General features: G+C 47.8%; 1 protein-coding gene across 1 annotated transcript; it reads left to right on the forward strand.

Moving 5' to 3' along the window:
• Window positions 1-16,729: 16,729 nt before the first annotated feature.
• LOC146073921 (START domain-containing protein 10-like) lies at window positions 16,730-53,006 on the forward strand. The gene is made up of 6 exons (XM_083181501.1): window positions 16,730-17,502; window positions 45,338-45,485; window positions 48,145-48,248; window positions 51,074-51,191; window positions 51,628-51,680; window positions 52,362-53,006. Exons 1-6 carry the CDS (start codon window positions 17,353-17,355, stop codon window positions 52,590-52,592), a joined length of 804 nt encoding a protein of 267 aa, XP_083037627.1. The 5' UTR covers window positions 16,730-17,352; the 3' UTR covers window positions 52,593-53,006.
• The last annotated feature ends 19,083 nt before the right edge of the window (window positions 53,007-72,089 follow it).

The following is a 72,089-nucleotide window of genomic DNA, read 5'->3' on the forward strand; positions in this document are numbered from 1 at the left end:
CCCCTGTTTATAATTCTGCTATAAGTCTGATTACGAGTGTATTCTTCCATACCAGCCTTATGGGGCCAACACTCGTAGCGATAAAGGGCTATTTCATACTGTACCTTCCAACTCCCATTTTTTGCGGGACTGTCCCAGTATTTTGGGGTGGTCCCACCCCACACCTGGGGCTGCCAGTGTTGGGGGGGGGGGGGCAGTTGGAAGTCCCCCCAGCCTGAAGGGAGCAGACGCTGCACGCATGCGCACAGCGTCTATTCAGCATTGCAGAAGGGTGAAAAGGGGGCGTGGCCTGAGGACGCATCATCCTGTGAAGCCATGCCCCCTTTTCATAGGCCACACCTCTTTTCGGGGGCCGTTTTCAAGATGCTATATGTTGGGAGGTAGGCTATTTATCTGACTTAAATTGACTAGATTGCTTGGAAATTAAAAGACACATCGCTATGTGTTTAGGGCCCATAGCGATGCAAGGCCCCACGCATCGCTATCGCCGGGTGATGTATGACCAGCCTGCTGTATAAATCTAGTCAGATCGCTTAGCAAGAGACCACACATCGCCCGTGTTTTGTGTAGTGGGCGATAGCAATCAGCGATCTGTGTTAACTTTCATAACTTAAATCTCCCATGCTTAATCGCTATGCTTAATTGCTGGTGCATATCGCTGGCACTTCCTGAGCGATCCAGGTTGAGGTAAGCTGAAGTGGAATCTCTCATGCTCGCTCTCCCATTCTAAATCTCTGGCACAAATCTCTACGTGTGTAGGTCCCATTAGACTGATCACGAGCGCGGACATTTTTTAGGAAGTATAAAACAACAATATACAAGTTACTGATATGAAGTGCTGAACACCTGCATCAGCCCTCAGGTACACACTTGATTTAGACTTGCCCCAAGCAGAATATGTCTCCCAAAGCGAGTTCTACTCTACATTAAAATAACTGCCAACATCTCTGACTTTACTAACACATACTAGAACAATAACTACAAATGATCACAAGAGAAAACTGCAGTCAGGAATTACTTATAAGATCCCTTCTTTTTTATTAAATGAAATAGATAACTTCCACTTTTATGTATAATTATTGCACAGGTGTAGATCGTTTTCTTGTTTCTACAGTACAGAAATAAAATTGCTGATATATTCTGATGTATTGTAAATTCCCCAGTAGAGGGCGCTCATTTCCCAACTCCTGCTGTAAAGAAACCAGGCCGGAAGGTTTAAGTGCAAAGTTTTATCAGATGATTACAATAATTCCCAGGCATTCCAGTTGTGTGTGTGTATTTGAACCATGAGCAGCTATGCCAAGGGCATAACTACCATAGGTGCAAGGGGTGCAGCTGCTATAGGGCCCAGAGCTGAAGGGGGGCCATCTTTACTGTCTAAGGGTGGGATGTATTAAAATACATCGCCACCCTTCGCGCTCCCCCCGACGCGATGCCAGCGCATATGTACTAACATATGCGGCTGGCATCGCGGTGCGGTAACGGAGCCCCCCCGCGATACCTGTACTCTGGTCTGCGGGGGGTCTCCGTCACCTCCCAGCCGGCTTCTGCTGCCTACACGCCGCGGACAGCTAAGCAGGCTGTCCCCGGCGCCTCCTCCTCCCCCTGCAGCCAGAAGGACGTCCGGCTGCGTTGATAGGGGGAGGAAGGGCTTACCTTCCGGGGTCCAGGAGGACCTGCAAGAAGGTAAGCCCAAGGTAGGGGGGAAAGGGGGGGTCGGCGAGGTGGCGGGGTTGCGGCGATGCGGCGAAAAGAAGCCCATAGGCTCCTATAGGGTATCGCCACCCAAAGGTGGCGATACCCTGCCCTGCGATAACGGTGCGGCCGGGTAATAGTACATAGGAAAATGCGGTAAAACAGGGGTTTTACCGCATTTTCCCTTTAGTGCATCTCGCCCTAAGTCTGGGGTAGCCAACCCTAGTCCTCGAGAGCTACCAACAGTGCATGTTTTGCAGGTCTCCTCACAGACTCACAAGTGAGCTAATTAGCTCCATCTGTGTATCTTTTAAAATGTGTCAGCGATTAATGAGTGCAGCTGTGCAGCAGCTAGGTTGTCTGGAAAATGTGAACTGTTGGTAGCTCTCGAGGGCTAGGGTTGGCTACCACTGCTCTAAGTAATATGTTTTACATACATTTATCACCATCAATTGCTATAAAAAAAATGTGCTTTGGGGGCCTACAAATATTTAGTTATGCCCCTGATCTATGCTAATATAAAAATGAACAAAAGGGGTTTCTGTACACTTATATCCAGTATTAGTGTTTCCTGAAAACATGGTTTGTTTCTGTCTATATCAGACATTAAATATGTCAGTATTTATCTGCCTACAGATTAGCGTAGTCTTGTAATTGATATGACCTGCGGATGCTGCTTCCTTATAGTGTACAGTACACAGGGCCGGTGCCACCACTAGGAAGCTCTAGGGCGGTAGTTTGGAGCAGATGTCCCCCTTCTTGGATGGAGGTGAGTAGCAGCGGCGGCGTCCCCGGATCCCCCTCCCCCCCCCCCCTTTGGAACGCAATGCCCGGCACCCCCCCCCCCCTCCCCTGTGGAGAGAACGCGACGTGGAGCGGACAGCTTTCTGCCGCCGCAATGCCCGGCACCCCCTCCCCTGTAGAGAGAGCGCGGCTTGGCACTGGCCCGGGCTCGCCTAATGTGGTATGGGGGGGGGGGGAGTAGGGGAAATTAGTACCACCATCTCCCCAGGACCACTTTCAGTCCTGGCAGTGAGTGACAGGGGAAATCCCCAAAAAACTAAAATCAGGTCAGATGGGGGGGGGGGGGGGCAGCTGGGTCCCCCCCCCCCCAGCATGCACACAGCGGCTATTCAGCGGCGCAGATCGGCCAAAAACGGGGGCGTGGCCTCAGGATGCATCATCCCGTGAGGCCATGCCCCCTTTTCAGTGCGCCTGTCCCGATCCATCAGGACAAAAAGTTGGGAGAAATGCTATTAGCAGCCTGCATATGTATTTCTCACATTCTTATACAGCGCACACATATTCCGCAGCGCTGTACAGATTATACAGTAGTTCACATCAACCCTGGGCCTAATCAGCAGCCTCAAAACTGACTGATCTGCGAGCAATGCTGAGTCTTTGTACCCAGTGCATGGAATTGTATTGACCCCTATGTCTCTATATACTGAGTTTGTCAGTGTAGGGCTAAGGGGGTTATTCAGACTCGGTCCCTCGGTCGATAGGTGGGGGTCTGCGTATGCGCAAATATGCACATGTGCAAACACACTGCGCAAACGCCTTTCACACCCTTCGGGGTAGTCGCTCCATAGCAGGAGGAACGCCCCCAGTGTCCTATGGGCATGTTCCTCTGCACACAACGGCTGGTTGATGCCTGCTTGGGGCGGGCAGCTGTCATCACATGACATCAGCCCCAGCCCAAATTCGTCCCTCTCCGGGCAAGTTAAGACTCAGTCTAGATCATCAAATGATTTTTCGCCCATGCACCCACATTCGAGGGGACGTGTACATATAGTGGTGTATAGTGGCGTAACAATAGCCCCGCAGACCCCACGGTGGCTGGGCTATAGTAATGCTGATGCCAGGAGCTCACCTGTGGTCGGAGCCCGGGACATGCAGCAGATTTTTCCCGGCTTCCCTGTTTGCTCCGTCCTGGCTCCATCGTCTAATCTAATCGGACTATCACAAAATGTCCGCCCCCCATACTACAGCAGAAAACTGTCTGCTCTATGGGGGCAGACATTTTGCGATGGTCCGTTTTCATTAGAAGCTGGAGCCAGGACGGAGCGGACAGGGAAGCCGAGACCACAGACAAATCGTCCAGGGCTCTGATCACAGGTGAGCTCTCGGCGCCTGTGTGGGGGTTAACTGTGGGGGGGGGGGCGCTGCAGAAATTTTCAGCGGGGGGGGAGCAAAATATTTTGTTACGCTACTGTGTACATATCCCATCGCATACTAGCGATGTGATTCGCGTGGTGGGGATTCGGCCGGTGGAGTTTTCCTGTTTGCTAGGCTGTGAACAAGCCTGAATAAGGCTCTAAGAAGGTGATTATAGTTGGTTTGCAAAAGCCCCATGCGAACAAATGCGGCCCTGTGAATGGACTGTGTGATTATTTCTGGGATAGCAGCAGTGTAATGGCTGAGTGCTCCGTGTGTTCCTGAAGTGGTGAATAGAGAGCTACTGTACGTATCTCCTGCAGACAGGAGTGTTAGTGCTCCCCCTTACAGTAATGCAGAAGAGAATGTACTGGTTTATTAATGATCTATAGACACATTCTGCAGCACTGTCTGTGCAATGTTTAGTCCGCTCTGAGAGATTAGGGCTCGGCAATCTGTTATTACAGAATGCAGATATACATTGCTTTCATTGTCAGATATTTTATTTAGAGATGAGCGCGTCTGGATTTCGGGAATCCGGACACCCCCGACCACCCCCCTGTCCGAACGAGTTCATGAGCCTGTTCGGGTTTTACCGCACAGACTCGGAGTGCGCCTTTCCGGTGCCCGCGAGATCGCGCTGTCACTACGGGTTCGGTATGATTTACCTACAATCAAAATCCTGAGGGTCAAAATTCCGACACATGTTTTTCATATATTTTTGGGTCTGTATGTTGACATAGGTCGACATGAACCCCGTGCTTCGGGCAATATTATATTTCCCCTCCATGTCCACTGGGATGGTAAAGTCTGTATTTTGACCTTGTCGGTAATTTGACCTTGTCGGTATTTTGACCATCGGTCATTGGTTGTCGGTATTTTGACCATCGGTCACTGGTTGTCGGTATTTTGACCGTCGGGATTTTGATTGTAGGTAAACTGACCGCATCCTGTCACTATATGTATATAAGGACGGCCGGGCGGGTGCCATTTCACTCCAGTCTAGGAGATTGAACAGTGTGCACATCTGGCTGTCTTCCCTGGCGCCCGCTCGCGTGCTCACTCTCCCACCCCGCTGTGCAACCTGAGTGGTTGTAGTAGTTTTAACTACTACACTGCTGATAGTGACAACCAGCGTGGTGTAGTAGTTTTAACTGCTACACTGCTGCCTGCTGATAGGGCCTTATTCGAGTTCACTCTGACAAAATCCTTATTAGATGGACAAAACCATGTGCACTGCAGGTGGGGCAGATGTTACTTGTGCAGAGAGAGTTAGATTTGGGTGGGGTTTTACTTCAAAGTGAGATCTATATTGCAGTGTAAAAATAAAGCAGTCAGTATTTTCCCTGCACAGAAACAAAATAACTCACTCAAATCTAATTCTCTCTGTACATTTTACATCTGCCCCCCTGCAGTGCACATGGTTTTGTCCATCTAAGAAGGATTTTGACAGAAAGAGTGAACTAGAATAACCCACATAGTGACAAGTTCAGCCTGCGTGGTGTAGTAGTTCTACACTGCTGATAGTGACTACCAGCGTGGTGTAGTAGTTTTAATTACTACACTGCTGCCTGATAGAGACAACCTGCTGAGTCTGACTGTGTTAGTGTAGTGTAATGTGGTGGTACACTGACAGAGTCTGTGCTGTATATTATATATTTATCCCTGTAGTATGTTCCTGTGCCTCATATAGATTGATTTTCCTGTCCTCCATTGTCCAGTCCCAGTCCCTACCACCAAATTCCTTAATAATATAATCATTTTCATTTTTTCTGTGTCTGCTGCTGTGACTAAGCTGGAACAGGGTACTACAAGTCTCCCCTCACCTGTGCAGGCCACACGTCAGTGCAAATTGCAAAATATCATTTTTATTTTAGAATAAAGGGGTTAATACATATACTGACTTGTTAATAATCCTTTAAAAAATGTCTGTGTCTGCTGCTGTGTGTGTAAGCCGGGAGAGGGTACTACAAGTCTCACCTCACCTGTGCAGGCCACACGTCAGTGCAAATTGCAAAATATCATTTTTATTTTACAATAATAAAGGGGTTCCTGACTTCTTAATAATCTAAATTTTTTGGACAGTAAGGGTTACTGATGTAAATAAAGTCCTTAAAATCCTTTTCAATTTTTCTGTGTCTGCTTCTATGTGACTGTTAGCTGGGAGAGGGTACTACAAGTCTCACCTCACCTGTGTGCACACCGGTGCTGCAAAATAATCGGTGCTGCAAAATATTCAATTTTTTTGAGACAATAAGGGTTACTGACATAATAAATTCCTTAAAATCCTTTTCAATGTTTCTGTGTCTGCTGCTGTGTGACTGTTATCTGGGAGAGGGTACTACAAGTCTCACCTCACCTGTGTGCACACCGGTGCTATAAAATAATCGGTGCAGCAAAATAATCGAAATTTTTGGGACAATAAGGGTTACTGACTTAAATAATAATCCTTTTAAATGTTTCTGTGTTTCTGTTTTCTGCTGTGTGGCTGCACTCCAGAAAGATAATGGAGAACCAAAATCTGGAGGCTCCAACAGTACAAGAACCACTTCCTCCAAGTGCTGAAGCTGCTGCCACTAGTCAAGACATAGAAAATGATGACGAAATGCCATCAACGTCTTCTGCCAATGCCGATGCCCAATGTCATCATCAAGGGAAATCCAAAAAGTCAAAGTTGAGTACGTTTAAGAAAAAAAAAATGGAAGAGGAGAAACGTAAGCTTGCCAATACGCCATTTACCAACCGAGTGGCAAGGAATGGCTAAGGGCCTGGCCCAAGTTCTTGACTAGTGGTCCCGTTTCACACGACAATCACAGCCCTCATCCTTCTCTTCCCCCCCTAAAAATGTAAAGAGTTAAGCTGTCAACAAAAAGACAGCAGATAACTCAGCCTTCTAAAGACACAGTATCACAAATCCCAGGGTGTTGGTGGTTGCGAAGCCTGACCTTCCCATCACTGTACGGGAAGAGGTGGCTCCTTCCACCATTTGCAGCATGCCCTCTGCATATGCTGGAAGGATCACCCACAGTCCAGTTCCTGATTTTGAAGTTGTCAATGTTGTATACCAGGAGGAGGAAATTGATGTAGCTGGCACTGAGGAGGAAGTTGATGAGTTGATGGAATAATCAAGGGTAGGGACCTTGGTCACCTAGGGACATCCTCGCTTATGTGTCACCTGAAGTTAGTTCATAAGTTACTGTTTAGTTCAAAAACTGGCTAGGACCGTAAGCAGTCCAGGGACACCTAAATCCCTTGATCCAGTTGTATCCAAGCACCTCTTAACCACAACAGCAAGTCACTACTAATCAATTTCCTCCTCTATCCGGATCGGAGGTAGTCCTGCAGGCCATGTCACTGTCATGACTGACTCCTCTTCCATCTGGGATGCCTCCGGAGGATCCTGTAGTGGTACGCCTTCTACTGCTGTTGTTAACACCGCTATGTCTTTCTTTAAGCATTTGACCATCCAACAGTCATTTGCCATGAGGACGAAGTACGACAGCAGTCATCCAATGGCAAAGCGGATAACTGCGGCCTTGACAGCTATGTCCGGTGTCCGCCATCAGTGAAGTGCCATTTAGACGGTTGATGGAGGTATTGTGTCCCTGGTACCAAATCCCATCTAGATTCCACTTCATTAGGCAGGCAATACCGAGGATGTACAGAAACGTCCGAAAAAGTGTCCTCGGTGCCCTGAAAAATGCGGTTGTACCCACTGTCCACTTAACCACGGACATGTAGACAAGTGGTTCAAGGCAAACTAAGAACTATATGACTGTGACAGCCCACTACGCTGTATATCACCGGATTCAGGAAGAGGCACAACGTCGACAAACTATTAGAGAAACTGAGGGAAATCATCTCCCAGTGGCTCCCCCCCCCTAGACTCTCCTGGGGATTTGTGGTGTCGGTCGGAAGTGACAGGAGTGTGCAGGAGATGCTTGCGGTGGCCCGCAAAATAGCTGGATACTTTCAGCATTCTGTCACTGCCTGCCGAAGCCTGGAGAGGCAGTAAAAACTCCTCAACCTGCCCTGCCATCACCTCAAACAAGAGGTGGTAACGCGCTGGAACTCCACCCTCTATATGCTGCAGAGGATGGAGAAGCAGCAAAAGGCCATCCAAGCCTACTAGGTCACCTACTACATAGGCAGAGGAGCGGGGCTGCACCTGACTCAAGCGCAGTGGAGGCTGATTTCCGTGTTGTGCAAGATTCTCCAGCCATTTGAACTTGCTGCACATGAAGTCAGCTCCAATACTACCAGCTTGAGTCAGGTGATTCCCCTGATCAGGCTGTTGCAGAAGCAGCTGGAGAAAGTGAAGGAGGAGCTAAAGTGTTGCGATTCCACAAAGCATGGAGTTATTGTGGATGAAGCCCTCCATACTCTTTGCCAGGATACGAGGGTGGTCAGTCTGATAAAGTCAGAGGACGAGATCGTCCAATTTTCGTCCAATCGTTCTAGTGTGTGGGCACCTTTAGACAGTAGGGAGGGAGTGTTAGCCACTTAGAAGTCAGGGTTTAGGTTAGGCAGCAGGGCGGGAGGATTAGGTTCAGGGGGTCGGCTATGGGGGTTAGGGTTAGGCACTAGTGGGAATGGTTAGTGTTAGCCTGCCCAGAGGGGAGGGTAAGGGGGCAGGGTAAGTATACTTACCTGACCCCTATCCAGAGCCGGTGCAAGCGAAGGCAGCCCAGCGCCCAGTGCTCACCCACTCCACAGGGGGGGATTTGGCGGCCACCGCCGAGTCTCATTGGGGATGGGGGCTGTCGCCGACCTGCTCCAGTGGGGGGAGATTGCATCCGCCCCACCACTCACCCAACCCATGCGGGGGGGGCGGGGGGGCTGCAGCCACCTCTGACATGGTCCACGCATGGGGGGAGGGAGATGCAGGGGTGCATCTGCCTAAAGCTGCCTAGTGGTGGTGGCGCCGGCCCTGCCCCTATCAGGATTCCGGGGAAAAGAAATATCAATCGCACAGAAAAGTAGGAACAATTTAAATGTAATAGGACCCTCCTCATTGCCCATGCGTTTTTATTTCATATAAAACTGGTGAGGGTGTGCTACCATAGGCATTGGAAATTGCAGGTATAGAACAGACAGGAAGAATGCCTATTGCTGGTGCACCAAGAATAAAGTGAGACTCTTAATACATAACATTTATTTCATTTGTTTAAAATATTAAGCGAAATAAAACCACACATACAAAAAAATGACAACATTTAATAAAAGGGGAAGATGTTACCCTTGACTCAGTGTAACCCCTCTTTCCCTCTACCCTGTGTATAATTGTGTTTAGCGCAGTTGGCATCCACAAGAGAATGATTGCTCTTGATGAGCAGTAGAACCTGTGTGCACAGTTTGGATGTCTTCACTGGTTTGATACATATAAGTGCTTAATAGTATACACTGTATCTTTACTAGAGACTAGATCTCCAATTTTGCTAAGTGTCGCAAAAATATGTCTGTCACAGGAATAGGTTCTTAAAGCTGGGGTAGTGTACACAGCCCGCCCGGACCAATTCACCCGGCGCAGCTACCAGCCTTTGAGACCGCTCTGTCTCTTGAGCCCCGGTGAACTTGTATCCGAGGTGTGCAGGAGTACACCCGCCTCGTTCACCCGCCTGGCTCTGATGACGCTTAGTCTGGCGCCAGACTCGCGTCTTGGTCACGGAGGTAACCAGTGACCTGGATTTGCGCAGCGATACAGAGAAATTTCAATACATTGGTAAGTGGGGAGGGGGAGAGGGGATTTAAAACACACTGAGTGTGTTTGCTCGGTCAGCGTACGCTTCGCTTAGAACGCTTCCTCAGGACCACCCGGTGTGCGTCCGGAAGCTCCTTTTATTCCTCCCTTCTCATGCATATTCATGAGGTGTTCGGGGGTGTGTGTGACACAGTCCCGCTGATTGGTCTAGTGGTACAGGCTTTCTCTTTCATTGATCTGTAAGTGGTATACATTAGATGAATAACATTGGTATTAATTAATGAGGCTGTTAATCTGTGTCGGAAGTCTACTGATATCCTGAACATAGGATGCTCCGGTCTAACGTGATGTTCAAATGTCGTCTGTTGCTATTGTCGACATGTGATTCGCCGACTCCGTTCAAGTCAGACTACAATTGACTGCCTGATCGTGTCTTAAATGAATGTAGATTACGGCGGTGTATCTCTAATGGTTTGCCTGGTCGCAGGATCTAGGTGTCTCCAAAGAGACTGCTTATGATATTGATATGTTTTCTTGGTGTGCAGTTACGCACATTCACTTCCATCAATTGCTGTGATAATTGGGAGTGTATGCTCCAATGCCCCCATTTATAGGTCTGGTTTGTCTGGTACATCGCATTAACTGGTTTTATACCATCGGTATTGGTAATTCATATCGATGTTGTGCGTGGCATGATGCATAAATTTTGTCTGTGCTGTGCAAGTATTAAGAGAAGAGAAGATAGTGAGGTTTGCTGAGGTCCGTGTTTTAATAACTCTGGTATGGTGTGTAAGTCGACACGTCAACATGTAATAAGTTGACAGGAGAGATTCCTGGCGAACACCCTATCGCAAAATCAGAGTGTCCCCATAGATCTTATTTTGACAATATGTGTCTCATTCTCCCTGAAATGAATGATAAAAGGAGAGTAGGTGTGTGTTCATGTTGTCTCTATGCATGTCGACTGAATCGGAGAGACCTCGGATATACATATATGTGGTGGGATATTATATATATATGGTGGGAATTAATGACATGATGCCAACAAAGAGAACGTGTCAAACAGTCCTCCTATAAAGAACAACCAACGTGGTCCAAGCACAGATCTCTATTATGAAGAATTAGTCACTGATTAAATAAAGGGTCTCAGCCCCTCAATAAACATAAGGAATTTTCCTGCTCCAACAAGGGTCTCAGACTTAAGATGTGGGATAAATCCCAGATTTGGAGCTAGACAGGCGACTACTAGATTATGAACCACTCCTAACACAATTCAGTGTGGCTAATTACACAAAATAGCAAGAGATGGAACAAAACATAGGTCTAAACAAGGAATAACGGATTTAAGCAAATTTACAACTAACATAGATCTAACAAGGAATAACGGATTTAAGCAAATTTACAACTAAGATACGGCAATCTCTCATGTAATTCGATAAAATGCATACCATTCCCCCAGAAACAGGCGAAAAAAGACACAACATATAAAGTCATCAAAATCAAAGGCACAACCTTATATATGCAGATGCACTGATACATCCACTCTCTGGAGACCACACGTCGTGTGGATCCAAACTAACATCAATATTGACAAATACAGCATGATGTTTCCCACGCTAACTCACCCCCATAACCTATCCCCATCACGACAATCACTTAAGTCATCAATCATTACTTGTCTCTGACAAGTCACGACTGTCCATACGGAATTCACAGAGCCACTCTGGACCCCATAATGTTACCAATCGACCTTGCACGACACGTTTTTTTGTTTTTTTGTTACACCTTTTCTACACAGTTAGTTATTTTTCTTTGCCCTCACCTTTCACCTTTTTTCACGGATGGATACACGACAAGTGTATTGCGATGCACTTACCTCACCTAAATTAGAAGAGAGGATCAAGAAGTATCCCCTAAGCGAAATACCAGCACCTATGTAAATATGAGGTGTCCGAACACATTTAACTGCTGACCTAGGTTAACAGTTCATCACTCAGCCTCTTCAGGGTATCGTTATAATGACGTCACAACTCCCCTAACTCCCCACAAGATCCCACCACATATATGTATATCCGAGGTCTCTCCGATTCAGTCGACATGCATAGAGACAACATGAACACACACCTACTCTCCTTTTATCATTCATTTCAGGGAGAATGAGACACATATTGTCAAAATAAGATCTATGGGGACACTCTGATTTTGCGATAGGGTGTTCGCCAGGAATCTCTCCTGTCAACTTATTACATGTTGACGTGTCGACTTACACACCATACCAGAGTTATTAAAACACGGACCTCAGCAAACCTCACTATCTTCTCTTCTCTTAATACTTGCACAGCACAGACAAAATTTATGCATCATGCCACGCACAACATCGATATGAATTACCAATACCGATGGTATAAAACCAGTTAATGCGATGTACCAGACAAACCAGACCTATAAATGGGGGCATTGGAGCATACACTCCCAATTATCACAGCAATTGATGGAAGTGAATGTGCGTAACTGCACACCAAGAAAACATATCAATATCATAAGCAGTCTCTTTGGAGACACCTAGATCCTGCGACCAGGCAAACCATTAGAGATACACCGCCGTAATCTACATTCATTTAAGACACGATCAGGCAGTCAATTGTAGTCTGACTTGAACGGAGTCAGCGAATCACATGTCGACAATAGCAACAGACGACATTTGAACATCACGTTAGACCGGAGCATCCTATGTTCAGGATATCAGTAGACTTCCGACACAGATTAACAGCCTCATTAATTAATACCAATGTTATTCATCTAATGTATACCACTTACAGATCAATGAAAGAGAAAGCCTGTACCACTAGACCAATCAGCGGGACTGTGTCACACACACCCCCGAACACCTCATGAATAGGCATGAGAAGGGAGGAATAAAAGGAGCTTCCGGACGCACACCGGGTGGTCCTGAGGAAGCGTTCTAAGCGAAGCGTACGCTGACCGAGCAAACACACTCAGTGTGTTTTAAATTCCCTCTCCCCCTCCCCACTTACCAATGTATTGAAATTTCTCTGTATCGCTGCGCAAATCCAGGTCACTGGTTACCTCCGTGACCAAGACGCGAGTCTGGCGCCAGACTAAGCGTCATCAGAGCCAGGCGGGTGAACGAGGCGGGTGTACTCCTGCACACCTCGGATACAAGTTCACCGGGGCTCAAGAGACAGAGCGGTCTCAAAGGCTGGTAGCTGCGCCGGGTGAATTGGTCCGGGCGGGCTGTGTACACTACCCCAGCTTTAAGAACCTATTCCTGTGACAGACATATTTTTGCGACACTTAGCAAAATTGGAGATCTAGTCTCTAGTAAAGATACAGTGTATACTATTAAGCACTTATATGTATCAAACCAGTGAAGACATCCAAACTGTGCACACAGGTTCTACTGCTCATCAAGAGCAATCATTCTCTTGTGGATGCCAACTGCGCTAAACACAATTATACACAGGGTAGAGGGAAAGAGGGGTTACACTGAGTCAAGGGTAACATCTTCCCCTTTTATTAAATGTTGTCATTTTTTTGTATGTGTGGTTTTATTTCGCTTAATATTTTAAACAAATGAAATAAATGTTATGTATTAAGAGTCTCACTTTATTCTTGGTGCACCAGCAATAGGCATTCTTCCTGTCTGTTCTATACCTATCAGGATTCCCTTCATCGGGATGCCAGCATCAGTATTCTGAACGCAGTAATCCCCACCGCCGGCCAATCTCCTTTAGTGTGCACTTGCAGTAGTCCTAGACTCTAATAGCATTTATTTATAGAGAGCAAAGGTGCTGGAACGGGTGAGAAAGCGGCACCAAAGCACTTGGTCGAGAGGCGCAGTGCAGCTGCCATATACCGTTAATATGAGCAATGTGAGGAGGGAGATAATCCCCTTTCTTGCTGTTTCATCTCTTTCTCCTTAGCCCTTCTCTGCCTGCCTCCAGGGCCCTCTGCCACCCCCCCCCCCTGCACCCAACTCCAGTAGAAGTAGAAACCACCTGGAAAATGGCTGTCGCACCATTTTTCTGGAGGCCTGCACGTTCGCAGTAGACTCTAGAACAGTGCTAGGGTCTCCTAATGACCATAGAGTCTATTACTCTGCCAGCTAGAGAAGAGAGAGCCCGGATGAAGATTGCTCATGGACACTTCTCCTCTCATGATGTGCCACCACCATGCCCTCTTCTCTGCAGCAGCTTAATATTTTTTATGTTGATAACGAGGACTTGCAGGTTCTGTTGATAAGAAGAACCTAGCTGTAATATAGGATGTGTGGCATGGTTGTAAGGTTGCTATAGTCAAATTCTTCACCTGTCCACCTTTGACAGATTTGACACATTTCCCCTTATGCATCTCTGCATTGCATAACATTAAAGTCTTAATTGCTGCCTTGTGAAAATATAAAATACGTTCCCGCCAGCCTGTGCGTCCTACAGCAGCCAGTACATTGTGATATGTGCCTGGAGGATGTTGTATCTCATGTTACTTACGTCGTTGAGGTTTTCAGTTGATTTCCCAAGTGCGTTGCCCAAGTGAGGACAGGCTGTAATTCTATTATTTACTGCTTAGATCGTTTACTCTTTGTTGGTTAGTTTCCAGGATCGGTGTCTACCTGGTTGCTGTTAAAACAGATAAACAATTGTCTTAAAATGTTATATGTTTCCAAAATCCCATCGGAAACACCGTCCTTGTTCTGGTTAAAGTTGCAAAAAATGGTTATTTTGAAGGCATTTTCGCCTTTGATTAACAATTAGGTTTGTGCCATTTTGATTTTTCCAATGAGTAGACCGATTAGTTGTTCTAGAGGATTCTGTTTCTTTTATGATGATCTTAAATGAAGGTACCAGGGTAAATTTCCTAAAATAGTAGTTCTATTATAGATGGGATTAACTCCCAATCTTAGCAACAATCAAAGAAGCATAATCGCTCAAAATCAAAGGCCAAAAACCACTCCAGGACTGATGGACTGCCAGGTCTTGCTTCCTCCCCAAAAAAGGACCCTCCCCCTTAACCACCACAAATAGGTCCTTTTATACCTTAAATGTGCTTCTGCTTTTAATCCACTCAATAGTCCTCTCCACTGCTTCTTGTATATGCATAATATACAGTAAATGCCCGGACCTCCTGCAAATGCCCCCATCTGGTTTATATAACACAGCTGTATGATCTGCCTATGATCAGTGCCTAACGGCGAACGACACCAACATTGCCAAATAATTGTCTCCCCTCTTATTCATTTTTTGAGGCTTCTATTAACTGCCTCACCATCATTGGCCTGGGCCATACCAAGTGCTATATTATTTTAGACCAAACCATCTACACCCATCAAATGTGTCAGGGATTATGAGTATTCCCTGCAAATGCTGACTGCCAACTTATAAATTGTAATGGTACCATGCCATCGCTCTCCACATGCAATATGATCACATACTGTATGGGCTTAGCCATCCTTGCATCATAAAGCCACCTCTAGGATCACCTGTTCCCACCACTAGTGTCTCCTTCCAAACCAATGCAGATTCCCAAGCTTCCGGTTCTGTATAACAACTGTCCTACATGTAGTTCAATGTATGTAGGAGTTCTGGCATAACCACAAGATTCTCATATAAGGCAGACTGACATCCGGCCTGGTTGTTCCACGGAAGCTCTTACCATGGCTCCCAGGCCCAGCTCTTGCCAGGGCTATACTCTGTCGATTTCTCACTTCTAGTCAGTGGAGTCCCAGAGCTGGGGCCGCAGCACAGTTAAAAATTCAAATAGGGGAACCACACCCACTGCCACCAACTGCCATTCCAAATTGACTCACTGGCAGTTGGTGTTTCTCCCCTATTTGAATTTTGAACTGTGCTGCAGCCCCTCCTCTGGAGCCGCCACTACTTCTAGTACTAGAAAGAGAGGGCCTGATTAAAAGGTGGACGCAGCAGGTGCGTTGCAGTTGCCGCGTGCAAATATGACAATGCAGCAGGAGGCACCTTGTGTAATTCGACACCTCCTGAATACTTTTGTGATTTGATATTGCATCCAAGTATGCAGTATCCGATCACTTGACGCTCGGAATGACCCGCCCACATCCATATTCGAGTCTTCGTCGGGACTCTGCCCGTCATCACAGGGCTGTGAACATGCTCATGGGGTTTGCTTGTTATAACTATGAATTAGGCCCAACATGTGGTGCAGCGCATGTAGCTGAGCAGCCTGGAATGCTTGTTGGAGCCAGGAGGCATACTGAAGCTTTCTTTCACCATTGTGCAGTGCACAGCAATAAAACACTGCCACCTGGTGGTTAAATTATCATACAAAAACAACACGTTACTTTGGCATTACAAGGTCAGTGTTTTTAGTTAGCATTTAGAAATGCGAATAACCTTTACTACCGAGTGAGATTACCACTGAGAACAGAACAGTCGCCCTCCAGCTGTTGTTAAACTACACATCCCAGCATGCCTTGCTACAGTTTTGCTATCTGGCAATCCTAAAACTGTTGCAGGGCATGTTGGGATGTGTAGTTCAACAACAGCTGGAGGTTCGAAGGTTCCTCATCCCTGATTTATGTGTTTGACCATCACCACGCCATCTGAGAGAACTGCGCGGCTGCCCGCCAGCCGCGTCCCCGCCGGATGACACCACCGAAGTGCACCCATCACCAAATAAAACTTTATAAAACTGTCAAAGCATGCAAAGCAAAATATGAAACAATATATTGAATACAGCATAAATAACCATTGTTTTGTTTTATACATATAGTTTTTGTTACGTATTTAGTTATATCCAAAACGTATGTTTCAAATTTTTGCTCCCTGTATAAATAATTCTCCATTACTCTGAAATATAGATTACACAACCCAATTACATTCAGTGCTCTGCAGTAAGGCAGCATGATATACCTTACGGTGTACAATGTCAGTTTGTTTACTGTATTACTCCATCCTGGAAAGAAAGTGCATTGACCTTTCTTACAGATCATGGAGTACTTGCGGCAACATTAACTGAGTTACTGTACATTAAATATAATCTCTGGCTGCATTTTTACTTTCTCCAGGTTCTAGATCCATCCTCTGCAGAGATCTTAGTGCAGCAATAAAGTGGTCAGACTGCTGCAGTGCACACATCTCCTCATCTCCCCCACTGCAATAGCCTTGCAGCACACACACCAGACCCACCAGACCCAGTACAGCATGTTTGCAGGCCTGTTTAATGAACTTGATGAGGCTGGCTAGTGATCAGCTGAATCAGTAGCTGGCTGCTCCAACAGACAGATGGAGATCAGGGAGAGAGACAGAAAAGGGGAGGATGCATATAAGAAATAGGAGGGAGTGGAAGTAATGGGCTGGGTGAGGAATCCAAGACACCTGTATGATGTTACAGCACCTTCTAAATAATACAGGGCAGCAGGGCTTATGTATAGGAAACTGGAGACAAGTCAGCGCAGCCTATTTGAATACGAGGGTGGATAAGTGCTGTTCTTTCCCTGGGATTGCTGAACCTTGGAGATATTCAGATTAACCTTGGAAATTTATCACAAGACGGATAAAGGAAACAAGCAAAAGACTGTTGGCGCTTAAGCGAAAGATAAAAAAAAAATTCATTAAGGAAAACGGCGGACATGGGAAAATATAGGATATTCTCCTGCAAAGCTTCACTGTGCTAAACTGCAGCATCCAGGGAGAGTACAAGTCTGCATGCAAGAGACAGGCAGTACTTTAATGTGCAGTGAGCTGAGAGATCAGCTTTAATCTAATATTTGGAGAACAGCTGTGCAGGGGGCTCTGGAATAGTGTGGGATGATGGTGCATATACCAGACGATGCAGATTTTAACTCGTTCCGAGAGCAATGTGAGAGTCCGGAAGGCTGGCAGTGCCAATATAATAAGGGGGGGACGACGGTGTGGAGCCATGAGCAAGATAATAGCAGAGCTTTAAAGAAACTTAAGGTACAGTAATTAGACTCTTTATTTGTGAACTTTATCGTCTTGTTTCTCCTAACCACAATTTTTTTTTATGTTGGTGTTTTTTTTTTTTTTATGGTATTATTTTACTGTATATATGGTTGTTGTGGTGTGTGTGTTGTGTTTTTTTATGGTGCATTATTCCTCATTTTAAACACCTAGGCGCACTTCATAGTGCTGAGGTTTGGAGGCCTAAATTAAACTCCGTAATCAATATTCCCTTCCTGCTGTGATGTGGGAATAATGGACTCTAAACTTCACCATTACAGGCACTTTTCATGGGTTACCTAACATCACAAAGCACATTACAGCAGAGCAAGCCATATAAACTCCCTGTGCTGCCGGGGATGGGTTTTTCCATAAATCTAAAAGTTGCTGGGGAGAGAAAAAGAAATCCTGCTTATTCAGCACTTTCTTCACTGCCTAATATTATACCGTAAGAATAAATGCATTAAACTGTGCAGCATCGGTTCTAGACCCATCTCTTTACAAGGCGCGAGTCTTTGTGAGCCAAGTTATTAGATAAGGCTGTAAAGTTATTTTTACTGCAGATCTTTATACATTTGCGCTATGTTAGAAGTAAATAGTTGGTGACATCACTGATGAGAACACAGAGATGCTGATGTCACAAAACTGTTGTTGGAACAGTTCTGCCCTTAAACATTGGTGTTCTGAAGCTTTGAACCCTTACAATAATGACACCCTGGGAATATATTGTTGATATTCATAATGTTAACGTGAAAATGTTGACGTGGTCATGACAGCATGTCGACGTTGATTAAGGGGTCTGTATACTAAGCCTTGGAGAGATAAAGTGGATTGAAATAAAGGGGAAGATGTATTAAGCTTTAACAAGAGATAAATGCAAGGGTGATAAAGAGAGATAAATGTCCAGCCAATCATCTGCTAACTGCCATGTTACAGCCTGTGTTTGAAAAACGTCAGTAAGGAGCTGATTGGCTGGACGTTGATCTCTCCTTATCACCCTTGCATTTATCTCTTGTTAAGGCTTAATACATCTGCCCCAAAGTACCAATCGGCTGCTAACAGCCTATAACATGGCAGACAGGATCTGATTGGTCCAAAAGTGGATTTTTTTGGGTTCAGGTGCTTCAGCGGTCATCTGACTGGGAGTTCCGGCTGATCCTGGACCAGTTCCACCAGTAATCCCAAGAACTAACTTTAATCCTAACCTTAATCTCTCCACCGGTAGCCTAGCCCTCGCTGTCAGCATTCTGAGACTGTTAGCATTTCACATGTCGACACTGTGAATTTGTCAACATTCTGGATCTGCAGCTGTTAAAATAACTGTCAACATTGTGTTTTAGACATTATGGTTATCAATACGATGCAATGGCCATATCCCTGATCCGCAATAGCTATTGCGCATACGGCTACACATGTCAGCATGCAATGCCGCAATTTTATCAAGAACTAATCACAAAGCTATGGAAGGTAATGCTGGGTCGTCTAGTTCCACACGAGCTGGAGGGTCATTGATTGAATGATTACATTTATAATCCTTTATATGAATGCATTTATTTGCTGCACATACGTTTGTGCTAGATTGCATCCCTTACAAAATGCATACAATGCGATCTAGTACAAAACGCATGGTGCCTAGCGCACAGTCTATGGACACTTTTAGTATCAGCGGTACACAACTGTGCAGCTTCTGTGCATTTGTGGCCTGAGGAGAAAGAGAGATCCCTCCTCACTATGGGCCAGATTCTCTAAGCTTCAAAACTGGAGAGTGATAAACAGCCAGCCAATCAGCTCCTGTCTGACATTTTTTCAAACACAGTCTGTGACATGGCAGGTAGGAGCTGATTGTTTATCACTCTCCAGTTTATCACTTTTGAAGCTTTCAGAATCTGGCCCAAACCCTGGACCGCTTTCCCATAGGAAGCAGCGGGGCTCCTGGAACAAGCGTCATCTGAAGATTGCCATTTATTCTTGCAGGGGAACCACAAAAAATTAATAATGAATAGGCCCATTACTTAAAGCATGCAGAAACGAGTGTGTCTGCATTTGTAACGGGCCCTTAAGTGATTATGAGCAGGCCCCATATTCGCATATATATCAACTCTTTCAGCCCCGTTGCTGCTGTAGTCCATGGTGTAAATATAGGTTTTATAGTAAAGCTGGGTACATGCTAGAAGATATATCTGTAGATCTATCTTCTCCATACACGCTGCCCGATCCGTCAGGACTGACAGCTTAAATGGGTGCGCACATTTGCATATGCCCACCCACTGTCAATCACCTGCGGCTCCCAGCGTGGCTGTACGGGTGGACGCCAGATCGCATGCGCGCATAATGAGCCGGTGTATCTTTAGCTACAGCGGCATTGGCTGTGTTGCACAGCTGACGTATGGGTAATTGCCATTGATTTCAAGTCCGTCGAGTGCCGGTCCTATGTGGATATATTGTATGCTACAGCCTTGACAAGGCACCCCGGCACAAGAACCTGATTGGAGAGAGTGCCTGCTACTCGGAAACTATATATATATATATATATATACCTCTGACAAACCATGGTGCCCCTCGATACCCTGCCGTCGTCCCTATCCCTGCCCGTCTCCCTGAGGACAAGACGGGCAGGATGCTGCCGCAGCGCCATCCTGAAACTGGGATGCGTGTGAGGCGCACGCACGTCCCAGTCAGATGGAGCCCCGGCCAAGGATCAGAGGCGCTCCATCTGTACCTCACCCAAATATACTGGGGCACACACACAGGGCAGTGTAAGCCTAGCAAAACACCGTATACAGCACACATTGCGGGTGCATCGCTTGTGTTCCCCGATATGCTGAGCGATCTGTACTTCATCACCTCGCTCAGCACCATAGTGCAGTATTTAAAATTGTATGCTCAAAAGAATAAAAACAAAAACTCATCGGTGTATGTGATTATTGTATAAAATATCTAAAAAAAACAACACACAAAATGTGGTTTGCAGCTCCCGGAACCCGGGCAATCTTTCGTGTTCCAAGCCTCATTCTGGATTATTGCGTCATCATATAAGCATTTCCTTTGGCTCCACCCAATCACGTTTTGTGGTCAGACCGTACAACTGGCAGTGATCACATTTTAAACACTATAAAAGGAATATTATCCTTAAGCCCCATAAATACTTCATGAAAATGGAGTCATTTTCTAAATTCGTTGCGATCTTTTATATTGTGTTTCTGTTTTGGCTCATTTCCTAGCATTAAGTTTAAGACCTAAAGAAGAATGAGTACGGTGCATATCTTCTCAAACTTCTTTTATTCTATATCGTTTTTGCTGTGTGAAAAGGCTTTCATCCGAAACTGTGACACATGAAACGTTTGGCTTTCAGGGAGTTTTGGGGAGATCAAACGCTGTTCTGAAGTGCCTGTGTCAGTGCGTTGCCTGTAAGTCGTGTATATAGGCTGTTCGCAAACTTTATCAATCAGTAAGTTGTGACACTGCTTTTAAAGTTCTCCGTTGACAAATTTGGGGCAAGATTTGCCTGGGATCTGCAATTAATGAAATAACTTCCAGATTACAGAAAAAGATTCTTAATATATTAATATTCCTGTATATCAGTGGCGTAACTATAAAATTTGCTCCCCAAGCCAAAAAAGTTTGGGTTTGTTTGTATGCCTTGCGTCTAACTCACTGGAACGTCCCATTATGACATTTCAGAGATGTTGGTATTGTCAGTGCAGAAATATGGGTAAAAAAATAATTATTTTATATAGGGCACACATATATATGCAGCGCCTTTACAGAGAATATTTGGCCACTTGCACCAGTGGAGCTTACAATCTATGTTGCCTACCACATGTTTACATACACATACTCGCTGGGGTTCATTTTGTTGGGTGCAATTAACCTACCAGTATATTTTTGGAATTTGGGAGGAAGCTGGGCACTCTAGCAGGGATGGGGAGAATATAAAGACTCCACACAGCATACCACCCAACTACACCAATTATGGGACGAGCCAGTGTCCCGTTGTGGGGCAGGGGGGACATAGTTGGGGAAGCCAATGATCAATGCTCTGTTTGGCTTTGTGCATGCCATCTATTCAGTGTGGGGAAGGGAGCCAGGGGCTGCTCTGGGAGTGCTGGGCACGTCCCCAAAATTATGCAAATGTAGGGTCATGGGGCTCAGCCCTGTTTCTTCTGTCCAACCCCTTTTTCACCTTTTGCACGGCATGGGAGGTAAGCAAAGTTGGGAGGTATTAAGGCAGCGGTGGAAATTGAACCCATGACCTCAGTGCTGTTAGGCAGTATTGCTAATATTCACAGCGTAATAGTAGACATGACAGAAATTGGGGGTATATGGGGCCACTGCTGTGGGCATTTATGTTCATTCTATGAACTTGAGTGTACTTGTATCTGGTATGTACTCTAGATCAACTTTGAGATTTGTTGAATACGTTTTTAATTTTTTTAATTTAGGTCTCTTGATATGTAACCTAATTCTAGGTCTGTCTGGAGTTTATAGGATTCAGTTTCAAGACTTTAAAGTAATTATTCCATTACCTGTAATGAGTTATGCAGCCTACTGTACATTTGTTTCTGATCTATTTTATTAAATGATCCAGGATGTGATGTACGCCGCTATAGCAGCTGAAGCCACCTGTGAGAACACCGGATGAATGTGTTGCTCTTTTTCAAATAGTGGAGCCACACTCACTGCCACCAACTGCTATTCCAAACTGACTCACTGGCAGTGGGTGTGGCTTCTCTATTTGAATTTTGGGTACTTGTTTCCTAGCACGGCGCCCACGATTTTCATCTTGTGCCATCGGATCGCATTGATCAGACCCGATCTTTAATTGTACAGGCACCCTGATGGGTGATTACTTTGTTAAATGCACCCCCATTGTTAACGCCACCCCCACTATGAACGCCAACCCGAAGCGTGGCGAGCGGCGGCGGTACGCGTCCTCCGACCTTTTCATACCCCCACTATCCACGTCGGCGTGGAGTTGATTTTATATAGTGTGGTGAGTGCAGCGAGCCACCGAGCCTGAAGCGTGGCGAGCGCAGCGAGCCCTGTGAGGGGACGTGGATTACTTTACATGCATTCCGCGGCCCCTCACGGGGCTCGCTGCGCTCACCACACTATATAAAATCAACTCCTCGCCGACGTGGATAGTGGGGGTATAAAAAGGTCGAAGGACGCGTACCGCTGCGCTCGCCACGCTTCGGGTGGGGGTCGCGTTAACAATGGCGGTGCATTTAACATAGTAATCACCCATCAGGGTGCCTGTACAATTAAAAATCGCATCGCATGCCATTGTAATGGCATGCGATGCAACGCGATATTAAAATTCTACAGTGCGGGTCTTTACACCCGAAAATCGAGTCCCATCGCATACCTTAATTAGTGGTATGCGATGGTGTGGTACACCGGAAGGGTCAGCCAGTAATTCTCTGTATTACCTTGTTGTCGGAGCTGGATAGACGTCTTCTTTCTTCTCAATGCGGTTGAGGAAATAACCAGGCTGAGGGTACACTTCAAGGGTGTTTATTAACAACACGTACCAACACTCCGATGTATACAATCAACAGCTTAGCACATATAACGACACGGTTAGATAACTATACTTCTCTTAAACACCGCTTAACTTTACCATGGTAAGTTTACTTTAGAATACAACACGGCAGTTCCATGTCCTGGAGAGTGGGAGCATAGATCCCGCCACTGTCAATTAAGTGCGGGGGGACGTGGTGCTCTCCCTCTACAGCACTAGCAAGCCTATGTGGACCCGGGCCCTTAAACCTGCCCGTACAACATGCACGAAACACAATTCAGGCAAGGTACAAACAGGCATAGACATTTACTAGGACTTTAAAACAATGCGCAACAACACAGTCCAAAATACGCCCTTGTTGAGGATAGGATCCTGAATGATATTCCGAGGTAGAGGATTAACACTGTCACTCTGAACAAAAGAGAAATTAACTCCGGTAATATAACTTGGGTCACTAGATGGCAGTGTCCTCCTTAAATAAGGTGCTGATTCAGTGATGTCTTTAATATGTAAAAGCAGCTTCACTCTGATACGGAGAAAGGGGAACAATTCCTCCCTGCCTAGGGGGACTGAGCTGGGGCCCCTGCGTACTGTGGGGGAATGGAGCACTGTAGGAGAGTCCTACACATTAGCAGGTAAGGTGGGGCATCAGGTGGACACTATACGGCAGTGGCTGGTAGTGCCTGGGGGGGTCTGGTCAGATGCGATACCTGGCTGCTGGAGCAAGATGCAGGCTCCTGCCTGTAGCGATGGGGCTGTCCTCTGCAGGGGGGCACGCTAGTGTGGGCGCTGCAGTTGCAGCGTTGCCACACTCAGTCGCGCCGCACTCGCCCTGCTGCGTCTCTTTGCCGGCTGTCCCCGCTGTCAATCACCGCCGCCGGAGGGGGTGAAAGCCGAGTCTTCTGGGTTGCTGCGCTGCGGGTCAGCGCTTCCGTCCCCCGGCCAGGCTGTACCATAGCCTCCGGTGGAACAGTCTGCGCCCCGCTCTGTCTCTCTCCCGGGCCGTGCGGTCGGGTGTCGGGACACTGGAGACTCGCGTGTCTCCCTCACTTCTCTGCGCCTCCCCCTGCTTCAAGCGCTGTCAGTCACCGCCCGACTTCTCCTCTTCACGGGCGCGCTCTCTCCTGTCCTGGCGCCGCGCGTTGCAGGAGGCTTTCCAGCTGACAACGCTGGCTCCAACCCGGTCTCTCCTTCACCTCCGCGCACCGCTGACGTCACACGCCCTGTGCTTACTCCTCACTCTTCAGCCCCACCGGCCCTGGTTTCGCGCCCTCACTGGACTCCTCCTACTCCTCTTCGCGCCCTGGGGTAAGCCACCGAATTAACCCTTTAGGGGCCCGCTGTGTGCTGTCTGTGCAAAGCTGGGTTGCCTAGCAACCCTTCCAACAATGCCCCCCCTGCATGGTACTGCACAGTTAGAATCCTGGGGAAAATGGGGGCATCCCCAGGTGGGGCAGGTAGAAGGGACACCCGCGTTTCCAGGGTGTCACATGTCCCCTTGCTCAAATGATGCCAGTCCCCGGGCATCAAGTTAAGGTGTGGCAACAGTCCTGGAATAAGTCCCGAGCATAAATACAAGGCTCGTAATGTCCTTTCTCAATTGGGCCACGTAGAGCATCACATATCACATCAATCTTAATACTGTACACAAATTTACATACATACAATCTACAAAGGATTTGCGGTAAAATATTTACATTCTAAATCGGCTGGTAACACCCTTTTCGTGTACCGCTCAGACCTCCTAACTTTCGAAGCGGTTCTTCCAACTGCACCTTAGATCACAGCATGCGGTCTGCAATGAGCACGTGGTGTCCCTTTTCCACTCTTTCTGGACCTGTTGATGGCCTGTTGTATCATGCACACGAATTCTTCTCCTGTAATTGTCGTGTACTCCTGGTCTGTACCAGTTTTCTCTTCCATGGGTCGGGTTTCGGCCTTTTCAGCTGTGTTGGTGATTTCCGTAGTGACCTTTGGTTTGGGCGGTGGCACAGTTGCCTTTGGGCTTTCAGGTTTCAACGGCTCTATTTTCTTTGCCATGGTCATGTGGGCCACCACTTCGAGGCATCTCTTCCGTTCGGCAGTACAGGTACCTGTCTGCTGTAGAGCTGCGGTCTGGTCACCCGTATCTACCATTCTTGAGGGGTACCTGTGTTCGGTTCCTGACCTCACTCCTTTCAACTGGGCTTTGGCCTTCTCCGCTTCTTTTGGGGTCCCCACAGGGAAATTAGGTTGAAGCGGTGGCCTAATGGGTTCTGGTGATCGTGGCATCTGGTCAGGCCGGGAATGATTACTGATGGGTCGGTCAATCTCACCACAAACATCCTGCGACCTTCTCCTCTTCAGGTGGGGCTGACCATATGGCTGGTGCATGAAGCGTCGATGCTGACTGTGGATAGTTGCATATCTGCTGCCTCTTACTGCAGCACCGCCGGGGCCTGTTACGTTGGTTGCCTTGACACCTCTCTTTCCATTGGTCACTTCGAATTCGACCCATTCTCCTTTTTCCAGGCTTCGGAAGTATTTGTTCCTAGGGGTCTTCTGGATACCGGTGTAGTGCACGTATACGGTCTTCCTGTTATCTGCCCTTATGAAGCCATAGCCACGTGCTACACTGAACCACGATACCTGGCCGGTCACTCTTCTTGCTTTGACTCGTCGATCCTCAGTGTTACGTGGTCTCTTCGCCGTGGTCTGACTTTGCATGAGCTCTGGCGGACTGATTGATGGATCTTGTATGAAGCGGGGCCACCAGTTTTGTTTCCGCGGACCTAGTAATGGGTCTCTTCCCGAGGGTCGGTCCTCCTCCTCGGGGCCTCCTCGTTTAAAGTATTCTGATGACAATTTCCTTCAAAATGTCCGCTCTGTTGGCATCTTTGGCATATCGGCATACCCTCTTCATCAAACTGATCGATTGAGCCTCCTCCCGATTCTCTGACCGTGCTCCAACGTGGTCGGCTTCCTCTCTCCCTTCGCGGGCGCCACTCATTATGTCTGGCTTCGCTCTGCTCCAGCCTTTGTCCCGCTCTGCTCCAGCCTTTGTCCCATTCTGGCGATGTTTAGGGCCAGTTCTGTGAGCTTGCTGTTAATGGCGGACAGTGGGTCTGGGCCTGCTGGCGATTGCGCCTCTTGAAGTACTGTTCTCTTCTTTACACTACCAGGTCCCTGGCGTCTGGCTTCCCAGTGATCCTCAGTCTCTTCTTCTTCCGCCGTAGCGCCTTCTTCCGGCTCCTCATTCTGGACTTTTTCCAGCACTTGCAGTGCCGATTCCTTGAGTTCCTCGAATGTGCAGCCTTGTTCTTGCCGCTTTATCATTCGGAGTTGGGCGCGGGTGGTCTCTTCTCTTGCCCCTTCTACGAAGAGGTCTATCAGCATTTCATCCGCTAGTCGTACTTCTCTCGGGTCTGCGGCTTGTACTGCCTTCATGGCCTCGTGTAATGCCAGTGCGAAATCACGCAGTGATTCTCCCTGTTTCTGCTTCCTGGCATATAACCTGCTCTTCAGCACTGACACAGTTTTGGCATCGAAGATCTTTGCCAGTTTTTTCAATATCTTGTCCGCCGTCTCCTTGTCGCCTTCTGACCATGATTTGACTTCTCTCAGGGCGGACCCTCTCAGTTGCGCCAGCAATATTTCTTTGCTTTGCTGTTCGTTCAGTTGGTATAGGGTGAACGTCGAATTCATGCGGTCCTTGAATGCCTTAAAAGTGCTTGTGCCTTTCGTCCGCGTATCTCCTGAGAATGTGAGGAGCCACGTGGCCCCGAAGTAGTAGGGCATCGTGATCTGTGCCGCCGCTGCCTTTGGCGGTTCTTTGTCTTCCGGTGGTGGGGGGAGACGTCTGCGGGGTGATGGTGTTGGAGTACCGGCTTCCGACATTTTCCGGTCCTGTTCGTGGACGCCAATGTTAGATGTGGTACACCGGAAGGGTCAGCCAGTAATTCTCTGTATTACCTTGTTGTCGGAGCTGGATAGACGTCTTCTTTCTTCTCAATGCGGTTGAGGAAATAACCAGGCTGAGGGTACACTTCAAGGGTGTTTATTAACAACACGTACCAACACTCCGATGTATACAATCAACAGCTTAGCACATATAACGACACGGTTAGATAACTATACTTCTCTTAAACACCGCTTAACTTTACCATGGTAAGTTTACTTTAGAATACAACACGGCAGTTCCATGTCCTGGAGAGTGGGAGCATAGATCCCGCCACTGTCAATTAAGTGCGGGGGGACGTGGTGCTCTCCCTCTACAGCACTAGCAAGCCTATGTGGACCCGGGCCCTTAAACCTGCCCGTACAACATGCACGAAACACAATTCAGGCAAGGTACAAACAGGCATAGACATTTACTAGGACTTTAAAACAATGCGCAACAACACAGTCCAAAATACGCCCTTGTTGAGGATAGGATCCTGAATGATATTCCGAGGTAGAGGATTAACACTGTCACTCTGAACAAAAGAGAAATTAACTCCGGTAATATAACTTGGGTCACTAGATGGCAGTGTCCTCCTTAAATAAGGTGCTGATTCAGTGATGTCTTTAATATGTAAAAGCAGCTTCACTCTGATACGGAGAAAGGGGAACAATTCCTCCCTGCCTAGGGGGACTGAGCTGGGGCCCCTGCGTACTGTGGGGGAATGGAGCACTGTAGGAGAGTCCTACACATTAGCAGGTAAGGTGGGGCATCAGGTGGACACTATACGGCAGTGGCTGGTAGTGCCTGGGGGGGTCTGGTCAGATGCGATACCTGGCTGCTGGAGCAAGATGCAGGCTCCTGCCTGTAGCGATGGGGCTGTCCTCTGAAGGGGGGCACGCTAGTGTGGGCGCTGCAGTTGCAGCGTTGCCACACTCAGTCGCGCCGCACTCGCCCTGCTGCGTCTCTTTGCCGGCTGTCCCCGCTGTCAATCACCGCCGCCGGAGGGGGTGAAAGCCGAGTCTTCTGGGTTGCTGCGCTGCGGGTCAGCGCTTCCGTCCCCCGGCCAGGCTGTACCATAGCCTCCGGTGGAACAGTCTGCGCCCCGCTCTGTCTCTCTCCCGGGCCGTGCGGTCGGGTGTCGGGACACTGGAGACTCGCGTGTCTCCCTCACTTCTCTGCGCCTCCCCCTGCTTCAAGCGCTGTCAGTCACCGCCCGACTTCTCCTCTTCACGGGCGCGCTCTCTCCTGTCCTGGCGCCGCGCGTTGCAGGAGGCTTTCCAGCTGACACGCTGGCTCCAACCCGGTCTCTCCTTCACCTCCGCGCACCGCTGACGTCACACGCCCTGTGCTTACTCCTCACTCTTCAGCCCCACCGGCCCTGGTTTCGCGCCCTCACTGGACTCCTCCTACTCCTCTTCGCGCCCTGGGGTAAGCCACCGAATTAACCCTTTAGGGGCCCGCTGTGTGCTGTCTGTGCAAAGCTGGGTTGCCTAGCAACCCTTCCAACAATGCCCCCCCTGCATGGTACTGCACAGTTAGAATCCTGGGGAAAATGGGGGCATCCCCAGGTGGGGCAGGTAGAAGGGACACCCGCGTTTCCAGGGTGTCACAATGGCATACGATGGGCGCCGTGCTAGGAAACAAGTACCGAATTTTGAACTGTGCTGCAGCTTCTCATCTGGAGGCACCACTGGTGTTAACCTACTGTATTGTCTGGATATCTATGGATATGTTTACAAAATACATGTTAATATAATACGGTTAACATACTGTAAGCTGGGAGTTCAGCCTACTTAAAGGTTCTATAGCGCCTGTATCCTCCGTATGATCCAGCCGCCATGTGACGCTGTCTTCACTTGATGTGGCATTAAGCAAGGTCCTTCCATTTTTAGTAGTGTTTCCCATCTCATGGAACCCTCACCGTTCCCTGAGAATAATTTAGTACTTGCCCATTTGGGAAAACATGCACTGTTACCCCTTGTACACATTAAACAATATTTCACTCTGATACGAATAAGAACGATATATCGTCCCTATTGCCTAATGCAGTGGTAGCCAACCCTAGCCCTCGAGAGCTACCAACAGTTCACATTTTCCAGACAATCTAGCTGCTGCACAGCTGCACTCATTAATCACTGACACATTTTAAAAGATACACAGATGGAGCTAATTAGCTCACTGGTGATTCTGTGAGGAGACCTGCAAAACATGTCTCGAGGACTAGGGTTGGCTACCCCAGGTCTAATGTGTACGGGCCCTCACGTGCTCCCGGGGGGTCATTCCCTGCTGCATTCCTAATAGGATGATCCAGGGAACAACGACATGCATTTTTAATGTGAGCGCAATGATCCACTGCATTCTGAAGTGTGAATGGGTGGTATATCGTTTGGAAGGTCATGACATTGGCTGGGGTACACATCGTTCTGATGGGGACCAAGATTTTACAAAAAACTCAAATAAATCCAACAGAAAAAGGGACTCTTGGTCAGCGCTATCATAGAGTAAGAGGTAACTGCCAAACTTGTGCTGTTTATATAGACCTATACAGTACAATAACAAGTGCTCCGGACATCCTGTGATGGCCCCGCCTTCTTTACCTGGGATTTCAAACAAAGGGGCGGGGTTTCCGTTACCTGGAAACTCCAGCAGTCTCTGTAGTCTGGGAAGCTGTATGGGTACTACTGGCTGCAGGGTGCCATTCCATGCTCCCTGCAACCCAAAAGTGTGTGTAATGGGGCAGGCCACCCTGCGCCCACTGGGTTACTATGACTATGGACCCTAGTTATGGCACTGGACCCAAAACACGTGTCCATTGCTTACATTCCGTACGCATTTCAAATCTACACAGGCAGTGGAGATTTTGCAATGCAAACAATCTGGTAGAGGGGGTTGTCTGTACGGAGTCAGTGACTGAGTATTGGTCTAAGCCAGTGATGGCTAACCTTGGCACTCCATCTGTTATTGAACTACACATCCCAGCATGCCCTGCAGCAGTTTTAAGTCGAGATGTACGAAGCTTGAAAAGTGATAAAATGGAGAGTGATCAGCAACTACCCAATCAGATCCTAACTGACCTGTGACAGGCTGTGTTTAAAATATTACTCTTACACACTGATTGGTTTTTGGTTTATCACTCTCTAGTTTATCACTTTTCGAGGCTTAGTACATCTCTGCTGCAGGGCATGTTGGGATGTGTAGTTCAATAACTGCTGGAGTGCTAAGGTTCTATATCGCTGGTCTAGGCTAACGAGCATGGTCAAGAGATGTCTTCATCTCTTTATGTCTATACAATGCAGAACCATTACAGTACACATTACTCATTAAGGGCGGGATGTATCAACGCTTACCGTGGCGTTGACATCCCGTTTTCGCGTTCGTCACTTGTTCGCCTGATGTATCAATAAAGTTTTCGTTTTCTGTTGTTGAAAAAACTCCGCCGGGTTGAAGTATCGCGGAGTTTCCAGCGCGAAAGATCCTCCCATTGGACAGTATTGTAGCTGAAGCGCTGTGTGATGTATTAACACTCGCAGCGCTCAGCTTCTCTTGTATTGCTGGCGAACTGCTTGTGTCCTGTCAGGGTAAAAAGTCTAAGGTAATTCTTCTGGAGGTGAATGTTTTGTAATGGTTGTCCTGGTTTTTTTTTTATTCGGACAAGAGGCACCAGGATCCATTGAGGTGTGAGGCACTGTGCAGTGAGCTGTGTGCCAGATGGGATTAGGGTAAAGGTGGGTGAGGAGTGTGGCATACGAGGGCATATTCAAAGTAGGGCAGGGCGGTCTGACCACATGGGCGAGGTGTGTGTGTGAGGCACAGAGCAAGCAGGAGGCTTATTAGGTGTGAGGCACTAGTGACAGATGGGATAAGGGTGGGTGAGGCCCGCCCAGCCCCTGAGCGCATCTGCGCATGACAATAAAAAAACGTCATCGCGCATGCGCAGTGAAGAAAAAAAAAACAAAAAAACAAGCGAAAAGATTTCGGGGGAGGTCCGCATTACCGCGGACCAAAGAAGTGCAGAAAATCATCATAAATAACGCGGAAAGCATCGCAAACCATACGCGAAAAAAGCGCGAAAAAACGGAGTCCACTTCACTACAGAAAAGTGAATATTGATACATCCCGCCCTAACAGCCGGAAGTGACTTTAACCATAGGGATAATGCCTGTTTAGTGATGAATCAATATTTAATCATCCAATATCTACTGCAGTAAAATAGCTGTTTCGTTTCAGTCTCTCATTTAGACGTGGGAGACTCCTTATGAGTATTTTATTTTATTGATCTTCCCATGTTACTAATGCTGGAATTGTACTGCAAAACTAAAGGCATGCATCACTAAATCAGAGACTTCTGAAAGTATAATGGCTTCCTGCGTTATTTAAAATATGCCTCTTTGGTGGGTAAGGGGCAGATGTACTAACCCTTGGTGAAGGATAAGGCACCAGCTAATCCGCTACTAACTGCCATGTTTTAGGCTGTGTAGAAGCAGATACGCTGGTTATTATGTTTAAAATAAAACGTGCGCAATCTATGGTCCTGCTAGTAGGAGGAGTCAGCCACAGAAGCGATATCGACGGCTTTCAATGAGCTGATTCAAACTAGCAGGGGAGGAGAGGTGCCCCCTTGGGAGCAGGAGCCTGGTGGCAAATGACTTTGTTGCCTCCCAGAGTTACACCTCTGGTTTCTCCACTTTCTCTCTCCAAGAGAGAAACATACACATGACACAATCTCCGACGATGCTGAAATTGGTGGTGGTGGTGGTGGGGACCCGGCAGGATGCTGACATTGACAAGTGCATACACACTTACGGATGCTGCGAGGAGGGATTGAGCATGTATAGATGAAAGAGGAGCTTGCTGAAAGGTTGGAGTTGCGGGAAGGAGCGTCAGGTAATTGCAGCACACTTAAGTTGGGTACACACTGAATCGATGTGTACCGGATGGGCCGCCATATTGGAATCTGGGTACACATTGAGCAATGTTAATGAAGGACGGAACGATCGCTGTTCTGTCCTTCATTAGCATGGATTAGGATGCTAGCAAAATCACCAGGTTTGATGTGCAGCGCATCAAACCTGACACGTCACTAGCGACCGTGGGCATGTTCATTTTGTGCAGTGCCCGATATGCTCAAAAATAAGTGATATGTCATCTGATTCCGTCGACCAGACCAATCTGTCCTTTAACATGTACCAATCTTACAGTTAAGGCAAGGCTCCAATGCATGCTGAAAGAACAGGGCAGCTCCATGACCTGCAGCAACCACTAGTTCTTCAGCTGCAACTGTAGCCCACTCCCAGCTGTTTTGAATTATTCCGAAAACTTATACAGATATTATGTGGAACACAAAGGGGTGTATTCAATGCGGCCGATGAAGGGGGTGTTATGGCGAGGATGGCTTGTTTACAGTAAGGATCGCTGGAAACAATCCATCCCGGCTATTTAACCCCCGCGCCGGCCGCTCACCCTATTCAATGTACCAGGGAAATCCTCACTGTCAGAGGACTGGGAGGATTCACCTCAACGGTGAGGATTGCGCTGCATTTAGCCACGAGCCACCCGCACATGCCGTTTCCACCTCGCTGTAAAAACCCAGCAAGATAGATACGGCGGGTGCAGAGAGGGGTCAGTTGACTACTGACCCATGAGCTGTGATGGCGAGCAATCGGCACCGCTCGCCGACACAGCTCGCTAAAGAGCATTGAATATACCCTTGGGGGTGGGTCGATGAAAAAATAAATAGGGCGGGATGTATTAATATACATTGCCGCCCTTCGCCTGCCAGCCGCCACTAACATATGCGGCTAGCTTCGGGTTGCGGTGACGGAGACCCCCGCGATACCTGTGATGTGGTCTGTGGGGGTCTCCGTCACATCCCGGTGGCTGCCACCGTCCCCCTGCGTCTCGTCCTCCCCCTGCAGCCGGATGTCCTCCCGGCTGTGACACCTGCTGGGGGAGGAGGAGATCAGGAGGACGGGAGGGGGGGGGGCGCGCGGACGTCGGACGGCGATAGAAGCCCATAGGCTTCTATAGGGTATCGCCACCCTCTGCGAAAACGGGGCGCATTTACCCTTTAGTACATCCCGCCCATAGAGAGAGATGTATATATTGTATTTAGAAGCTAAGGCAACTCACAGGGGACTTAAAAAAAAAACTTATGGACATTTTGGTCCAGAACAGGTCCAGGAACCCAGTTCCTGATGATGTCATATATGATAAGAGGTTCAGGAACTGAGTTCCTGCTGGTTCCTGCTGAAAAATAGCACTGCCCTTAAGACTACAGTGTAATAATGAAAAAGCTGCTCCAATTCCTGATGGGATTAGCTAGTTACTCCTGCTGTAAATCTCTGCTACATAACCTCTTACAGCGATTAAAGTCGTGTATTGTTCTAAATCCAGACCTGTCAGAAGTACAATTTATCTTGTAAACTTTATTTTATATACTGTAATGTGTTATCCAGTTCCCATTTTCTTGAAATATAATGAAGAATGGCAAATGACAATGGTGTTTAGAGACATTTCCGTAAGGCTTCCTTTCCTGAGTTATTTCCAAGCTTGTTGCCCCCCGAGCAACGATTAAACCTCCAAGCTGGCAGAGTCTGCATCCGGAACCTGGAGCAGTTTTGGTAATGTTACAATGCATAACTCTGATAAGTGAGTTAAACATTTTGGGAAGGAGCTCTCTAATTAAAAATCTTTACAACGCTTTGGTCAGTGGCGTAACTATATATTTTGCGCCCCCCCCGCCAAATTTTTTCGGCGCCCCCCCCCCCCATTCTCATACCTGCCGGTCACTGTCTCCCTCAGTCACCGCTGCGCTGCTGCCCGGCCGCATCTGCGTCACTGTCCCGTCACTCGCTCCCGGCGCCGGCTCCTGCTGATAATGAAAAGTGACTCTTAGAAAATGGCTGCCAAAACTGTCTGCAATACGGGGGCAGCCATTTTCTAAGTGTCACTTTTCATTATCAGCAGGAGCCGGCGCCGGGAGCGAGTGACGGGCAGTGACCGCAGATGCGGCCGGGCAGCAGCGCAGCATGTAACTATAGCCCCGCAGCCCCCCAGGCGCCCATAGTTACTCTGCGCCTCCCCGCCATGGCGGGGGCTGCGGTGGCTTAGTTACGCCAGTGGCTTTGGTGCCTTTTGTATTGGTATAAAGTAAGTGGAATAGTAATTGTCTACGGCGCTGGCAAATTCAGGGTAATGACCAATGATTTTGGTCGCTAAGTCGACAGTATAAAAGTCGAAATACATTAGGTTGACACACAAAATGGGTCCACCGGCCTATGGTTGACAGGGTCAGAAGGTCGATACAAGCATTAGACAATGGGAAAGTCGACATGATCTTTTTTCTTTTCTTTTTGGTGGTATTTCATACCCTGCGTTCCACTACAGCAGTGATTTTCAACCTTTTTACCTTGCGGCACACTAAATAAGACTTTAAAATTGCCAAGGCACATCATGAGATCCTTACAGGGCAAAACACATTGGCCACCACAGGGGGAAAAAAACCTATTGGCCCCCACAGGTAACAAAAATAAAATACATTGGCCCTTTACATGAAAAGAAGAGACCAGTAAATAACAGTTGAACTGGTGGTGGCTGTAAATGGGTTTGGGCATTTCTAGATGTGGGGGCACGCTTGAGAACATCTTAAGGCACACTAGTGTGCCACGGCACACTGGTTGAAAAACACTGCACTAGAGTGTGGAGGGACAATAGAATAGCATTTAATTACAGTTGCATTGTGGGAATGGACTGCAGGTGCCAGTGCAGCGCAGAAAGAATTGGGCGCCAGGCATTCTCATAAAACAGCATAAACCGTTTATTTAACATCTAGCGGGGAAAGCTTCTGAACACTCTCCTCCAGCACACATCTTAACGGTTACATTCGATCAAGTATCGTGCATCTCCAGCACATTAATCACATCGGTTACATCAGGGCACCTCCTCCAGCACATCACTTAATTGCAGCACATACCAGGGCATCCTGGGACCAGTAGTGCTACACATCACAGGTCTCTGTCTCTCTCATACATAACAAGGACTCATGTCAATGGGGGGCTACTCAGCATGCCGCGCAGCTTTAACCACTCACCCAGATACATCCTCTCCTGAGACTCACACCTGGCACTTTTCTAGGACGCCCCTAACAGTGGGCATCACCCTCTCACTGGTCTCTGCATCCTACTGCAGTCTCCCTCTCACTCAGGTGCCTTTCTGGGGCTGGCAGCACTTCCCATATGTGCTGTGAGGGGCTCTCACTGATGGCCAGATTCTCTAAGCACCAAACATGATAAATAGTCAATCAGCTCCTGCCTGACATTTTTCAAACACAGTCTGTGACATGACAGGTAAGAGCTGATTGGCTGGCTGCTTATCATTCTCCATTTTATCACTTTTGAAGCTTAGTGCATCTGGCCCTGAGGCTGCATCCTCCTCATGTTACTCTGCAGAAATGGGCTCTATTCACAGCAACTCACATGTGCTGCTGCTCTCTCCATAGAGGGGTGCAACTCATGGCAGCTGTTTCCAAAGCTGGGGACCATGGAAAAGACAGCTGGCCATCCCATGGTCCCAGCAATCTTGCATGCACCTTCTCCTGGCTAACACTCCAGACTTGTGCTCTCTCTAACTTTAACTTACACTTCCTGTTTTCCCCCTCTGCAGGAGGCTTGCATGTGAAAACTGGCTGAGCTCCAAAGCTCCCCCAATCAGTGCACAGTAAATAGCCCTTGCCATGCATGATAAAGCTACATAGTTTCTAACTCCTGTAGTGTCTGTTAACACTTGCAGTTCCAGGGTATTACACTAGTATTCTTCCCTACTACTTAACATTATCAGTTTGCTTGCAGGAGCCAATGCCATCTTCAGTTTGCATTGTTTCCCTGAGGACCACTGCTTCCTATTGCAAGAAAGTACAGGGTTGTGAAGAGGTATCCAAGCAGATCCTTCTGCTGCCTTCAGTCACCATGAACATGTGCAGTCAGCCAGAGAGGCACTAGTAAGCATCATTTAGTGTTCATTCTGGCACCTTGCACCTTTCAAAACCCATGCAGTTCCTCTTTCCTGCCTGAGGTGTCACTGTCTGCTTTGGTCCTTCTAGTACAGTCTGGTCTGTATTGAGATACAGGCCACAATGTGATAGAGACCTCACAGCAGAGAGTGACATCCCAGGCAGGAAAGAGGAACTGCACGGGTTTTTAATGGTGCAGGGCCCTAGAATGAACACTATCATCTCTACTTCAGTATCTACATTAGCGATAGCAAGGATGCCGGCTTTTCAGAGCATCTCTCCCTACATGAGTTGCTTCAGTCATTGAATGTCCACCACCACTATACTGTACATGCCATTTGGTCACACAATTATTGGGGTCCGCCTGGCCTTTGATGATGGACATGTCCCATAGAAGACTTGCCATACTATACCTTTTGAAACTGGGACACTGAAATTTCCCAGGTTCTGTGGCTGATTTTAAACCAGTTGAATTGAAGGCTTGAATTCAGCCAGCCACAGAACCTGTGTCCCAGCCTATACTGTATATTCGCTATATGTGGTTTGTTCTGCGGAACCTGGACGGGATGCACTATAGGAAAAATGCGGTAAACCCTGTTATTGTGGTATTTTGGGATGCAGGAAAACTCGCATGCCGGGTGTTTGTTGCGGGGAGTATCGCCAGCAAAATCTGGCGATAACCCATAGAAGCCTATGGGCTTCTTACCGTGACCCCTGCCACCCCACACAGACCCCCACCACAGTCTGTGCTGCCCGGACCAGTGACCACTTCCTCCCTAACCCTGCACATCCCCTTCTGGGTGCAGGAAGGCGGAGCCCGCCCTGCAGCAGCCAACAGCTGGGTAAGCGGAGGGGGGAGCCGCTGGGGACACTCACCCTCCACTGGTGGCTTTGCATAGAGCAGCTCTTGTTGCAGAGCTGCCCTTTGCTACTGTATATTAATCGCATGTGTTGGAGCAAATGCAATTGGTATCGCTGCGGTAGCTGCTGGAGGGAGGGGGGGTGGCAGAGGATAGTGCATTCTGCCTAAAGTCCTAGGCATGTGTCATACAAGGATTAATCTTCAATACCAGGGACTGAAATTGGAAATGGGATCGTTTGGCAGCCTTCTTTTCCTCTGCCTGTCTGCTACCAATTGGCACCATTTCCAGTATTTCGTGGGTACTATGTAAGTAGCGTTAATTCCGCTTTAAAATTGGTACGAATAAGTCCCGAATATGGAAACTGCAGTACTGTAATCGGCTAGTTATCAGTAATGGCCTTGGGTCACCAACTGTTTTTGATTTTGTGTCGCAGCAATGTAACGGCCGCGTCATGGGATACGTAGGTTGACTGTATTAATGTCGACATGCATTGGGTCAAAAGGTTGACATGAGTTGTTTTTTTTTTTGGGGGGGGGGGCAGACAGGCGGAATTTCATGCCCTACCAACTACGAGGGCGTGGAGGGAGAATATAATAGTGCCCGAAGCATGGCGAGCATAGCAAGCTATGCGAGGGGATGCGCTACACTTTTACCGGTGCCCATGTTGACTATGTCGACATTCGGGGCAAAGACCGTGAAAAACTTATGTCGAACTTCTGACTGTCAACCATGCCATTGTCGACCTAATGCTTGTGTGGACCTTAGGTCACCACCTGAAATAGGTCGACATGGCTAAGGCCTGTCGACCTTCAGTGGTTGACCCAATGCATGTCAACATAAATTGGGTCGACTCAATGACCCATACCCTGTGTCAGGGGGCCCTGATGTGCCATTGTCTGACTGTACCTGTAACTGACCAATCAGGAGCACAGTGCGATGACATTACTGCACCACAGTTCCGCTAGTATTGTCCCTTCGCTGCGGTTCCTCATATTTAACTCTGAACTTCTCACCGACTCCCCCTGTATGATCCGTGCAGTATCCTGTGGGGTAAAGTCGGGTCCCTGCAATGCTTTTAGACCTTTTTGCTGCTAAATAAATGATTTACTGCGAGGGAATAATTTATTGTTCTGTTGGCCGGGGTTCTAAGAAAGACGCTTTGGGGCACCCAGGTTTTCTCTTCCATCTGGAGTAATCCGCTTCCTCCCTAGAGGTGAATCCTCCATGTGTTCTGAGGAGATGCAAGTAACCAGGGTTTGCCAAGTAATGCGTACGCTGGCAGAAATCCGCTGAATGCAAAGAAAGAAATCTGTTCTCACAAAGACAATGGATTGTACGGTACTGTATCATGCCCAGTAAGCAAAAGGTGTGACATGAAAGTGAATAATGTCACTGTAATGGTGTGTACACACGTTAGATGTGCCTTAAGATCCTATCCACGATCTGATCAGATAGGATCGTGGATAGGATCTTAAGGCACATCCGATTTGCATCCTATCTTGACTAAATAGTGCAGATCTGCACTATATAGACAAGGCAGCCAAGAATTTCTGGCTTCCGATACGTGAACGCGCATCGGGATCGGATCGGGATCGCAAGGGTTAAAACCCTTGCGATCTGCATCGGATGTTGATCCGATGCCAATCCGATGTTGACTATATCGTCAACATCGGAAAGGAAATCGGACCGTGTGTACACAGCATAAGACTTCCTTATGAGAATTGTGTCTGTATTTATTTACAGTTTCTTATATAGCGCAGCAGATTCCGTTGCACTTTACAATAGTTGACAGTGATAAAACAAACCGGTTGACAGTGATAAAACAAACCGGTAGACAGACAGACTTGGAGGTAGGAGGGCCCTGCTGCAAGCTTAACAATGCCACGGGGGAGAAGGGGGGGGGGGGGGGGGGGAGTTGCCGGTACCCGTGAGGGTTGACCATCCAGTTTTGCAAACCAGGAAACAGTTAACCGTTTATGTAGCCTACAGTACCCCCACTTTTTATCCTTGTCATTCTGCTGAGTGCGTTTCCCTCAGCTGTGAATAGCTGTGTGAGATGCTGCCGGTGGCTTCAAATAACTCGTTTTGTGTTCCAATCAATTATGAATGAAAGATAATGAGAAGACAAGACTTGGTTCCCCCGTGCTGTAACAACAAAGGGGCCTTCTCTTGTGCATGGAAAATAAGCCCGTCAGCTGTCAGTTCATTCAATGAATTTCAACTTGCAAACCTAAATGTCAGAATTCTTCAAATAGATGTAAAGGTGCCGACACATGGGGGGAGGGGGGGGGGGGGGCATTTAGACCCATTTGTAAGGATCCAAATTCGGCCCTGTTTTTGATGGTGGGGGGTCTGCGCAGGTGCAAACCCCTTTTGAACACCTTCAAGGAGTGTCACACTCGCGCAGGCGTTCGCAGGGGGCTGCAGCAGGGGAATGCAAAGCAATTTTTGGGCATCTCCACACTGGGTGTTCCCCTGGGGTCACATAAAGTCAGCACCCGCCCCAAATTCGGATTGTAGTGCCCATCTGAAAAGTAAGTATTGACTTCAGACCGAAGGCTGCAGAAATAATTTGATGGTCAGAGAGGGGATTCAGATGGCGGGTGGTCAGCGGGCGGCGCTTACCTGTTCGCTAGGATGCAAGGAAATGCAGAAGGGGCCTCAAACCCACGGCGTGATTGGCTGGCAGCGGGCTGTGAGCTGTGTGATTGGCTGGCAGCGGACTGTGAGCTGTGTGGTGCTTGCAGTGTGTGATTGGCTGGCAGCGAGCTGTGTGGTGCTGGCAGTGAGTGACTGACTGGCTGGAAGCAGGTTTTAAACTGTGTGGCGCCGGTAGTGTGTGATTGGCTGGCAGCGGGCTGTGAGCTGTGTGGGCTGTGAGCTGTGTGGTGCCTGCAGTGTGTTATTGGCCGGCAGCAGACTGTGAGCTGTGTGGCGCCAGTAGTGTGTGATTGGCTGGCAGCGGACTGTGAGCTGTGTGGTGCCGGACATATAATTTGTGACTTATTCATAAACCGCAGCACTATATACTATTTTTCCATTAGGTAACTAACTTTATTTAACTACTAATATTTTGTGAGCTACCGTTTTGTAATTGTATGATGTCTGCCCATTTTTATGTATATGTCCTTTCATTTTAACAACTGTAGAAGTCCCATTTTCACAACACAATTCCAATGCTGATTGATAAATTATACTTTATTTTTTAAACAGCCATTATATAAATTTGTATTATTATTGATATGGGCCCTTACAAGTTTATCTAAGGCCCCCACTTACATTAACCCTTTGTGTGCCAACATCTCTGTGAGATATGCAAGATATCTGCTAAAAATGCTAACGTTGCTCACATTTGTTATATAAATTCAAATAAGAAATGTGTTTAAAAAAAAAAAAAAAGATTGTATTTCCTATATAAGGTAACCTTAATGACCTCATTATGATGAAAAAAATGTTTGACAATTTTTTACACCTATTTTGCCAAATTCACTTGGCCCTCAAAGGGTTAATCTGGCCCGGCAAATGCTGGGTCATACCAGAGATTAGGACATGAGTCCATCCCAGGAACGACCTGGCATTTGTGGTCTGAAAGCTCCGCATGCCACCTGGCTGATTGCACGGTCGGGGTTGAGTGGCGGCACGTCATAAGGGGGGTGGGGGAGGAGGCAACACTTGGAGCTGACAGCGCTGCCTCCTCCAAACGGTGAACAGGACCCCGGATCAGAGCCGTGTTCCACCGTGGTTGTTACCAGGGCTGAACTCCTGGGGTGGCCCTTTCACACCGCACCTCAACCCGGGTTGGGGACGCAAGGACCCGGTAATAGCCCGGATCAAGAATGCAGTCAGAGAGCGGTATGATTGGACACCCATGCAATGTTTGATTGCCACATCATTGATCCACTACACGGAGGTCTCTCTGCATAACATCGTACTGCATGCACCACACATGAGACTTTGCACCAGTACAGTGGTGCTGTGAGCTAAATATCTCTGAGGAGCTGACATTGGGTCAACCCCTCCCCTCTGTCATTACTCTTCTACAACCTGATTTTGATCCGGATGTTCTAACTCCCGCCACCCCACATCCATACTAATCTCATATGCACATGCGATTAGTAACACAAAGGAGTGCTCTTGTGATAAGAGCTGTCCTTTGCGATGCGGAGCTGTCCCTGGACTTCTGGGTCTGAGACCCTGGAGTTGCTCTGCGCATGTGCAAAATGATGGCACTGGCCGTGGGGCATGCTGGGAGGAATCCGTGGCGGATCCCTCGGACAGTGCTGCGGAGAGAAACCCATAGGCTTCTATAGGGTATCACCAGCAAAAGCTTGTGATCCCCTCAGGAGCACTTCCCCGACTTTACTGCTATGTACGGCGCTGTGGACACTTTGTGGCACCTTATAAATAAACGTACTACTACTACTTTACTGCATACAATAATAACTGGTTTTACCGCATTTTCGCTTTAGAACAGGGGTGGGGAACCTTTTTTGTGCCAAGGGCCGTTTGTATGGGGAAAAAAATCCTTCGAGGGCCATATGTACAAATTGTCCTGCTGCAGCCGTCCCACGCTCCGGCGGCTGCCGCTGAATAGGTCCGACAGTCTCCGGCTGCTGTTGATTAAGAGGAATCTCAGGAAAACTACCGACCTCTTGCGAGAATTCCCCTGTACTTGACTCCCGGCAAAGCCACGGGGTGGGTGGGCGGGCCACTCCTGGGGCAAAACCATTGACAGAAGCTGATCGGTACTTTATCTCTTTCTGCATAACCTCTCTCCAGGCTTCGATAAAGCCCCCCCTGCTGTTTTGTAAATTCTAGTACTGATCAGCATGGTGACGTCTGTCTTTTTGTGTACTGACCTATAGCCCTGTGTTCCTTGATCTGAGAGTCCTTCATTACCATGGGGCAGATTCAGGAAAACTAATATATGCTCAAAGCACTCCACAGGCGCCTGGCATTAGGCTGTTTCCGCAGGCCGCTCACCCGCTGAGATTAAACCGCTGCATTAATAAGAGTGAGAAATAATCAAAACAAAGCCGACACAGGCAAAGTAAAGGGCAGCTCTCTAATTACTCAGCATTAGATCTGAGGGCTTATTAAATATTCAGGTGACCCCAGCGAAGGGCCGGTGACATTTCATTCATTGCACGAGCTGTCACTTCCTCCTCAGAGGGATACAGACACAGGGTGGAGGAGGAATCATGAATAATGCACCCGCTCTCTGAAGACCTGATACCATGGATCAGTTTGGGTTACTGGGTAATGGGTTCTAGTTACCGCAGAGCTCAGTTCTTGCTGTGACGAGTGTCTCATGAAAAGCATCTGACCGGAATATGACCCAATGAGTTTTTCTCTGAAATCTCACATTTCTGTTGTTTCTTAAGCTGGCCATACATCAGAAAGATCGATCTTAAGATCGATTGCGCTCATGATTGTGTACAATTTCCCTTGAAATCCCCGGCAGTCCTTGGTAGTTTTTGGACACACAATCTCATACCTCCCCACTTTCTTCCTGCCGGAGTCGGGACGCAGGTGATGCGCGCCGAAGGCGCGTTGGAAATTTTGGGGGAGTGGCCTAATTTCGGGGGCGTGGCCTATACTCGCGGCTCCCCCCCCATTTTGCCGCTATGGGGGCATGACCCAGAGGCTCTGTGAGCCTCTAGCCATGCCCCCAGCCCCCTGGCTGCGGGAATAGACGCTGTGCGCATGCGCACAGCGTTTATTCCCCGCTGCTTAGCAGCCGACAGGGGGGACTCCCAACAGCCCCCCTCACCGCGGGACACTGCCGACTGCGGGAGGGACAGGCCCTGATAATCGGGACTGTCCCGCTGAAATCGGGACTGTTGGGAGGTATGAAATCTACTCACAATCCATCATACAATCGGTCATACAATCCATCTGCTGATGGATTGTATGATTGTGTACACAAGATGTGCACACAATCTGCATACAATCCATCTTACAATCAATTGAGATTGTATGATTGGGTACAATATCTTTCTGATGTATGGCCACCTTTAGTTTTTGGTTGCTATTAAAAAAATAACAATAATAGTGGAAATCACTTTTTTTTTTTTTTTTTTTTTATATATATTTTTTTTTTTAAATGGTTGCAAATATAGTTATTAAAAATGAATGCATGCAAGGTATGAGTTGGCCACTTTTAATTGTGCCACTGCAGGAGAAGCCGGGAGAGGAGACCAAGTGCTGCAGGGCAACACCCAGGTCACCAAGCCCCGCCCTATTCCATACAATCTCTGCAACTTCCGGGTCTGCTCAAAGAAGGCAGGGCTAAAATGATGCGGGTTGCATCATTTTAGCCCCGCCCCCTCCCCAAAGATCCGCGCATTACGGAATTTGTTACAGGGGATGCTGGAGACTTGCCCACCTTCCCAGGGGTGCTAGGAGGGGGACCCAATTTTTCTGGAGCCTCCCGGCCATTCTGGGAGGGTAGGCGACCATGGTATTACTGCAACTAGAATTGTATATGAGCAGGACACAAGCTGTTAGAATTCCTCTTTTGTAGTTGCTGTGAGAGGTGTTGCCATGTTAACCCTTAGACTGGCAACATCTGTGTTCAAAATATCCGCTAAAAAATCCCAGCGTCGCTCACATTTGTTATATAAATGCAAATAAATAATGTTGTGTAAAAACGATTATATTTCCCATATAAGGTAATCATTACAGGTCAATATGGTGAATAAAAATGTTTGCTTGGCATTTTGACCAAATCACTTGGCACTCAAAGGGTTTAAGTGACTGGTGGTTTGTGTTCTTTTTTTGAAGAGTCTCACTTCCAATCTTTGCCTCCATCTGCATATTATGACCCTGCACACTTGTAGATAACTAGAGGTGGATAGAGTCCTCATGGGGCCCTAGATACTGGTTTGGGGCCCTCCTCGATCAAACAATCCATAGAACTATATTTATTTTGATAGAGTAACTTGGCGCATGCACAGTCTACCAATTAAATTCTCAGCTGGGTGACCATTCGCATTGTGTACAAATGTGAATTAGGCTCTAGGTGTCAAATTTAGAACGGACTGCCCACATACAGTAGATGAAATCATCAGTATGTGTGTCCAAACATTTTTTATCCTATCAAAGAACATTATATTGCCTTTGAGAGTGTGAGCGGGTCCCAGTGATCCATGACCTCCCATGGTAGTCACGTAGTGCTCCTCTGGGAATGTAGTGCTCCTCTGGGAATGTAGTGCTCCTCTGGGAATGTAGTGCTCCTCTGGGAACGTAGTGCTCTTCTGGGAGCATTGTGAATGTTCTTCCTTCACCATCAATGTCCGCACAGTTGTTGACATTGACACAATGTGCAAAACTCATGTCTTACCTTTTTGACCCTGTCTGCCATGACCACGTTGACCTATTGAATGTCAACGTAGTGGGGTTGAACTATTGACTGTCTATCTAATACTCCACACCCGCAAGGGCTCTCCAAATTACCAAATATGAATAGTATATTATTTGCAATTGATTTTGCCAACTTTGGGAAATGGACCTTCATTGGCCAGGCATGGTGTTTGTGTGGTCTTAGTCAATCTGGTTCACCGGGGTCATCTGAAAGGAAAGTAAATGGTTCATATAAAGTGCACGCCAACAGGAAGCCTTCATACTTAATTGGCTTAAGGAGAGGGGTGGTGCAGTAAATAAATCCTAAGCATTTTATCCCACAGCAAGTAAGGCCTGTGGACAGGGCCGGTGCAAGGCACCGGAGCGCCCCAGGCGAGTCGGGGTGGGGGCGCCCCGGTTCCGGGGGGGGGTACCTGTCCTGCGGCGCTGTGTATTTAAATCTGGCGGCGGAGGCAGCGGGGGTCCATGCAGTCCATTAGAAATAACGAGCGCTATCCGCCGGGCTATGCGGAAGCGCTTCTGTTGTGAAAACACTGGCAGCACGCTGATTGGCTGAGATCAGCGTGCGTCGTGCTTCCAGTGTTTTCACAACAGAAGCGCTTCCGCATAGCCCGGCGGATAGCGCTCGTTATTTCTAATGGACTGCAGGGACCCCCGCTGCCTCCGCCGCCAGATTTAAATACACAGCGCCGTAGGACAGGTACCCGGGCGGCAGGGGGGGGCAAAATGCCGCCCTCCAGTGGCCGGCGCCCTAGGCAAATGCCTAGATTTGCCTAGTGGTGGCGCCGGCCCTGTCTGTGGACACCATGAATTTTATGTGTCACCACGGACAAAGTGCTAATGGGGCCTACACATGGGGCTCCGTGTGTATGGGGCCATAGCCCCGCATGTTGCTATTGCCACTGGCCCTGACAGATCGCTGTGTGCTGAGTGATCTTGCTGAGCGATTTAGCATCGCTCAGAATGCTCAGCAAATCTCCACGTGTGTAGGCCCCTTAAGAGCTGTCAAATCGCTTGAAGAGCGGGGGTGTAGTCCTCTAGACCAGTGAAACCTACTGTGTTCATATAAAATGTAAGATCATATAAACCTGTAGATGTGTAGTAACTGCATAACGACATTGTCATTTTTGTTGTCCTTCTTGTGTTCTCAGATGCGGATTGTGTGCAAAGATGTTGCTGCAGAGGTTCTGTATGATGTTCTTCATGACACAAACTACCGCAAGAAGTGGGACACCAACATGATAGATACCTATGACATTGGAAGACTTACGGTCAATGCAGATGTGGGGTACTACTCATGTAAGGCACTTTGTATGATCTGTGTACTATGGTAGTGTTCCAGTGTCTCATGGTGGTAGGAGTCACAGCTGGAAGAAAAGTATTTTGGGTTGTGAGTTCAGTGTTCATCTATTAAATAAAGTCCCATTGTGCGGTAGTCTGTAACTTCCATTCCCTAGAGTAGCCTACAAGTCAGTCTGATGAATTTTGCAGCATCTATTATCTTACAGTGGCCATACACTGCAATGCCCCGGAGAAGTATACAGCCACCCGAGTACCCAGCGAGGCCCCAGACCTTCCTGTGCGGCAGGGACACATGCGATCCATCACAATTTGTTGTGATGGATCACATGCATCCCTGCTCCACCCCCTTGCCAGGTGGGACATCCAAGGTTCCCTGAGGGGACATCAAACTTACCCAATATTACAGCCTTATTCATCAAAAATGGCTCAGTGTATGGGCACCTTAACGAAAAACGAGTCTGACTGCTTTTAAAGTTGGGTTTGTTTTGACGAGATGTCTGCTCAATGCTGTCGTGCAAGACAGCATTGAATAGGCAGCAGCCGCTATTTACCCTGTCGGAAATAGCGGCAGGGGATTGAATACCCCCCAGTAAGTATGTTTGGAAGCAGCACAGCCTGCACCTTTCCTGGAAGGTCACCAACAATAATGGCCCGGCTCAGAGTTGTGAGCAACATTTTGTTGTAGACATATATTGCAAGGCTAAGGTTGTGCAGAGTTACACGTCCCCATTTGTAGCTATATGGCTATGACAAGGTGTTTGCCCACAGACAAAGTGTTCTGGGGGGGGAGGGGGTAGTTGTCTTAGGAGTACAGACAAAATCAGTGGATATGCAGAGTTGAGTGTTTATTTGTGTAGTTGTATAGGCACAATGGAAGACTTAACCTATGTGCAAAGCAGTTACCAGTGGTTCGGTATACTCATGCAGCCATACTCACTGTTGCATACTGGTTCCCATGGAGCGGAGACTCATTGTAGTGTGGTGTACTAAAGCTCACCAGCTTATGACTGTATGTAGGTGTTGGAACACTGGAAACATGGATTGCAGGTAATAACGGGACTCTCTGGAGCTAAGCTTGCTATACCATAGTCTCACTCGGTATTCTTGCAGTTGACTCTTCCTTTGAGAACCCGAAGACTGGAATAGGCATAGTAGTTGCACACTCCGCTTTCAGCAGATCGTAGACTGATCTGTCCGATTTTGGTAGGTGATCTTGCTCCAGGAATAGGCTTGGTGCAATGCATACTGGCAATGGTGACATAGTATTTCATAATCGGATGGCTATGGGAAAATGGATGCGGCCATCTTTGGAGTACTGGGGAGCAATCATTTTCTTTATGAGTATGCGGTGTGCCAGACATGCGTAATTCCCGGAACTGGCCACTAAATGCTCTGGGATTGGTTTAATATTTTAATAAAGCGTTGGGTTTATTAACTGGGGCAGGGTCTCCAGTAAGAGCCCACTGCAAAATATAAAATGGGGTGGATTCTATCACTGCCAGCGGGACTGCCCCTTAGAGATTGCCCTAATGCAAACAAGCTACAAAAAGCTACATAATTGGGGGGGGGGGGGGTGTGGCGGCTTGTTATATAGCCCCAGTGATGTCCTCTCCATTAAAATCTATGGGAACAGCCATTTTTGCACATTTTAAGAGAATTAATTTGATAAATAGACCCTCTATTAATTACAGGTCATACCCCTTTCCCTGCATTTTCTGATGTGACTTCTCCCAGAATACAGTCCGGGGCTCAAGCAGGGACATTCCCGGGTTGGCCCCTTTCACATCGGCCTAGTCCCTGCATTTTCTGGTGTGAAGGGGGCAGCGGTGCCCAGGCAACTGGATCTGGGCATCGAAGTGCGGGCGGCAGGGTCCAGACTGCGGGGATTCGGGCAGCGTTGGCAGGGCACTTGTAGCACTATTTACCGGGCAGCGGGGCAGGAAGCGCTGCTGAATTTGAAAACATTTTGAAAAGACTGGCCAGATGCTGATTGGCTGAGAGCGTCCGGCCAGTCTTTTAAATATGTTTTCAAATCTAGCAATGCTTCCCGCCCAGCTGCCCGGTAAATAGCGCTACAAGCGCCCAGCCACCGCTGCCCGGATCGCCACAGTCTGGACCCCGCTACTCGCTGCTCGGGCTCCGCTGTCCGGGTAAGTGACTTTCACACAAACCAGTAACCCGGGCTGGTCGCGGAAGGAACCCTGCTAGCTTGACCCGGAAACTTTGCACACTAGCGCTAGTCGCGGGTTGTTCGCGGAGCCAACCCGGGAATTTTGGCTGGTGTGAAAGGGGCATCCGTAATAGTTCCGGAATGTCAGACTATGAAATAGATGTTTGTTTTGTTTCTTTGTTCTGTTTTTTTTTTTTTTTTTTTAAATGCAAGTAAAGTCAAATTTAATTATATGAGACAATAATTGGCAGAGGTTCGGCTAACAGAGGGCATCCAGTACAGTGGTCACCCGCATACCTCCGTGCCAATGTGATATATTTAGTTTGTCCTCCTGGAACAACGGAATTAATAATCTGTGCAGGAATGCGTCTAATGATTGTATGCGGCACAATAGACCTTTGTACGTTGTTAAGTCATCGCTGCTCTACAATGAGGGATTTGCTGTCCAAGTCTGTACTGTAATCTTATTATGTTCCTCCATTGCAGGGAAGTGCCCCAGTCCACTTAAGAACAGAGATTTTGTAACCTTACGGTCTTGGCTGCCCCTTGGCAATGATTACATGATAATCAATTACTCCGTAAAGCACCCGGTAAGCCTCTCTGGTATTGATCGGTATTAAAATGTGCTAGAATTGAAATGGATCTGTAATAAATAAACTGCAAATGGTAATTTATAAGATCAATATAAAGTGTGAAGAAGAGTGAATGTGGGTGTTTAATCTGCTTATCCGCTGCTTTGTAATGGATGACCATCGATTAAAAACCCACTTGGTGGAATAAGAACTCGGCAGTGTGTTGTATTCAGTACACAGGATACCAATGAAGGCATGTCCTCTGTTCCAAAGTAATAGTAAGAGCCTACCCCGGGCAAGGGAAACACTGTCAGATGGGTAGCGCAGGTTCTAACATTGAGTTGCCAGGATTCTCCCTCCCAGCTTCACTGTTCTACATTATGTACCCAGGGCTTAAAGTGGTCCTGAAGACGTGGTGGAACTCCATTCCACTGCCAACAACCTCCCCCCATTAGGCAGAGCCTGGACCAGTGCCAGAGTTTTCCAGCACCTGCAAACTACAAAAGTTGTGCCCTATAGCCTATACTTTATAACGGGACAGTGGTCTCAAAATAGTACGCCCAATTTAAATTCTGTCACACAGTATCACAATCATATTCCCATTACACCATATGTAGTGTCTCTGATTCATATTACGGCACAAAGCAGTACACCTTATTCATGTTAGGACACACAGTAGGGCCCCTTAATCAAGTTACGCTACACAGTAGTTCTCCTTATATCTGTCTCTGTCCCTCCCGCAGTTTCCTCTTCTCTCTTCTTTACTTCAGCGGTGGGTACGGCATGACATCACATACGCCGAGACAGAAAAGGAAGCAGCTGGGACAGGCTCTTCTGTTGGAATTACTGTGCAGGGCTGTGGTGGAGGTGGAACGGTGTTCCTCCTACTATTACAGGTGGTGGAACTCTGTTCCACGCCGGTCCACCACGCTTAAACCCTGTATGTACCAAACTTGGCTACTTTTCAATGGGTTCCACAATGCGTCATTCTTTCCGCACCATCAACTGTTGTGATTAATCACAATTATGTCGTCAAACCCCAAATTGCATTATCAAGGGTGATATTGTGAATGGTGTTTTTGCTGCACCCCCAACCCATTTGCTGTACAATGCCCCAATTCTTTGGGGTTGTGGGCATATCCTAGGCTTACACTTCTGGAGAACTCCATGGAAGTCATGAGTCCTGTAAGTACACGTGTACTTGTGCTGTAGTGTGTAGCTGTGAGTAAAGTCAGGGTGACCAGGGCCAGAAACAGAACAGAAACTGTTTATGAAATGCAAAAAAACGCAGCTGAGGGTAGTTATATACTGACCCTCTGCTTACTCCAGGAGGGGACAGGGACGGCAGCCTAGAATTGACGAGTTCACCAACCTGGTGATACAAAAAGAGGTAGAACAAGGGCACTGATCTAGTTCTAGGCATTAAAAGCTACTACTAGGGCAGAAGTTCCCAAACGTGGTCCTCAAGGCACCCCAACGGTCCAGGTTTTAGGTATATCCATGGCTCAGCACAGATCAGACTGACTGAGTTACTAATTAAGTCACCTGTGGCCAAGCATGGATATACTTAATACCTGGACGGTTGGGGTGCCTTGAGGACAGCGTTTGGGAACCTATGTACTAGGGAAAGAAAAATAGCCCACAAGCTACCAACTAGGCAACCTTGATAGAGGTTCCAGGCGCCTGTACTCCAAAGACCTAGTTACCTTATGCACCTTTACCTTGGACACCTGTTAAAAGGATCTATGTCAGGGGAGGGCAAACCAGACCTCCTGATCTACCAACAGTTCTTGTTTTCCAGACCACCTGTGGATCGGAAGAATGTTAGGAATTAATGCAGCACACGTTTGAAAATGTTAGTTCAACAGAACACACTCCATCATATACTTCCCCTATGTAGGTTATGTGTAATACTTTGTAATCAAATACCATCTCCATGATGACAACACCAATACTCTTGATCAGTGGCGGCTCCTACCTTGCCGCTCCTCCGCCTGGTACCTGCCGCCGCTCCTCCTCCTTGGTCACCGCTAATGGACTCTCCCCACCGCCGCTGCTGCTGTACTGGTGCCTGTACAATGATGACCGGTGCCGGGACCGGCACATGCACAGTACCGACCTCTGTACTGCACATGCGGCCAGCTTCTATGGGAGGCTTCGGCAGCAGCCCATTTGAAGTGAAATCATGGGCGGGATTTGCTGACTGGTGAAAATCTATGGCCTTATCTAGTTGTTGTTTTTTGTTTAAGAAATGTTTTACAATTTCTGAATCATAAAATTATAGAAATGTGGGTACTTATGTATTATCTGGGCTCCCATGTTAAATGCACCCCATTTTTTCATACCCCTACTATCCAACTAATGCATGGAGTTGATTCTATATAGTGTGGCGAGCCACCGTGCCCGAAGCGTGGCGAGCGGACGCGGTCTCATAAGAAAAACGGGAGCCCAGATATTACATAAGTACCGAAATGTGCATTAAAGACGTACCCTGTATATTTTTACATACATCCATTATTATTTTTATTTTTTGGGTGGGGGGATAGTTTTAATGAAGCAGATGAAAAAATTGACTTACAAAATTGTAATTGGATGCAACCTCTATACTGGTCAAACATCTGATAATTGTAGAGGGGGGCAGAAGCTATTACCAGGTGCTTCTGTCATGCAGGGGTGCATTTACGGGACCCCTCAGTGCATCACAGAGCCTGTTAACCTTTAGAATTATAAGGAATCTTGACCTAATTATAGTTCTCTGTAAACGTGCTGTTGTGTGCTGGGGATCTGGCAGACAATCTATATAATTATTTGCCCGTATTGTAAATGAACTGTTCTGTTTGCAGAAACATCCCCCCCTCAAGGACTTTGTGAGAGCAGTTTCCTTGCAGACCGGATATCTTATTAAGGCGAATGGTGACAACAGCTGTGTTCTCTACTACCTCACACAAGTTGACCCTAAAGGTAATAATACCACATTTATTTTTATTTGTTGTTTTGTTTTCACATAATTATTTTATTGGCTGTATGAAACCCAATTTTAGCACTAAACTGTGCTAAACTGTCCTGTATAGGAGCGCTTTCAGAACAGAAATGACTAGGCTGCAATCATGGTAATCTACCATAAGGTGGCGCTATTGGCTTTATGACGGTAGTGTGTACATATTTCAGCACCGCATCCTATTGTAAGGAGTTTTACACAAAAAAATTGTAAAGAGGAGGTGGATTCAATCACTGGCAGGCCAGTCTTGAACAAAACAGCTTGCTACCCCATATGGTTCAGCACCTTTGTGCGTATTAGTAATACCTTCCCGGTCAGTTACTAATCTGATTCCAGAATCAACCACCAAATAACCTCGTTCATGAATGACCTACCTATATATTTTGTTTTTAATTATAGGTTCGCTACCGAAATGGGTAGTAAATAAAGTTTCCCAGTTTGTGGCACCAAAGGTAAGTAAGTATCTACACAGAGAGACATGTATAATCTACCTATAAAATTACCGTATTATCTGCCCCAAAATATCCAGAGTCATTGACCACAGTACACAAACTACCAAAAAAGGTCCATTAAGTTGCCCATACCTCCCAACTGTCGTACTTTCCATGGGAAAGTATGGGGAACTGCCCCCGTACCGCCAGCCTGAAGGGTTTGGTCTATTCAGCGATGCAGAGGGGCGTAAAACAGGGCGTGGCCTGAGGACATGACATCTGTGAGGCCACGACCCTTTCCAAAGGCTACGCCCTCTTTGGGTGCGTGCGTGGCTCTGCCACGTGAGTGTCCCGATTACCGAGACAAAGATGTTGGGAGGTATGAGTTGTCCCTGAAACTATGGGGGTATGTTACTTTTAGTGTATGTTTTTGTATAAAGCCTTCGCATAGGCCATATGGGTGAATGCCTTGGTTGCCTTTTCCTCTGGGCAGCACCCAGTAGTCACGATGGCCCAAACCCCAAATTTAAGAGGCACCAAAGAGGCCAAGGACAGCACTGCACAGGTATAATAATACTTGTAAATACTTTTCACTAGAAAATCCTACGTAACCAAAATACGGCCATGAGCCTTCCCCGTTTAGATCATTTTTCATATAATACAAGACCATATAAGGAAATGCTAATAACTGACTCTGCACAGGCCATGAAGAAGATCTACAAAGCTGGGATCAAGTATCCTGAATGGAAACGAAAACACGACCCACATTTCAAACCTTGGGTGTATCCGGAGCAGAACACCCTACCTACGGTAAATTTGGAAGACTTGGCCATTCAGCGGGCAGATGAGCTGGAGAACATAGATGAAAGTGGCGTGTCTGAGGAGAGATCGCACATCAGTGACGATGAAGACGGGTTGTCCAAGGAATCTTAATGAGAAATATATTTTTTCTATTTCATAGTAGTCTATAAAAAGTTCTGATTTCTTGCACCCAGCGACCAGGGTCCACTACTCCCTGTAATCTGTTTACGGTTTCTCGCACTATTCTAACCTTTGTCTCCGTTTTCTTGATGCTTTTTTCAGTCTCAATAATAAATTAGATTGCATTCAAACCACCCTGCCCTCAGTATTTCAAAGGAAAGGTGGGTTCATAAGTGTAATCTACCCAAGCTATTTTGTATCCAATGTCCTCCGAACTTTATTAATAAAGTTTCAGTTCTCTACAACCAAATCTTAGTGATTCTGGGGCCATGACCTTAGCAGAATGGGCGTCTTCATATTTGGACAAGAAAAAAAAGGGGTGTTGAGCTGCGCTTGGTATAACTTTGTAAAAAGTGTAAAGAACCTTGTAAGAAGGTAAAAAACCTGTAAAGTTTGGGTGAACAAAATGAGGGATTGGTTGGTCTAGTACAAAAAGATTTAATGTCTAAAATACATATAGCCAGAATACATTGATAATTCTCTAAAATCACATAAAATTCATATCTCACCAACCAAACTGGGGAAAATGTATGGCCCGGAGAGTCCCAAGAGTCCTGTATAGGGCTGAGTTGTAAATCGTCCTGTATGGAGCTGCAATGAAATGCCCAATTGGAGCAGTAGGGAGGGAGGACCAGATGTAAGAATAAGGAGCGGCTTAAGTTGACACGGATTGCCGACTCCCTCCGCTGGATGGACTGGAGCGGGATGGGTCCTCTACCTCTACCTTACTGTAGGAATTTGCAATCCAAATGGAACCAGTGGAGGTGGTATTACCGGACTGGGATCTGTGCGTGGCCCAAGGGGACCCCCAGGTCCTGGTGAGGCGTGATGGTTGTCTCCAATGTAGCAGATGGTGGGGAGGACTTGAAGATGTTGATAAGGAGCGGCCCAGGATGGCACAAATAACCGACTCCCTCCGCTGGATGGAATAGAGCGGGATACAGTCCTCGACCTCAACCTTGCTGCTAAGACTTGGTGGTCCAATTGGACAAAGGGTGGTAAGTGTGTGCACAAATAAGCACTTCCGGGTTCTTTAGGGGTACCAGTTTGGTATTCTGGAAGGAGATAGAGACCTGAGTCCTGACCGGTTTCGCTGCTCCAGGCAGCTTTGTCAGAGTTCCTCAGCTATTCCATCCAGCGGAGGGAGTCGGTTATTTGTGCCATCCTGGGCCGCTCCTTATCAACATCTTCAAGTCCTCCCCACCATCTGCTACATTGGAGACAACCATCACGCCTCACCAGGACCTGGGGGTCCCCTTGGGCCACGCACAGATCCCAGTCCGGTAATACCACCTCCACTGGTTCCATTTGGATTGCAAATTCCTACAGTAAGGTAGAGGTAGAGGACCCATCCCGCTCCAGTCCATCCAGCGGAGGGAGTCGGCAATCCGTGTCAACTTAAGCCGCTCCTTATTCTTACATCTGGTCCTCCCTCCCTACTGCTCCAATTGGGCATTTCATTGCAGCTCCATACAGGACGATTTACAACTCAGCCCTATACAGGACTCTTGGGACTCTCCGGGCCATACATTTTCCCCAGTTTGGTTGGTGAGATATGAATTTTATGTGATTTTAGAGAATTATCAATGTATTCTGGCTATATGTATTTTAGACATTAAATCTTTTTGTACTAGACCAACCAATCCCTCATTTTTTTCACCCAAACTTTACAGGTTTCATTACCTCACTTTTTACAAAGTTATACCAAGCGCAGCTCAACACCCCTTTCTTTTCTTGTTCATTCAGTACAGGACTAACTATCCTGTCCCAGAGCAGCAGCTAGGGAAACACAGCTCCAGCCAGGCGCACCTGCACCCAGACCCACTCTGTGTGGTCAGGGTCACCACCACCCCGTCTTCATATTTGGGGCTAAGCTTTAAAAAGTGTTAAAGTGCCAGCCAATCAGCTCCTAACTGTCATGTTACAGTCTGCGTTTGAAAAATGACAGGAACTGGTTGCCTGCTACTTTGGGCCAGATGGATCAAGCTTCAAAAAGTGATCAAATGGAGAGCGATAAACAACCAGATCCTAACTACCATGTTGAAGGCTAAGGGCGGGATGTATTAAAATACATTGCCGCAATGGCAGCGCATATGTACTATCATATGCGGCTGGCATCGCAGTGTGGTGACGGAGGCCCCCCGCGATACCTGTACTGTGGTGTGCGGGGGGTCTCCGTCACCTCCCTGCTGCCTGGCTCTCCCCTCACGCCGGGGACAGCTAAGCATGCTGTCCCCGGCGCCTCCTCCCCCCTGCAGCCGGAAGGATGTCCGGCTGCTTCACTAGGGGGTGAGGGGTTTACCTTCCGGGGTCCAGGAGGACCCTTCAGGAAGGTAAGCCAGAGGGGGGTCGGCGAGGCGGTGAGCGGCGAAAAGAAGCCCATAGGCTTCTATAGGTGGCGATACCCTTCAATGCGGTATCAGTTTTGATACATAGGGAAATGCGGTAAAACGGGTGTTTTACCACATTTTCCGTTTGATACATCTTGCCCTACGTTTGAAAATGGCAGTGAGGAGCTGGACTCTCCATTTTATCTCTTTTGGAGGCTTGATCCATCTGGCCCTTTATCGCTCTCAAACTCATACATTTTTGAAGCTTAGATATTTGCTCACCAAGGGCCAGATGTACTAAGGAAACATTTGGTACAGATGGAGCCCCTCTTGTCATTGCACGGCGCTCGCCAGAACGTCCCCACTGGCGAGCGCCGGCGGAGAGGGACTCCATCAGATTGGGACGCGCATGCGTCCCAGTCGCTGGGCGGCAGGACCCTGCCTGGCTCCGCTTCAGGGATACGGACAGGGTTAGGGGGGTTGGTTCAGGGCAGCGATGGGGACCATTGATGACGGCGGCTGGGAGTTCTGTTGCAGTGGGCGCACGAGTGTCTCATGCGCATGCGCCCCCCAGGTGATGGCTAGCGAGGAATCGCCAGCCCCCGGCATTTGGTGTGGATTTCAGATCAACATTGTTTTGTTTCCAGTCCATTTATTAGAGAAGACAAATATATAATCCGGATCTTTTTTTCACATTCGGTATTAGTAGTTCTTAGTAGGTTATTATCATTATTAAGATGATTGCACATCTGATTTCGGGAAGTGGAGGGGGGGGGGGTGGATTATATTTCCAATCTGGCTGGTTGGAATGAAAATCTGGAGATTTTGGGGAGCAAATTACGTTTGACAATTTGCTCTTAAACATGGAGTAGAGACGAAAATGGTAATTCAGACAAATTGGTTAAATCTATTTATGCGGATGACTGCTTTTTTGTCCATTTTCCAACTTTTGGGGGCAAATGATTGATTGTAGTTTGTTCCCAAAACTTTCCAGATTTTCATTCCAAGCAGCCGGATTGGAAAGATAATCTTCTAGTGTGTATGGGCCTTTGGAGTCGCTTTGGGCAAATGTCCTGAGCTCAGGATAAACCTGTGTGGTATTTTTAGTTGATGATCACAAGCAATTATGAATCCACCACTGCAGCTCCTGTTATTTTTCAAACACCGCCTGTAACATGGCAGCTGATTGGCTAGGATATGAACTGCCTAGTTACAGGCTGTGAAACGGGAGCTGATTGGTTGGCGCTTTATCTCCTTCCACTTTATCTTTCTCCCGGCTTAGTAAATGGACCAGTAATAGCATGCAAACCAGTATGGGGATGGAATGTACTGGTTCTTATGACCCCGCATCCACCTCCGCACGTGCCTGCAGCGGCTTTTAGACGTGATCCTATAAGTAATGCACCAAACACATTTGACATGCGGTGACCCTGGAAATTAATATTCACCCGTTATTACCACTAGTCGCAATAGTAACCACTTGCATTTAGCGGTTCTTACTACTGATGGAGCCACTCTGTCAGTCCGCCAGCTCGCCATATCGGGAAAAAACTGGCGGGACGGTGGAGATGCGCGAGTGGTCTTACACACTCGTGCATCCCATTGCTGAGAATAGGGTGCACGTGCATCTTGTGCGCGCACCTCATTCTTGGCGAACCTATCGCATGGCGATAGTCGCGCTGGGAGCCGCTCCAACGAGAGCGCGGCTGCATCTGTACATCTTTATTCAGATTGAAGATAAGAATGGTCTCCATATTATTTCTCTGACATTTACTTTAACCAATTTTCAATTAAATGATTTATATTTTTAATCAATACATGCGACATTGTTTAACACAACTGACTGCAAATGAATCTTCTGTAAAATGCCAGTGTGAGCTGACATGTATTTTAATTTAAAAAAAAATGTGTGCTAATATGAAAATGATAATTTTATTTTTCTTGAGCAATAAAATTGTGTGGAACCTATTTGTGTTTTTGTTTTGCTCATTCAGATAATTCAATGTACTGTAACTTTATTCTAATTCACTAAGCCCTAGCAAATGCCTCTCTCTTCAATTATCCTCCATCTAGTTCCTCTCGGCTGCAACAGCGATGTCATGAACGTCATCCCATTCGCTTTGCAGAGCTGCACATAGGGCCTTATTCTAGTTCACTCTTTCTGACAAAATCCTTCTTAGATGGACAAAACCATGTGCACTGCAGGTGGGGCAGATGTAATTTGTGAAGAGCGATTTAGATTTGGGTGGGGTTTTACTTCAAAGTGAGATCTATATTGCAGTGTAGAAATAAAGCAGTCAGTATTTTCCCTGCACAGAAACAAAATAACTCACCTAAATCTAATTCTCTCTGCACATTTTACATCTGCCCCCCTACAGTGCACATGGTTTTGTCCATCTAAAAAGGGTTTTGTCAGAAAAAAGGGATTATACTTATTTTAATAAAATAATTGTAGAGAGCGCACTGAGTTAAGCACAAGATATTTATTTAAGCTTTTATCACAACACTTATTTAATAAAATAAATACACAAATGAAATTGATTAATAAACCACTAGGGCAGCCACTGATACCCCACACAATGTTATTGCTGCAAATGAATGTCCAATGCTCTCACCCACTGAGGGAGATGTAGTGTCCAATTGCGGGGAGCTGTTACAAAGATGACAGGTGTACTTCCATGAAAAGAAAAAAACTCCGTCCAGTAAGTTTATGGGCAATGGTGATTGGGCTGATGAGGGGGAGATGGTATGGGGAGGTTGAATAATGAATGGTAACTTGTAGACTCACTTGCTAGCGTAGATGACCTGTGCTGCGACCGGCAGATGATGATAATTAGCCGGGAGCACATACACTTTAAACAGCCGTGCGGTTCGGTGCTGTAGTTGGATACTGTCTCTTCTACCGCCGTGACGCTCTTGGGGAGAGCCAACGGCGGGAGTGACGGGGTACCTGCCGCACTCTGTAGTGAAATCTGTTGCAAGCTACGCCTCTCGGGGGTCCCGCTGATGGTACTGATCGGTCTGGATTCGGCGAAGGTCGCCCTTCCGCTTGCTGGTGACAGACCCAAGGGAAACAGGTGGAAAGCTGGTAATAGAACAAAGTGGTGGGTACAGGTGGGTGCCGGGTGGTCCTCCCGGGCTTAACGCGTTTCTCCGTCCTAGGATCAAATGGTTTCCTCAGAAGATATGGGAGTGGGTCTGGGTCTGGCTGTCCATTTTTAAACGTGAACAGACCAATCTGTGGCCAGACTTTAATTTGCAGTACACCTGTGCTTACAGTCTATGATATAATACACATTGCATTGTGATCTGGGGTTTCTCTGCTCAATGGGATACATCCCTTGCTGTGAATTATTAAGTGATCCTATAAGCTATTTATTTAACCTCATTTTGCACAAGCATCTTTATTAACACCGATCCATAAAGAAATCAAGGGACACAAGTCTTATTTCAAATGGCAAAAGCATTGCATAGTTGCCTACCCTCCTGCATTCTGCAGGAGACTCCCTGAAATAGCAGCAATCTCCCTCTCTCCCTCATTAGTCTAGCAATCTCCCTCATGTCACCTAGCCCACATTACACTGGGGAAAAAAAGGAATAAGAGACAGATACATTTACATTTAATCATCAGCACCATTTCCCAGCACTTCACCAAGTATAGTAGCTCTTACTAACTGCTCTGGGGCTCATCTACATTTGGATAGAAGTCATTTTAAGAGATTCCTCTCAGATGTAGCAGTTCTTAGGTGCAGCGTTCACAATCTCTCAATATATGGCACTAGACACGCCCTTTAAGTGGAGCATGACACGCCCCCTCAATGGGGAACTGCAAAATTCTGCTACCAAATATAATCTCCCTGAAACTACTTTTCAAAAGTAGGCAAGTATGAAGCATTGCAATTAGCAGAGATGTGGCTAGAGGCTCTATCAACAGAACAGATGTAGCGGCTAGGGGGGTGATTCTAGTTGTATCGCTCCCCTGCGCGTTCGCACAGGCAAGGGCGTAGCTACCATAGGTGCAACTGTTATGGGGTCCAAGGCTGAAAGGGGCCCATCGTTACTGTGTAAGTAATATGTTTTACATCAGTTGCTAAGTAGGGGGCCCTTACTTTTGCTATGGGGCCTACGAATATCTAGTTACATCCCTGCACACAGGGGTAGCGATTTTAGAGACTGCGCATAAGTATTAATGTGCATGTGCAGCCTGTGTACAAGTGGGCATGGCGAATTGATTATTGTGTGGGCGGTGGCCGTCGTCATGCCCATGGGAGCGCTGGGCGTTCACATGGAAATTCACCCATGATGCGGATGTCAGCTGCCCGCCCGCTTCCCGCACAGGGTGCTCACAGGGGACAGCAGAGAGGTGTCTTACATCTGTGAGCGCTTGCAAAATGATTTGATGGTCGGCGACCATTGAATTATTTATCGCCCGTGCGCAAGGCTGTGAATGGATGTTCATGCAAATCATCCATTCGCATGCATGCGAGGGGGGGGGGGGGGGGGCAACGTCTTTTTGCCGGTGCCGGGAATCATTTAGAGGACCCATAAAGCTGCAAATTTCGCAGCTTGTGGGTTAACCAGAATTAGTCTCTAGATAACGGCGGAATCTGAATTGCTCCACTTGAATTTTTATAACAGTGCGGCACCGCCATTTTCCGAAAAAAAAAAGTAAGGTAAAAAAAAAATCGTATTTATATAATTTATGTCTGCTAATTATGAAAAGCTTTCGCTACAGCCTTACACTGTATTAGCGGGGACATTCAATGAGAATACTCGGCATGTGCTGTGCTGTTTAGGATTCGCTGCACAGTCGCCGTGTTCCGGAGGGCTGGAGCCTTTGCTGCCAGCCCTCCCTGTCCCCGTATTCAATGCCGCAGGGGATCGCTGCCCCTGACGGCGATTCTTAACCCCTGCGGCGAATGCCAAAGGGAGCCGGGTACGCAGCAGGAAGGGAGATGGAAGTCTCCCTGCCTGCCCCAGAATGTATGTGGGGGGGGGGGGGGGGCTCCCCGGGACACAGGCAACAGAAGCTGCCCCCCGGGAGAGCTAGCAGGGGACGCCGGTAGGGAGCCGCTTGCACTCCCAACTGTCCCACTTTCCACTGGAATGTCACATTTTTGGGGGATGTTTCCGTGTCCTGCCCAGGGCCGGCATTGTCCTGCGGGGGCAATTGGGAGTGCCCCCCTGTCACCCGTGAACAGACAATGTGCACGGCAAAACCAGAGGCGCGGTCCTGCGGGACCGTCACAAGAATAGGCTACACCCCTTTCCCTCTAGGCCACGCCCCCCATCCAGCACATCCCAGCGTCCCTCTTGCTCCCTCCTCAAAGTTGGATGGTATAGGTGGGGTTTCGATATAGAAAGTACTAGGGATTAGGTTAAGAGTCCTCTTTGTGCAGTTTTCCCTCCCTCCCATCCCCGTTGTTTTATGTGTATGTGGGTGCGGCGGTAAAGTGCAGTCGCTTGTTTATATGTTTTAAGAACTTAATGGGTGCGCTCTCCTGACATTTTGATAAGTCTTAAAACCCATCGTCCTGGAGGGGAGATGGGTTACACCACCTGAACGGTTGGTTTTGCCAGCCGGAGAGTTGATCGCCAATGGCTGTTTGGTATGTGTGTGTTGTTTATGTTACTCTTGACCGTTCTTTAGTGCCGCCACCATTCATAATCTTGATTAAATATAATCAACAATCTTGTCAATTAATAAATTGGAGAGTATCTATTTGAAACGCCAGTGCTGTTGTCTGTAACTTTCTTCATTAGTTTTAAGTATGTTAAAGTGTTAAGCATAAAGATATCCGATGGTGAGTTTATCAATAGGTGTATGCCCCTTAACAATGGGGTGGATGGAGCTGCAGCTCCAGACCTACACATAAAAATAGGGTACTCTTTACCTAGCACGGCGCCCACGATTTTGATCGTGGGCATCGCAGGTAAAAAAATCGCGGGCATTGAATGCACTAAAAATCGGGTGCGACGCGACCGACGCGATGCCCACGATTTTCCATAGGGAACAATGTTCAATTTCTCAATTGACCCGATTTTACTGTTCAATGCCTCAATTGACACGATTTTTCCATAGGAAACAATGTTAAATGGCCCACAGAGGGCAAAAAGCCACCCTGAAGTGTGAAATGGCCCCCAAAATTGTTAACGCCACCCCACGATCAACGTCAACCCGAAGCGTGGCGAGCGGCTGCAGTACGCGTCCTACGACCTTTTCATACCCCCACTATCCACGTCGGCGTGGAGTTGAGAATAGAATAGTGTGGCGAGCGCAGCGAGCCACCGAGCCCGAAGCGTGGCGAGGGGACGCGGATACCTTCACAGGTAAACGCGTCCCTTCGCGGGCTTCACAGGTATCCGCGTCCCCTCGCGGGGCTCGCTGCGCTCGCCACGCTTCGGGCTCGGTGGCTCGCTGCATTTGCCACACTTTCTATTCTCAACTCCACGCCGACGTGGATAGTGGGGGTATGAAAAGGTCGTAGGACGCGTACCGCCGCCCCTCGCGGGCTCGCTGCGCTCGCCACGCTTCGGGTTGGCGTTGATAGTGGGGGTGGTACAGTGTGAAAAATGGCATTTGGGGTGTATTTTACATGATTTCAACTCATGCCCATAATTTCAGTGAAAAATGACATCGCATCGCATCAGGTTGCATGCGATCTCATGCGATGCAATTTTTCCGTATACGATGCCCATCGTGGGAGCCGTGATTGTACACAAGTACCAGACATTTTTATAATCAGGTATATTATGCCGAGTGGGGAGAAAATATATATTACAGCTGATAGTTGAAAACAAGTAAATACAATATTGCAGGCAGCAATATTATATGAATACTTGCTAAATCTCCCAAAATATATAATGTTATATAGAAATATATCGCAACATGCACTTAAGCATAGACACACCCATATATTAGGCTAGACACGCTCTTTGGTGGGAGTATGACATGCCCCTTAAACCGCACCGAGCAGAATTCTACTAAGTATCAAGTATAACGGTCGACTGTGTCTCGGCTAATAGTCAGTAGGGTGGCACCCAGTGGCATAACTACTTTAAGGCAGCCCCAGCTGCCGCTTGAGGGAGCAAGCGGCAGCGGGGTCTGTGTGGGCGCCGGCACCCACTGGATGCACTGATATGCTGCTGCCTACCGCTGCCCACTGGCTGAGCACCAGAGACGAGACAGCCACAGTACGGGTGCGACAGAGACGACAAATCCCCCCACTGATTCAATTGACTGTACACAGAGCCGGCTATATGCTACTGTGTACAGGATGGTCGGGCGGATGGGCGTGCTTGGGGCGGCCTGGGATGCGTCGGAGCCAGGGGAAGCAGCAGTGTGTGCTGGTCTCCCTGTCTCTCTCCTGCTTCAGCTTCTTGGTTAAGTATTACAACTATTTACACATTTGTGCATTTTTATATATTTGGGCAGACAATGGGGCATATAGTGGTCCAGAAGCACTAAGCTTCAAAAGTGATAAAATGGAGAGTGATAAACAGCCAGCCAATCAGCTCCTACCTGCCATGTCGCAGACTGTGTTTAAAAAATGTCAGGCAGGAGCTGATTGGTTGGTTGTTTATCACTCTCCATTTTACTACTTTTCAAGCTTAGTGCATCTGGCACTCTTAGAGGGTTATTCTCGTTCACTCCTTCTGGCAAATTCCTTCTCAAATGGACAAAACCATGTGCACTGCAGGGGGGCAGATGTAAAATGTGCAGAGAGAAGTAGATTTGGGTGATGTTTTACTTTAAAGTGAGATCTACTGTATATTGCAGTGTAAAAAAAAAAGCAGTCAGTATTTTCCCTGCACAGAAACAAAATAACTCCCCCAAATCTAATTCTCTCTGCACATTTTACATCTGCCCCCTGCAGTGCACATGGTTTTGTCCATCTAAGAAGGAATTTGCCAGAAGGAGGGAACCAGAATAAGCCCCTTAGTGTATGGGTTCTACATGGCATTGGCCTCACCTCCTCCACTTCCCATAATAGGCCCTATAAATCTGATTGTATTCAGATTTATTTTTAAAAACCGATATAAATAGAACACTTGTATTCAAATAGACAGGAAATTCTTCCAATTCTGCCCACACCCCTTCCCGGGAACAAAGCAAGTGAAGACCTTACATACTGTCATATAGGCCCTTATTCTGGTTGGTGCGGCCGGAGCCGCATATGCGGCTCCGACCGTGCAGGCGAATCCCCGCCTTCCATACGGATCGCCACGGCCGTCCGTACGCGGACATGTGGCGGTCCGCATGAAAATGGCGGGGGATACGCCTCCACCATCTTGGAGCAGCCCCCTGCATTCGATGGTCACCGACCATCGAAGGCAGGGCCGCACGCTCCACCAGCTCCCGCACCCATAGACCTCACGGACACTTGTCCGTGTGAAAGCATGTATGGGGGCGGGCAGCTGACATCCGGCGATGTCAGATGCCCGCCCCCAACACATGCGTCACAGCCTCATTACCATGCGTACGCCCCGCGTTTGCATGGGAACGCCCATGAAACGCGGGGCGTATGCATAGGGAAATGAGGCTAAGTAGCCCCTCACGCCCCTATACACCCCCTTTGCGGCGTTAAAAAAAATTGTGCGGCGATTTCGCCTGCACATGCGCAGAGTGCCCTCTGCACATGCGCAGAGCGAAAACATCGGCGGAACGGCCGCATGCGGCCGTTACCGCTTATATCAGAATAAGGGCCATAATGAGATACATGGCTAGAATCAGACCTGATGATTATAATTAGGAATACGCAACCTTCTCCGGACCTCGGCTTCTTGCTACACAGTCTGGATTAATACACGGGAATCCGGTTAACGAGTGCTCTGAAGGACACTTGGCTTTAGAGTGCAATTATCTACTGCACACACAGGGCCGGTGCTAGGGGGTTCGGCGCCCTCCTGCAAACTATAAATTTGCGCCCACCCAAGCTTTACCAAGGGACAGTGCACACGGAAAGAAAAACGTGTGATCTCACAAGGAAGGGGAATGGCCACACAATAGTACTCCTACTCCATATTACGCCACACAGTAGCACAATATTTTTCACCCAACACAGCTGTAACTAGCCATTTTGGTGCCATGAGTTAAAAAAACAGGGAGAGTTTGTTTTTGCCGCGCAAAAATGTAGGAGCGTGGCTTCACGGGGAAGAGGCGTGGTCACATAAAAATATCAATTACACCGTACTCCCCATACGGTGCTTCACACCTCAATGCCCATTACACATTATACCACACACAGTAATGCAAATTATACCTGACACACATCATGATGCCCCTTACACAATATGCAGCACACCATAATGACCATTACACATTATGCCACACACAATAATTCCCCTTACAAAATATACCATGCACCATAATGCCCATATGACATTGACACACATTATGCTACACATAATACCCAAGTACTCCTGCATATGCCCACATTTGTAGCATTGCTTATTCATAATGCCCACACCAGTTGCCAAAAGTAGTTGCTCTGCTTATACATAGTGCTCACACCAGTTGCCGACATTAGTAGCACTGTGTAACCATATGCCCACACCAGTTGCCGACAGCAGTAGCGCTGCCTATACACCTTGCCGGCAGCAGTAGTGCTGCCTATACACGTGCCCACACCAGTTGCCGACATTAGTAGCGCTGCCTATACACATACTCACACCAGTTGCCGACATTAGTAGCGCTGCATAACCATATGCCAACACCAGTTGCTGACATTAGTAGCACTGCCTATACAAATATGCCCACACCAGTTGCCAACAGAAGAAGCACTGCCTATACACGTGCCCACACCAGTTGCTGACATTAGTAGCGCTGCCTATACATAACACCCACACTAGTTGCAGACACTAGTAGTGCTGCCTATACACATGTCCACACCAGTTGCCGACAGTAGTAGCGATGCCTATACATAACGCCCACACCAGTTACCGACAGTAGTAGCACTGCTTATACACATGCTCACACCAGTTGCCGACAGTAGAATCTCTGCCTATACACGTGCTCACACCAGTTGCCGACATTAGTAGTGCTGCCTATACACATGCTCACACCAGTTGCCGACAGTAGTATCGCTGTCTATACACGTGCCCACACCAGTTGTCAACATTAGTAGCACTGCCAACACACGTGCTCACACCATTTGCCGACATTAGTAGCGCTGCCTATACACATGCTCACACAAGTTGCCGACAGTAGTATCGCTGTTTATACACATGCTCACACCAGTTGCCGACATTAGTAGTGCTGACTATACACGTGCCCACACCAGTTGCCGACATTAGTAGCGCTGCCTATACACATGCTCATACCAGTTGCCGATATTAGTAGCGCTGACTATACACGTGCCCACACCAGTTGCCGACATTAGTAGCATTGCCAACACACGTGCCCACACCAGTTGCCGATATTAGTAGAGCTGCCTATACAAGTGCCCACCCCAGTTGCTGACATTAGTAGCACTACCTATACACATGCCCACATCAGTTGCCGACATAGTACACTCACACTTTAGTATCCTGACAGCTCATCCTCTCCTGTGTCCACTGTCTTCAGTCTTGCTGCTCCCTCATAGCTCCGCCCCTTCTGCTCATGTAGCCCCGCCCCTCCGTCCGTGTAGCGCGCCCCTTTTAGTCCGTACTGCTGACCAGTGACCTGATGTTTAGGAGCCTGCCTGGAGGGAGCTCTGTGCCTCCGGCGCTGCTGCGTGCCCTGCAGTGTGACAGGCGCAGCAGCAGCCGGCAGCCACAGAGACAGCAGGGGATGCACAGCAGGGACAGCGCCTCTCCTGCCTGACGCCTACCTGCTTTGCATCCTCTGCTGATCGGGTATCGCCGGCCCTGTGTCACCGTTCTATGTGACAAGCCTATTCATTCATTAGAAACTAGAGGTACCAAAGAGGCATGAGGCACAAAGTGCCTCTTGGATTGTCTATTGGCTCATTCCCCCTATTTAAACTCAGCTTGAAACATGGCAGCGAGGAGCTGATTGGCTGGTACTTTATCTCTCTCTCCACTTCATCACTCACCAAGTTGTGACGCATTTTGCCCTTAATCTTATCAAAATAATATTAAATACACACCTGTCGACATGACTGAATGTCGACATGGGGTTAGGTTGACAGGGTCATTAGGTTGACACAAGCATTATGTCGACATGGGGAATCTCAACAGTCAAAAGGTGGACATGGGTTGTTTTCACTTTTTGTCCCGCATGTCGACACAGTTGACATGGACACTAAAACGTTGCACCGCAGCCCCTCGCATGGCTCGCACGGTCCCTCGCTATGCTTAGCATTATATTTTATTCTCCCACCATTCTCTGGTGGATGGTAGGGCATGAAATACGGCTCAAAAAAAAGTATTGTTATATTGTTAATGATATTTTCGTGTCTAGTGTATATGCACCATATAAATAAAGGCATGCACTCCCATGGGTCATTAACGATGTCCCTCTTCATCTTGCTTGTACAGACTATGGAGGACATTGTTTGTGTGTACCCAGCTTAAGGAAGGTAAGGAGACTCCCCCACCCTCCTAAAAACAAAACAAAAAATACTATGTGCACCCAAACTGCTACTGGACAATTTATTGAGTGCCAGCTCCTTACAATGGCATAGTATTGTGACATAAAGCGATTCATGACAATGACTAATTAAGTATACATTCTTCAACTATTTTACTACCTAGGGCCAAATATAATAGGGTGGGAGAATCAGAAAGTGAGAGATTTTGGGAGAGGTTTCCCTTTTTTATTAAAGTGGCAATCATTTACAGAGCAAAATCAATCTGCAGTGGCCGGCTGTCCGCCGCTATATCAGTTTCAATGAAGTCTCCCACTGGACCACTAGACAATAGGCGCGTGCAGTCCAGCAGCCAATCAGAAGCAGCATTGATGGCTGCTGGACTGCAAGCGCCTATTGGCTAGCTGTGGAAAGGCTCAGCCAGGCAGAGCAGGGAGCGGGCGTCCCCCTTGGCAATGAGCAAGTATAGTCCCCCATGGCAAGGAGCAAGTGTAGTCCCCCTTGGCAAGGAGCAAGTGTAGTCCCCCTTGGCAATGAGCAATTGTAGTCCCCCTTGGCAACTAGCTATTGCAGTCCCCCTTGGCATCAAGCATGAAGTTCCTAGCAATGAGCATGTATAGATGGAGCCAGGCTCCCTCTTGCTGGTGAATCGCCAGAACGTCACCGCTGGCGATCCACCAGCAGCCCGGCTCTCATCTGACTGAGACGTGCGTGCGTCTCACGTGCACGCGCGTCTCAGTTTCCGGGCGGCGGGGCGATGGGAACCCAGTCCGTCTCCGCTTCAGGGAGACGGACAGGGTTAGGGGGGGGGTGCGGGGCAGGGCCATCTTAACACCATTATGGGCCCCGGGGCAAAGCAGCACAGTGGGCCCTTCCAGGAGCACACACTTCCTACTTGGGACCCTCCAGGAGCAAACACAAATCTAAAAACAGAAAGCACAGAAAGAGGGAGGAGAGAGGCAGTGGGGTTGGGCAGAGAGGGATCAGGCACAGAGAGAGAGAGGGTGAGAGAATGGGGTTCAGGCACAGAGAGATAGATAGTGATGGAAGAGGGGGGGGTCAGGCAGAGAGCAAAAGAGAGGGTGAGAGAGGGGGTCATGCACAGAGAGAGAGAGACATGAGTGAGGGAGAGGGGGGTCAGGAAGAGGGAAAGAGAGAGAGGGGGTCAGGCACAGAGAGAGAGGGGAGATCAGGTACACAGAGAAAGGGGGTGAGGCAGAGGAAGAGAGGGGTGAGAGAGGTGGGGTCAGGCTCAGAGAGAGAAGGGGGGTGAAAATAGGGGGGAGAGAGAGAGAGAGAGAGAGAGAGATTAGAAAAAGGGGGCAGGTAGAGAGAGAGGGGTAAAGGAGAGGGAGGTGTGAGGGGGGGTTTAAGCAGAGAGAGAGGCACATAATGCACACAAATGAATATAGGTCCAGACCCTGCATTTGCTTACTTGTCAAGGGAGGGATGAGCCAGGAGAATAGGATGCCGATGGACCAGGACTCAGCAGAGCAGGACTGGAGGGAGGCTCAGGAGGACATGTCACCCGAGGACACTTTGGTGGTTGAGCTGGTGGCAGGACTAGCAGGCACTGGTAGTGTGGCTGCCCGAGTCCAAGGTACCCAGAGATACACATAGTCGCGCTGGCTGCGTGGCACGGCCACCCCTGATGCTTGCACAGTCAGAGCACGGATTCTCAGAGAGATCCTGCCCCCGCCATTGGTTACAGCTACCACCGCATGACCACATCCCCGACCCCTCCTGCACTCCCAGTAATGATGTGCAGGGTGCGGGGCAGGCGTCGGTCATCGGCGGCTGCACTGGGGTCACTTGAACCCTCTCTGCGCCCACACAGACCCTGCTCCCCCAAGCATCAGCGGGGTCTGCCTTATTGTACACCAATGGTGGGGAAGCAGGGATCCGGGAAGCGGGCATCTGGGCAGTGGGGAGGTGCGGCTGACAGCTTCTAGCGCTATTTGCTGGCAGTGCGGGAAGCGCTGCTGAATATGAAAAGACTGTCCAGATGCTGATTGGCTGAATTCTCTCCAATCAGCATCGGGCCAGTGTTTTCACATTCAGCAGCGCTACCCACACTGCCAGCAAATAGCGCTACTGTACAAGCTGTCAACCGTCGCTCCCTGCTGCCCGGATCCCTGCTTCCCCGCCCCCCGCTGCCCGGATCCCTGCTCGCTACTGCTTGCTGCCGTACCGTCTTTCCCATTGGGATGGGCCCTAGATTCATTGGGCCCCTGGGCAGCTGCCCATCGTGCCCAATGGGAAAGACGGCCCTGGTGCGGGGAGGCGGTGGGGAACCCGGGTGACCGCCGACAAGCCGGCAGGGACCTGGGGGAACCGTGCGAAAGGGGACGCGCGCATCTCGTGCGCGTGCGTCCCCTTTCGCAGATACAGGTGGTGGGGGATGGCGGCTGGCGTTGCCATCGCCATCCCCTGCAAAGAAGAGACCCGCTCCATCTGTAGGTAAGTGGCACTTATGTGTCAAATGTGTAATGGGTATTACGGTTTGTTATATAGTATGTAATGGGCATCATGTGTGGCCTTATGTGTAATTGGCATTACGGCATGTGGCTTTATGTGTATGTGTGTGCGTGTACATGTGGTAGGGAATATAGATTGTAAGCTCCACTGGGGCAGGGACTGATGTGAATGTTCAAATATTCTCTGTAAAGCGCTGCGGAATATGTATGCGCTATATAAGAACCTGCTAATAAATAAATAATGTGTAATAGGTATTACAAAGTTCGCTAAAATGTGCAATCTGCAGGCACACAATCCAATCACATACAGGCCACGCCCCCTTCTGATATGCCATGCCTCCAAATTGTTTGGCACGCCTACAGTGCGCACAAGCATCCAATCTCCTGTTTACAGAAAGTTGGGGGGTTGGAGACACCATGCGTCACTACACCGGGTGACACCAACCATAGTGACGCTACTGTGTCGGTGTAAATGATTGCCGTTTTAAAAATATGGGAAAACATTACCAAAATCTCTCACTTTCTAATTCTTACTATTGCCCCCTGACTGTATGTTTGCAGAACGGAGTAAAACAGATACATAAAATCTCATGGCTGTATCCATGTTCTGCCGTGCTGCTCACTGATTTTTTTGTCACTGATTGAATCCTGACGTCTACCTTCCGGAGACTGTATACTCCAGGAAATGGGAAGTTCTGTTCAGCCTGAGATAAGTGGACAGCTATGTACCAGTAGGGATCAAGTTAACAAACAAAGGACCTGCAACAAACTTTACTTTGTTTAAATACAGAAGAACATATTCGGTATTTCATGCCCTACCATCCACTAGGGCGTAGTAGGAGAATAACATAGTGTGCCGAGCATAGCCTATCTAAAATTACAATCTGGTACGATTAATAAAATACTGTACTAGGTATAAGGTAGTTAAAAAAAAAAAAATGTTTGCAAGAAATAGGAAGGTGACAGGGTGTCGTCGAAGGCTGGTGTCCCAAGCACCTCCGGCGGTGCGCCAGCCTTTGACACCCTGTCACCTTCCTTGACCCACAGACTGTCCTCCCCCATCGTGGGCACCCAGTGTTACCACCCCTTCACCTCAGTCCGGGACTTTCTAGGCATCGCCCAACTCAGACTGTTCTACCTGACTGTTCCCCCCCATACCTACTATCCCCCCCCCACCCACCACCCCCCTTCCCACTCAGACTGTGCTTTCTCCAACAGGAGACCATGTTATCACCCCGCTGTGTCCACTAGCCCTGCTTTCGGCTAGGAACAGCTGTTGACACACAGACCACACCAGTGCAGTCTCATTTCATCTTTATTTTATTAATAAATACTGCATATTTTTCAATTACCGGCTCACAGACTTGTCTGTCATAGCACAAATACAGTACTTAGTTACCACATCCCAAATAGGTTTGTGTCTGAGCGCTGGTCACCAAATAATAATCATATTCCTTTGAGTTGGGACCCACTCGACGCAGCAGCCGGCAAAGTGGGTTTGAGCGCTACCATAAATCAATACCAGTAATGAATACATGAATATGTTTAATAAATGTAAAAAAATGTAACAAGCCAATTCTCCTCCCACCGGTTTTTTATATACATTAGCGCCCCAAATTTCAGGCTAGCGACTTCGGCCCAGGCAGTTATTCCTCCTGCCGGGGATCATAAGTTGGCAAGTATGGTACACACCTCCTCCTGCATATGAATTACTAACTGAATCAGTTAATTGAAAGTCATCAATATTGCTTCTGTGGCTGACTCCCCCTCCTAGCAGGTCCAAAGGCGTCATTATTCTGTAAATATATATATACACACATACAAACATTTATATAAGCTGGTGTGTGTGTGTATGTTTAGTGGGACAGACATTTATCTTGCCTCCGGCAACTGGGACGAACGTATGCCACTGGTTGCTGGGTTATATTTAGTTTTCCATCCACTGATAGGAGTCACTGTGCCACTCACCCCATCTGACAAGACATTGTTACTGCACGGTGTGAGTCAAGTGTAAGTATATGTGGACAGAGTGTGTGCCAATTGCCTTTAATGCTTCCTCTTTGACATTGGCACAGTCTATAGGAGGAAATGTAACAAGACCCTTATCAGCGATTATCAGCATAAAAGCAAAGAAAATAAAAAAAAACAAATAAAAGAAAAACCAACCAACATTCTGCAGATATCCCCCTCTGATCGAAAACGGTGTCCAGATAGGTGTAGATTGGTCGACACAAAAAGGTCAACACGTATCTTAAATGATTTATTTTCATTTTGTCCTTTTTGTCTGGCTGTTATTAGCCCTCATTCTACTCAAGTCATCGACTTCGACTTAGCATCAAGTGCAGAGTCATCTTTAGCAGCAAGGGCCCCTGGCAAAAGCAGTGCAGTGGGGCCCCTACCCACACAACCTCACCCCTTTCAGTGCTCCTTCACCGATAACGTTGGGCCTGACAACATCACGATCAACATTCAGTTTGACCACTGGAGGAGTAGGACGGGGGGAGGAATGATGCCGGTCAATACTGGCAGCTTTACAGGATTGCCGTAAAGCTTGCCATCAAATGATTTTGCCGACAAGCTTGCCATTAGATGATTACCATCGATTAATGTTCCTCCTGCTCGCAGAGCTGGGTAAGTCTACTCACTTGGTGCTGCGAAGGCCGCGGGGACTCCCAACAGCTGGAGAACGCCTGTGTTTTACGGGACACTACTGGAAAATGCCACCATAACTCCCACAAACGCCCGCAGGGTGTAAATCACCCTGCAAGCAGCGAGCGAAAGCTATCCTTCGCTCGTAGCCTTCGGACAGATGGCTTGAGCGAGCGGATCTGAATTGGACACAAAGGAGTCTATCTTATGGGCCACACCCCTGCTGGAAAATGCAATAGTAATAAAAACATAGAATTTGACACCAGATAACCACGCGGCCCATCTAGTTGTTAGTCCAGATAACCACGCGGCCCATCCACAAAAAGGATAATACAAAGTTTTTTTTTTTTAAATACTTTTTTTTTTACCAGGAGATGATGATAGAAGTGAGACTTGCATTTGGAATTTGTTGCATAGGCAAACATTTGGTAATTGTGTACAATCACGGCTCCCGTCGCA

The sequence above is a fragment of the Crinia signifera genome, chromosome 4 (assembly GCF_055691185.1).
Source record: "Crinia signifera chromosome 4, ASM5569118v1, whole genome shotgun sequence".
In the NCBI taxonomy this organism is placed as follows: Eukaryota; Metazoa; Chordata; class Amphibia; order Anura; family Myobatrachidae; genus Crinia; species Crinia signifera.

What these genes read in the sequence shown, in the direction of transcription:
- LOC146073921 (XM_083181501.1), top strand. Translation starts at nt 17,353, where the DNA reads ATGATGGTGCATATACCAGACGATGCAGATTTTAACTCGTTCCGAGAG. An exon ending in GAGCTTTAAAGAAACTTAAG is followed by an intron (nt 17,503 to 45,337) that starts GTACAGTAATTA and finishes TTGTGTTCTCAG; the next exon opens with ATGCGGATTGTGTGCAAAGA. An exon ending in AGATGTGGGGTACTACTCAT is followed by an intron (nt 45,486 to 48,144) that starts GTAAGGCACTTT and finishes CCTCCATTGCAG; the next exon opens with GGAAGTGCCCCAGTCCACTT.